Raw genomic sequence first — 72,089 nt, 5'->3', positions numbered from 1 at the left:
GTAAACATGACGATGAACGTGAAGGAAGCATTTACGAGATTCCTACAGACATGGAAATCATGGGCACTGCATAATCTAGATCCTGGCAGTTTCGTCTTCTTTCGTAGCTATTCCTCCGTTCATTTCAGGCAAGTGCATTGACACAATTTTTGTCTTGGACACTCAAATAAAAACCATCCAAGACATTCTAAGATAGACACAGGCAGAAGAAAAAAAAAATCTAACATTTTTTACACCCTCCGTTACACCGCGTTACTTGCATTGTGAGGCCTGTAGTCTATAGACACGACCCAATAGAATAAAAGCACATTTGGACAACACTCTTGCGGTCCCCGGTCACTACAAAAGTTAGCTTTCAAAAAGTAGATGAAAAAGCTTATCAATCAACATCGCTCACATCTCATTAAGTGAAAAAATCAGTTAATCGGAGTAAAAGTATATTAATAACATGTGAACCCAAATGTATTAAGACTGGGGGAAAAGAAGGTAGATAGGAAATGGTTAATATGAAGGTGGGAAGATTCAACTTGGGACCATAGCAGCCGAACCCCGAACAGAAACAGAGTTCAGCAGCAACACAGGTTTCCTGTGATGAATACCCTTTTGTTTATGACCAAATAACAAGAATCTCTACATGTATATAAACAACGAAAGAGGCATGTCTAAGTCAAATATTGTAGTTTCAGCAGTCAAACACGACGTTTTCAACTTTGCCCAAACAGAAGCAGGTAAATTAATTTACTTCAAAACTCTAGCTCAAATTCAGTCGTCCTACATCAGTTTTTGGTGATATCTTATGGCCATCCACACCCATGGTAAAATTATAGATAAAATACAGAAAAGGCGATTAAACTTGGAGGATAACATAGCTTTATAACTAACTGTTGGTGATTCAATTAGACATCAATTATGAATATGAAATTAGTTTTCCTGGTCCTCCCCCTTTCCCCCCTTTTATCACCAATATTGTAGTTATATTTGTTACTATGGATTCAAAACATATGTAATTGGGGGAGGAGTTTGGATGACATGGGCACAGATGCGAGCCTTACATTTGGACAAGTCTTTACTATACAGTGAAATTGCAGGAATGGCACATGGGATGATGGAGGACACTGTCACAAGGAGAAACAGCCAGAAAATGACCCCACAAAACTTGAAACTGAACCATATTACAACATATTTATATCTGATGTTGTCAAAGAGATGCAATATGGGAACCGGAAAGCCCACTTTTTGAACATCACATATCTTTCAGAGTTCAGGATAGATGGTCACCCTTCCAAGTATCGGGAACCAGGCACTCCACCTAATGCCCCACAGGACTGTAGCCACTGGTGCTTACCAGGAGTGCCAGACACGTGGAATGAACTTCTCTATGCCCAACTCCTATCTGAGAAATTTGATATCAACAAAAATTTTCCAGAGAGAGGATAACAAAGCGGTCCAATTTTCATCAGACCACAAAGAATTGTTTCGCTAGCTCTACAAAAATCGGCATTCCTTCTGATCATTTAACTTCATCCACTTCCTCATCTGAACCCATATCACTGACTGTCATTTGCTTTACTTTCTCAAGCTGCCTCAAGAGATCCAACCTTTCTGGTGCATAAGTGGATGGAATCTGAAAGAAAGAAGGCTTAGTAAATCCTTATGACGAGATGATTAGAAATTGACATCTGAATAGGAGATGAAAAAATAGCAGCCAGTCAGTGTGCATACTAGAGCCGGTACATATCTCTGAATAGCAGCCAACATTGCTGCATGCCCAACGGCAGTAACCTGTGCAAAATAAACATTTCTTCCTTAGTAGGCTACACTGGACCATTACCCCAATGAAAGGACCAGATTTACCACACAATAAGAAATAAAGTAAATGAAATAACAATAAGTTCATTTCTTTCATCTTTCTATATTTTCTATAAGCATTAGTTCTTTATCTTATATTTCCAGTTCAATATTTACTAAGGGGTAGAAGAATTAAAGGGGAAAAAACAAATTAATTGATCATGCCAAGTTTGGCCCATTCAAATTCAGGGAAAAACTGGAGGAAACAAGAATCTCTCGCTTATGCAGGATCAATTATTAAATCTATTGACCAATTAATCAAAAACAGTACTAAGCCTGGATATATTTCAGCCAGTCTTGAAATATGAGGAGATGAAGGAATTAATTTTTTTAATATTATTTGATGATTCCCTAAAGGTACAACCGTACAAACTCTAATATGAATATATAAGCTAATCCTAATAAATGAAACTCAACGAACCTAAGGAAATGTGGCATTATATATTCTAATAAATACAAAAACTACTGGGGATATGTACTAGAAAGAAAAAAAGGTGTTCTACACTAAATTAGAGCTATTTACATATTTACAACACTTCTCAAGTAGGTGAATCGATGTCAGTTATCCCCGATGTGCAAGTTTCTGAATCACTCTATAGGTTCTCCCTTAGTTAAAACTAAGAAATGTCACAATGGTTTGTCAAACGGGAGGGTTGTGGGAATATACAGAGCCCACTGCAAATAATTTCTTCCATTAAGGTCGTAAATTTGGTGAGGAACTGGTGAGGAAGATCATTAGGGTTCAAAGGTGCTAGTGAAGTGGTCAGATGAAGGCCTGAAGGTACCTACCAAGGTGCTGCTGGCAGATGACACTCAGGGAAGCAGTAAAAAAGGGGCACAATAAAAGTCAAATGCTGCAATGAAGACAGCAAATAGAGGGCTCATTGAAGGAGCCAAATGCTGGGTGGGTATTATAAAAGAGGGCTGAGTGTTAGGAATAGGGGAGGGAAATTAATCATTGTTGTGGAGAGTGCAGGTCTCTCAAAAGCATGTGAATCATACATACATTCAACAAAGAATTCTTCTTTCTTCATTCTCTGGTCCAGTTCTCATCAGATTATGAATGAACAATATGCTTCTATAGCCTGAACCAGATATGTGATCCATACATAGAATATGAGGATAATCAAAACTCACAGGAAGAAGCATTAAAACACCAATAGGAACAACAGAAGCCATGTCAGTCAAGGTTCTTTTAAGTGTTTTCTTCTCCTTCTCAGTCAGTTCATCCCCTATAAGTGACCTTCTAAGTAAACCCATGGCAACAGCAACATCAATGGCAAGAAGCTGAGTTCCTTGCCAGACATCCTGCATATTGGATAGTAGATTTCAGATTTCAGATGTTTATAATAAATAACAGATAACTTAATTTTAAATTTCAACAGGGGACATTGCCAATATTATAAGAGACATTGTACAAATGTGTATTATGACCAGTTTCCCTCCAATTGTTTCAGTTTCTAGAGAAAACATGGGGGGAAAATGAAGTTGGTTTCATGTGATCAATGCGATGATGCAGATGACTTTATAAACCAAGATAACCTTTCCAAGAAAGAAAAGCCACAAGAATAAATCATACCGTTCCTGTTTCTCTTAGTTTGCCAAAAGATTTTTCCAGGATATTTTCTTTCTTCTCAACGCTAACCATCTGAACATCCCCAGCATCATCACTATAACGTCCATCATCAATAACCAGTAAATCCTGTAAAAGAAATATGCAAAACTCAATCTAAATAACAGTTAAGGGAAAATAAACTTAATGAGAAGGACACATACAGACAAAGTAGTATTGACTAATGAGCATGCTGGACCTTCAAAAACAGTACGTACAGAGCAAAGTGATAGGCCAAAATCTGATTTAGGCAGTTATAATTCTGTATTTGAAGTTATTAGGCAGTTATTTTTGTATTAATTTCATATTATGCAGTTATGGTAATATATAAGTAGTGTTACAGACTTGTAAAAGGCAATTAAGGTGTCAGATTGTTATTAGATGTGTTTTGGAGGAGGAAAGTGGAAACTCGTTGCTAGGGTAAATCCCCATGTTTGAACTCAAATCTAGCATAAAAAATCAGTAATTTTATCTCTATTTAGAATTCAGTGTTTATTTTGAGTCCTGCAAGAGACAAACAAAGATTTTGAGCCTGTTTGTTTATCCTTAAAATCAGTTTTCAGTTTTCAAAAATTAAAAAACTTGGTCAATTTTTAAAAACTGGTTTTAAAACTATTCTATTATTTTAGTTTTTAAAACTAAAACAACTTTTACATGTTTTCGTTTTTTGTTTTCTATTATCTGGAACCTTGTGCCTCTCCCCCAAAGCCCCGGTCATAGAAACAAGCTACGCATCAAGGAATGATCAAAAACATCTTCAATCTCAAGAATTCTTGAAACCAGATAGGGCAACAAGTCTTGAAGAACCCCAAACATCAGAATAAACTACGGCAAATGGAGACGTTTTTGATATAGAAAACAAGTACAAATGTGCTTCCCTAATTGATATGACTCACAATGAAGACTCAACAGTTTGGATAGGGCAGCACCATTTTCTAAAGCTTTGGCAAACTAGGATGTCCCAATTGAGCATGTATCATCAACAGAGAGGCACAAGCAATGCACATCCGATGCCATACAACAATCATCTTGCCGAAACTCCATGTCACAGAATTTTAAGAAAAAGTAATAATACAATCATGGGTTTGGATAAGACAATAAACAGAAAGGAGGTTCAAGAAACAATAGGGTATATATAGAACAAAGTCAACTTTCAAGGAGGGAAGAGGATGGGTAGTGCTAATGCCTTGTGCTTGTGTTTGGGTAGCATTAACAGAGGTGATAACAGGTATCTACCAAAAGTAGAAAAGGAAGAAAGAAGAGAATGATTACTCGGGACATGATCAAATGCACCAGAGTCTACTACCCAAAGACCCAAGGAAAATATACAAGCAAATGAATTACCAATTGTGCAACCGAAGTAGTAGTATAGAATTTCTAGCGATTCTCAGACACTCAAAACATTGGACAAAATCCCCATAAGTAGATGGGGTGGCTCTAGGATGATCTACTGGTTGAGAGGTTTCCATCGGAGATGTTTGGGCCACAATGGCAAGCATGGTGGTTTACCATGCAACAATCAATAGTATGCCTAGGACGATGACAATGTCTGCATTTGGGACAGTTCTGAGTGAGATGTCCCAGTCTGAGAGCGATTCAAACTACTACTCTGGGATGCAAGAGCAGAAGGCGAAGATGCAAATGTCATCGTAGGAACCATGGGTGATCCAAGAATCTGGTCATGAATAGCAACGTACTCCGAAAGAAAACCATACAATGCATGGACCATAAAGAAAGCACTGCAATTTAAGTTTCTTTTCAGCCTTAGTTGGGATAGTGATGGCAGGAAATAATAGTTCATTAAAATCCATTGGGTAGGCACAGTTCTTGAAACACATCTGTTAGGCTCTAGAAACCCTGATAAAGAGACAGAAAGTATAGACATACAAGATGCAGAAACTGTGTTTAAATGACACTAGGGAGATACGTTTATATAGGATTATAGGTTTATTTCATTTAATACACATGAATTGGGGAGATTTTGTTTCCCCTTAATAAGATATTATGTGCCTATACTATAATTACTTTATTACATCATGATTCTCAACAAGGATCATAAATAACTAATACTATTTTCAAGAGAATAAATAAAATATCACTACTTACAAAGAAACATTGAACTCAACTAAAGAGAAGAACTAAGCTACTTGGAAAAGCTACGAAACCCAGATACTCCAAAAATGGAAAAGTATCGATGTCAGTACCTGTATTAGACAACGATACAGCTCGGATACGCCAGGATATGTATCCAAATAGTATCCGATTATTTTTATTTTTCTAAAAAAATATATTGAATACAGCTCTGATATCGCTCACAATAGTTGGATACGACTTTATAACATGTGATACCATAAAAAAAGGTATTGGTGTCCTCCTAGTTATGAAATGTGGGATTCTATGACAGAAAAGGTGAAGGTAGCCATCTCTAGGCATGAGGAAAATCAAGCAAATGAAGTATCCAACTTCTATGATGTTGTTCAGGATATCCTCAATCATATGTGGAGCAAGAGTTGTACTCTTCATTGCTTAGCTGATTCTCTAAATCTAAATCCAAGGTAATGTTGGCATTAGACAGTAATTTAAATTTAGTAACTAGTAATGATGCTTTTGAATTGTAGGCTATTGTATAAAGTCGTGACTTGTTTTGAGTTCTACCAAAAATACAAGTAGAAACTATATTTTGTTTATTACGATCACAAGTATCTTTTTTGTAAATTGTGATCATCATAGTTATCAGCTATGAATTAATGAAATGATTAATCTCCCTCTCTGTTTTTTCTTTTACCCATATTTTATATTTATATAAATTTTCTATAATTTTTTAAACATATCCATAATGAAGTGTATCCTTAATTTCAGAAAATAAAAAAAATGTATCCCCGTATCATGTCGTAGTGTCGTACTAAGTATCTAGGCTTCATAGTGGAAAAGTAATAATCATTAAATGCTCCAATTTCCAACAACTCCGATACAAAGGCTTCAAATATAAATTTTGAAACCTCAAAACACTTGCACAAGAATATATCAAGTTTGATATCCCACATGTGTGCTTTGTCAATGGTTGGCCTTTGTATCATAAAATACTATAATACATACATACATACATACATACATACATACATATATATATATATATATATATATATATATATATATATAAAGTAACTAGTGAAGAACAAGAAAGACAAATCAAAGATAACAAAAAAGGGTGATGAAAAAGAAAGAAAAAAAAGTATCCCAAGCCAAAAAGCAATAGATATATTTCAAAATTCTATATTAACTAATTTATAAACCTGCAAGAGAAATTGCAAGCTAAAGCCTTATAAATCAATAATATTTTAGGACAGAAATAAAATTAGGATGAGGCAACAGTTCATGTAGGATGATTATTAACAATGCAATTACTAAGCAAAAATTGTGTAAGCAATATAAAATCATAAAGTTGTAACTTACTAAATGTTTGAGACTTACTTCATTAGTTTCTGATTGATAAGCACTTCTTTGAACCCGTTCCTCAAGTTCTATTAGCTCATTTCGCAGAAGCTCAAAGCGGCGGATTTCGTTGGGCTCTTGGTCCACAACCCCAACGTTTGGTGCAGACTGTTCAATATTATTTTCCTTCAAGTAATATAGCAAGTCCATGTTACACAAAGCTCAACGTAGTATCCATCCACCATTTATAACATACAGTTATCTTTAGAGTTAAACCAAATGAAGCACATCATCAGTTCAACACAGATTATTAGGTAATACAACTCATAAAATAAACGATGTTTTAAGCCCATATAGGCTACAGCATTTTGATATTATGATTTTTGACGTTGTCCACCACTTTGTGTGGTGTGTTGCTAGGGGTCTAAAGGTTTAAAAATTCTTGAGATAGGCCTTTTGAGATCAAGTTTTACTTCTACACGAATGAGTGAGCTGCAACAGTTTCCATTTCTGTCTCACAAATCTAGTTTATAACTGACCAGCAAAATTCAGCTTCTCTCATCCTTGGCATGGTTGTTTTTTCTCACCCCAGCCCCACATCCACACCCCCAAAAAACCAACAGTTTTAAATATGCTGTAAAGCTAAAAATTGACATTTATTTCTCAACTGCTTATCTCAACCTTGTATGCATAATATGCCCTTTGCAAATTGCAACTATCCATAGCTGTGGTAACTTAAAGTGCCGGATTTGGTTGCCTGCACATAGAGAGTGACAAAGAGGCTAATAATCATATGGTCTGGCACTGGCAGGGTGGGTTGCATATGCAAATTCCAGAAGAGGCTGCTTCCTAGGTGCAGAAGCAGGGTGATAGAGAGGCTTGTGCCTCAAGTAGCTCAAGACAGGGTGGCCATTTCTCCTTGATGCAATGAAACAGTTGTATCAAGCTATTGGACTAAATTATCCTCACTATAACACTCGATACTTGTATAGAAAATCTAGTCACTTATTTTAATTGACTGTTATTTATCACCTAAAAATATACTTGTAACCAACTATAATCTTTATTGTGCCACAAATCAAACATCCTTTTTTCTATTCTCATTTCAATGATTCAAAAGTGATTATAATTAGACAAGAATATTAGAAAACAGCTGAAGAAGATATAACAATAATGAAACACACTTAAAATGAACACCCCTATTCTAATATATTATTTATCACAATAAAAGAAAAAACAAATACAGTAATGAGTTATGTTGCACTAAAAATATGGAGAGGAAATTAACATCATCAAATTATAAGGACAATGCTGCATACATAAGGATCCACATCAGACTCCAAGCCAGGCTTTTTGGTGACAGGACGTCTAAAGATGCTCCAGAATCCATGGGATTTTCCAACATTTCTGGAAGAAAAAAAAATGTTCTTTTTATATAAATTTAAAAACAGGAAAAGAAAAAAAAAACAATCTAAAAAAGAGAAGAAAGTAACAGCAGCCAAATGTACTTTCAGAAAATAGAAGCTAGATATGAAAATAAGCAAGCCAAAATTTGTTATAAAAATTTCATTACCTTTTGCTCCTGTCCATCCTTACATTAGCATTCTTTTTGCTTTTCCCTTTTATATACTCTTCCTCTTCACCAGCTGTAGTGTAGGTCCGACCACTGTTAACCCCCTGAACGAGTATAAGAGAAAAATCATTGACAAAACAGAGATTCTCAAAAGGCATACAATATGTGACTAGTGTACATGGGAGTCAAGCAAGACAATGAATTACTGTGCAAGGAAATGATTAAAAAAATAATAAAGAGCACAATCCAGAGCCATGGCAAGAAGAGAACAGGACTAGCCAAGCATTTACTACCAAAGTTGCATCCAATATTCACCATGTTTTTAAGCAATGACAAACAAAGAAGCTCAAGTATAATCAAAATCTAAGTTTAGAGATGAGAAAGCAGAGCAAGGCACAAGCATCTTCCCCATAATTCTATAATAGATTTTATTGTCAAAGTTGTACATAACTATACATTGTAACCTTCATTGTACAGTTTGGATTATTAGAAACTATATTCAGTTCTTAATCTCCTTTATTTCAATGAGTCTTGGAAATTAAAATAGTTTCAAGCAAGATATCCATTATGCATTGTTCCAAAGAATTGATCAGAAGGTTGGTGAGGGGTGGAAGGTGTACCTCTTGCAGAGAATCTGCTTTTGCTCTGAAAGATGCCTCCAGGAACTCAGCTTCTTTCCTTAGTTTTCGTATTTTCTCCAAGTCAGAACAGGCTGCTTTCAAATGCTCTTTTCCAGCACTAGAGCTTGATACATGCAACTCTTGAAGCAACTTTTCAAGTCTTATCACAGCTTCTTCAACACTTTTCAATGCCTAAATTTATATGCCAAATAGAAGGCATAAACAAGAATGAAATGCATCAAAACAATAGGTTTGGGAAACATCTAAAATATGAAGCAAGAATATTGATATGTTTAGCAATGAAGAAATACTGGAACAGAAAGGATGAAAGCATGCATACAACTTTTAGTTGGGCTAAAATCCTAATCAAACAACAAGCATGCATATTAGGGCAGACAGGCAAACAGAGATTAGAAAACATAGTTAAAGAGGGTGGGGGCTGGACTGGACCATCCAGTTCAACCCGAAAACCAATGAACTGGTATGAAGTCCAGTTCATTCAACCCAAGAAAACTGGCTAAGTTCAAAACTGGTGAAGGATTGGTCAAACTAGTCAAACACTGGTGATGAAGAACCAGTTGTTTTTCATTTGTCAACTTTTTAAAAATATTTTGTAATTTGTAAAAATTTCTATAATCAACAAAATAAAAACAACCATATAAAGCCTAATGCCCAGTTACAAAGTTCTGTGTATGAAACCACATGTGAATTGTTATTATTAGCATCTTATAATTAATGTCATATCTTACAGGATACATAATATGATTATTTTATGCTGATTTAAAAATTTAGTTAATTTAATTTTTTATTATTTTATATTAATTACTTACTTAATATATTGTATAATATTAAAAATATATAATTATTTGTTCAACCATAAACTAATGTCTTCACCAATTCCATGACTGAATTAGCTTTTTAAACACCATCAGAAACATTAGCAGTTGATTTTGCACATTTGGAATGTTGAGAATCAGAATATATATGTTCAGTGTTTAATGATTAAGTATTTTGTACATAATCACTTGCAATTGTATAGGCATACCATGTCTGATTTATAGGAACAAAATATCCTATAATTAATTGCATTTATTATAATAAGAATCACAGTTGTACACTTTAGACAAATGGTTTTCAGCCATCTGTCCTCTGTTTTGCTTTTTTTTAATTTTCAACATGGACTATGCAGTGATCTTGCTTATATATATATATAAGGGAAGTATCCAGTAAGAGGACCTTTTTTCACATGTGTGAGAGGAATAAATATTGACCGTTAGATTTTGTCATAAATAGTCAAGATTAAAACATACAAAGTCATGTGAGTTTTTTAAAAAGTCATGAGATTATATTTCACTGTGCGTATATGGTTGTATGGTCCAGACTCCAGATTTACTCCTCACACTCATACAAAAATAGCCCTCACTAGATTCACCTACTTATTTTTTAAGAGTATTTTAGTTAACTGCACCTTAGGTGTATTTTAAGAAAATCAAAGTTATAACTTGTTAAAGTACTCTTTCGAGAAAAAAAACGAGTATGGTTTGCTGATATACACCCACTTGTTTTTAGAAAGAGTATTTTAGCAAGTTACACCTTGGGTGTATAATAAACCATGCCACTAATGTCTATTGCCAACCCACCTTCAAAATCACTACTATCATTGCCTTGCTGCCACTGCCAGTACCATCTCATCATCATTGTCATCACTCTTACAGCTATTGCTAAACAAGGGCAATTATCAACCATCTATACTGTTGTAAATATGTAATTAATTTAGGAAATCATTTTTTCCTACAATTAGCACTGATTTAGGACACTTACTAGTAATAATTAGGAAGATTTAATTTACCCATTGCCTGTTATTCTTGATTCAGGATAGATTACTAGTAATAATTAGGAAGTCTTCATTTCCCTATTTTCAGTCTGGCCTATATAGGCAGACTCATGATTGTATTCAAATGCAAGCAAAATACTCAGATTTCCCACATATACAATTGTTTACAAAAACAATGGATAGTACAAGAGTTTAGAAATTTTTATCTTATGTACCTTTATCCTATTTTACTTGGTGCATTGGATGGGATAGGATAAGGTCAGATAGGATAAATTAGCGTCTTATCCTATCAAGCCTCATCCCACCCTATACACAAGATGGAATTTTATTTGTCCCAAAAACATAGGATAAAAAACCATCTAGATAAGCTATACTATCTAATCTGTACACTGAAGTACTGAAAATATAGAAGGCTTGAAAGAAGAAAGGTAGCTTACCCTATCTAGCACACCAAATGAAGCCAAGTAATATTGGTTGAGTTTAGAGAGAGTGGCATTTCTTTAGTGAAAGTGAAACTGATTGATTATACACTTCTTGGTTTTACAGAACATCTATCTAATTAATATCTTTAGACTCTTAACAGACTAAGTGATCACAGAACATCTATATTTATATAAAGACTCTCAAGTTGGCCTATTATTGACTAGGCAAACAAAGAATAAATGGATGCTACTTTCCAAAAGCTAACTCCTATGAAGTTTAAAACATGTGATGCATAAACTCGTTTAACATGTTATGCATGAACTGAAAATTATTCTAACAGTATTCAAGAAAAATAAACAAATGTATTAATCTTTAAGGTCTGTATTTACAGGCTTGACACTAGTCCTAGTAATTTACTGAATTAACAAACTTGGAAACAGCAGTTGAATCAAATTCAAATTTTGAAAGTGATAATCAAACCTCATCAAAAGAACCTGACTCTTTTATAGTTGACTGAACTGTAGATCTATGTCTATGAACTGATTTCTTGGCTTTGGTCTCCAATGCCTTATCCCTGCATTATATTTTACAAAAATAATAAGTGACAACTTTTGGAATAAGAAGCTCTTTTTCTAAAAATCAGGTCACAACCCCTGGAATTCTAGTAAATGCTATAAAACAAAAATACAAAGGATGTATAGATAACTTCAAAAAACTGTTGCCATGATACAAAACATTAGCTCAACATCACATGGTATCTGCACTGCTTGCATGAGGATCCCAGTGCAAGACACATGACGCTTTGAACCATAATATGACCATTGAACCCATATCCATTGGATAGGTTTCATCCCCCTCCCCCAAAGTGAACGGATATTTGCCACCCAAATCTAACTGATACAGCAATGGAATCATCTTGTTAGAGGGTGAAAGGTAACACTGTCTTGACCAACCTCTAAGGACCCATTTAATTGTGTTTCCATTTTTTTATTTCACTTTTTAATAATTACAAAACTGGCACTTGTTTTCAATGTTTCTTTTCTTGTTTTCAAAGATTTGTACAGAAAATACTTAAAAACTTCTTTTTTCCTGTACAAATCTTAGAAAACAGGTGACAGATCGAAAACAAAGTGACAGATTTGTAATTAAAATTGAAAGCAAAAAATGAATACACAAGTAAACAGGCCCTAAGTTCATATCATAAAGGATCGTTGTGGACTTTGACAAGATACATTTGACAAGTACTATGTGTGGCTCAGGGGCACAAATACAGAATGTTATAATTTGAACCATAACTAAACTAATTTCATTGCCTTAGAGGACATAAGAAATATGCAAACTTAATAATCAGTGGGCCAGTTTCCAAAGTTGATATTATAGCCTCTAGATTCAAGTTTTGGCCTTCCATTTTGTCTTCCACGTATAATTGTTCATTTGCTTCAAGAGTAGTTACATACCATATTCACTTTCTTTTATGTGATTGTGGTTATTCACTAAAGGTAAATTCTACACTAAAACACATTTAAATGAAATGTTTATTGTGAAAGCTAAAGTTGACAAAATGCATTTATTGACAAGTTACATGGACAAGCACAGCCAAGAACATTTGACAAACCCCCCAAACTTTTCTAGTGAATATTTTGGCATGACTATAACAGAAACATATGCAACTGTAACATGTAATTACCACACCAAACTTTTTCAGTTGTTCTTGTGAAGCTTTCAGCTATCAATGAATTTCATGATTTTAAATTTACGCCAAAAATTTCATAGTTTTGGTGCTCAAATATTGATGTCAAGGAATATGTACATGCAACTATTTGAATTCAAATACATTGGTAAATGCAGACTTTGATTCATAGCTTACTTAATCATCCCATGTTCTTCCATGCATTCCATCAACTTCTTGTGCCTAAGATGAACAAAAATACATATAAGAATTTATTAAAAGAAAAGTTCGCATTTTGTCAAACCATAAACAAACATTGTTCCAGTTACCCTGTTGACAGAAACTCAGCTGCTTTCACATTTGAAGGACTCTCCAGCCATGTACTGTATTTAATAAAGCTCTGCATCCAATGAGAGCAAACTTCAAAAGCTTGGGACACTGCTTCAGCATTTGGAGGACCTTCTTGTTTACTTCTATGCGTATGAGATTGTTTTGTAATGCTGGTGATTCCCGGATAAAAAGGAAGCCAGTCCAACTCTTCACAAACTACCTATGCAGTTAATAGATCTTTACCAGTTAAAATAAGTTAATGACCACACATGTCTGTCAAATGTAATGACCATAAATACTAACCTCCACATACAATTGATATGAACTAATGGATGAGAGCTGAGGGTAGTATAAAATACTGCCTCCAATAAGATACCTGTACCAAATAGTTATATAAATAGACAGATGCATCAATGTTCATAGAAAGAAAAAACAAAGTTAAAGATATAGGTGTTTAAGTTTGAATTAGATGAAGGAGAGAAGAGATACTCTTACAGTGATAGGGTATGTATAAAGTCACTAACCTAATAAACTTACTAATTATCTAGGTCAAGTACTAGGGTAGTATAGATAGCTAGTACAGGCCCATCCTAAAACCTACTAACATGATAAGACTCCTAAAACAATAAGAAACATAATGTTTTAACAATAGCAATAACATATAATACAAGTTGTATGTACCTGATGAAATCTTCAATTGGATCATCTGGAGTATCAAAACCATTTGCCAAAAGAAATGACCTTGTACTTCTGCCTAAAGCAATGAAGAACCCAAAAACAGCCAAATCCTTCTCCAAGACCTGCACTATGCTCAATTTAAGTGTTTTGTAACAACAAAGCCCATACATGAATGGAAGAGGATTTAGCTCTATCATACTCAACTGAACTCATTATTCTCTGTATTTTTTTTTTATTTCATTTACTGAAAGTTCTTTCTCTTCAAACTTTGTGTTGATTATCTGATTGATTCTGATCAATATTTGTTGATTCTTTCTATGTTTCTCTTAGAATTTGGGCTTACGGCCTAACCCAATAAACACTGTCCTTGAGGCTGCAATTAAGGCAGCCCCCAAAGAGGCCAAATTAAAGCAACCCCTAAACAGACCACAACTAAGGTGCACTACAAGTGACTCGTGACTACAATTAAGGCAGCTTTCCAACACTCTTCCTCACGCCCAAGAGTGTGGCAAATGCAGGTGGACAAACAATGGATCTAGGATAAGTTTTGATTCGATTTTAGAATTTGGGCTTAGGGATTAACTTAACCCCACAAAGCTAGCTTAAGGTGAGGACTGTTCAAGTTTTATAAACTCTATTTAAGTCATATCTCTAGTAGATGTAGGACTAAACACCATCTTTGAGGCTGCAATTAAGGGCTATAGCCAAATAGACCGCAACTAAGTCGAGCTAGGGATGACGGCAATTAAAGCAGCCACGTTATCAGATTGGTGTATCATATCTTAGATATAGGGATTGGTTTCCTTATTTTTCTGTATATCTTTGTATCAATATATATTTGTATGTCAGTGAGCCTTGCACATAAATCAATAATAGAAAAATAGTTATTTACCTCTGTTATTAGAGCCTGTTCAACAAAAAGTAAACTTAGTCCAACTTTTAAGTATATTCACATTTATATAAAATACTTCAACACATTACATAATATTTCCCCACATGGAAAAAGGCTTGATTGCTGTTATTGTTGTACACACAAGACCAGAGGAAAAGACAAAAAATATATGTATATTTCTAATTGATTAAACTGTTTGATGATGGGGGAGAAAAAGTAGAATTCAAGGGAATTGAATTGATGGAACTAAATTCAAATGTTGATCTGCAAGGGACAATTTCCTTATTTCCTTATTTCAGTCTTGAGGAAAAGTTGTTTCTTATACCGGGCCACTTTCTGAATTAAGCAGTTATAATTCTTTATTTGGAAGTTATTAGGCAGTTATTTTTATATTAATTTATATTGGAGTATGTTGTGGTTGTAAGGCCTAAGATGTGGAAAACAAGAGCAGTCGAAGACTTTGAGAAAGTGATAATCCGGGTTTTGGTGGAAAGGTTTGTAATAGGGAACCAAATTTTGAATAGAGGAAGAGGGAAGCCGATTGATTAGATAAACACTAGTGAGGAAGGCATGATCCCAGAATTCCATAGGCAAATTAGCTTGGGCTAACAGGGTGAGGCCAAGTTCAACAATGTGTCTATGCTTTCGTTCAACAACCCCATTTTGATGTTAGGTGTGTGGGCATATGAGACGATGTTGAATTCCAACATCATTCAGATACGCTGTAAAGGGGCAAAATTCACCACCCCAATCCGTTTGTAAGGCTTTGATTGGTTGGTTGTATTGATTCTTAACCATAGTATGAAACTGCTTAAAAAAATTAAGAGTTTGGGCTTTGTTTTTGAGAAGATAGATCCATGTAAAGCGTGTGTGGGCATCAACAAAGGTGAGATAATATTGATAGCCACATGTAGACATGGTTGGTGCAGGTCCCCATAAATCACTGAAAATTAATTCAAAAGGTGTGGTGTAAACAGTTTTGGACAGACTTGAGGGTAATCTATGAGATTTGCCAAGACAACAAGAAGCACAAAAATCTGAATCAATATTGTTTACAGATTGAATGTTGAAGCTTCGGAACACAAGTTTCATTACATCAGCATTAGGATGACCTAATCTAGAATGCCAAGTGGCAAAAGAAACAGATTTGTGGCTAGCAGTGTTAACAGAGGGAGATGTAGCAGTTTAAAAACACTGGACAGGTTGTTTGCTGGGGGCGGGGAGCAAAGCAGGGAATTGATACAGACCATCCGAACCAACCGAGCCTTGGAGAAGGATTAAGCAGTTATAGGTTATGATGTGACTGTTATACAAGTTGTGTTAACAGATTTGTAGAAGGTAATTAAGGTGGATTGTTGTTTCTAGTGTTTTGAATGAGAAAACTACTTGTTAGATGAAATCCTGTTCTTGTTGATGTTTGTACTCAAATTGGGCCCATAAAACACTGTTTCTATAATTTAATCAGAATTCAGTGTTCCATTTCCTGGGTCCAATGTCATTTCAATTTTCAACTGAATATGTGATCCTAAACATTTAAGCCAGCATCATCTCTCTAGAATGGTCAAAACAAAGCCCTCTTCAAAATTGAACATAACTAACCTCAATGCTTTCAGATGTTGTTAATCTTGACCATATTTTCTCCTTATCAATAGCTTGCTGCAGCTTCCTCTGAGCAAGATTTACCCAGAAAACAACCTCTTCTGAACCCCACTTCTCTTTTGCTCTACATGAGGCAGCCCGAGGACCAAAATGTACAAGAAATTCTCTGTGCAGACCAATATTCTTTATAGAATTATATGCTTGACTTACAGGAATTAAACTAACCAGCATGTCCATCAAACTACCAGTTATTTCTGTGATCATTGAAAAGAACTGTGAACAAGAAACTTTTGACGGGCCAAGTTTAGCAATTGCAGCAATGCACATTAGTGCAAGCAGAATAAGTGATACGTCACTGCCACTGCTTAAACCTGAATTTTTGCCAGACCTGGGAATTCAGTTAAAAGATCATTTATGCATTGTCTATAAATATAATAATATCAAGGAAAAAGAATTGATCAGTAGCAGTTAACATATTAATATATAGATAAGTTAAGAGAAAACATACAATGCAACAGTGGCAGCAAAGCGTACATCCCCTTCTAACTTATTAACAAAGGATGTCACTACAGCTGGAACTTGCTCAGACCAAAACCATTCATACGCTTCAGGCTGTTTGGCAGATAATTTCTCTCTAATTAAGCTCTCCATGGGAGCAGATAACCTTAGCAAACTGACCAATGCAACATTTGCACAAGTTTCAGGCCTAAAGCAGCTAGGGAGTACTATCAAATATTAAAACTAAACAAACAAAGATGGAAAGAGAAAAAAATAACCATGAAACACAGCAATAATAATGAGTCAAAGAATGGAAAGCTGTCAAAATGGTTTATAAGTATATAATCATTTTGTGTGTGGGTAGAAAATTCATTTGATATTTAAAATTAGTCTGCTTCATATTAAACTTCCATATGAAACGTATAACACAAATTACTACCTTGAACCCAAACCAGATCCAGATGGTTCTCATAGGAACTGGGTCCTGAAATCACTTTGAACAGCATGGTATACAGTTGCGAATCCAACAGTTTAATCTTTAAACATTTTTTCATGCTTTGCTTTAATATGAAAAATATTTTAAAGGAAAAATTCCTACAGCCAAAAATTAACTGCAGGGGATCTTGATCCACTCTCATATATTCAATAAAATTTATTTCATCAGTAAAACAAAAAAATATATACTTTAAACTTCAGAACTTGACTTTAGGATGTAAAATAGCTGAAGAAAACACACTTCAATGATATAAAACATAGAACTACTTATCTTACGAAATATTTCTGGTAAATAAGTCTTGACATATTTTTGTTAGCAAAGTTCAATAGAAACAGATAAAATGAACCAAAATACAAAGCAACATGCTACCTTCTTTGAACAAATACATTGACATTTCTGTCTCTATCATCGCCTTGAGATGAAATTTCACTTACAGCATGCAATAAGGAGTACACAGCAGCCTGAGAATTTATGCAACCTGTTTCTCAGTTCTAAAATTTTGAAAATTTAAAAATAATAAGCTCAAATGACTGGTGAATAATGACCAATGAGATCGTAACAATTCTTGTAGCAAAGGCAATAGAAGAAACATTATTCAGATTAAATTATGATGAAACATACATATTACAGAAATATATAATTAGTTTCCATCAATACAAAGGATGTTCAATAGGAAGAAAATTTTAAAAAGAAATAATGAGGGCGAAGCCAAATGCCCTAGTCCTAGGCCTAAAAGCAGACAGTATGTTAAATTACCCAAAGCCAGAGACTCAACTGCATATTACTTCAAAATATTGAAACATAAAACATCTACTTACATACATACAAAAGGTGAAACAAGACCAATCAATGAACTGAAACTAATCAACATGTTGATAATTCCTTTTGTAGTTATGCAGTTATTGAAGAGAACCACATTTCTGCGATGATGCTTTTCTATAATAAAAGCAGTGATATCTGTATCACACTAATGCATTAGATTCCATCTTAAAACCAATTGATGAGAAGTTAGTAGCTCAACAAGTGTATAAACTACGCCCCAGTACTTGAGGTGGAAGTGTAGGACTTTTCAAAAAAAAAAAAGAAAGAAACCCTCCACATATGCCTGCTGGATTGGACAATACACAGCAGAAACTACAGAAATGATGAAGATCCCCTCCACAAACCACAGAAACACCAGAAATGGGCGATAGGCTTGATACCATGTCAGGCATGCACCCTCAAGCAAAAGTCCTCATGGACAACGCATAAGCCTACCTTGCACTAAAATTAAACCTTTTTTATTAGAATAATGGAGGAGGCAACAATCTAACTTTAGACCATTTGGTCATAGAGACTCTAATGCCATGTTAGATTCCATCTTAAAACCATTTGGCATAATTCAAGTAGCTCAACAAGTATATAAACCACACTCCAGTAATTTAGGCATGTGAGACTTTGCAACACCTTCTCCCCCTTCACCAATGATTGTCAGATCAGGTATTCACCAATGATTGTCAGATCAGGCGATACGTAGGGGAAACTATGAATATCCCCTCCACAAACCATGGAGGCGATACGTAGCTCAACAAGTATATAAACCACACTCCAGTAATTTAGGCATGTGAGACTTTGCAACACCTTTCTCCCCCTTCACCAATGATTGTCAGATCAGGTATTCACCAATGATTGTCAGATCAGGCGATATGTAGGGGAAACTATGAATATCCCCTCCACAAACCATGGAACAACAAAAATCGGCTATAAGCATTGATACCAAATTGAAAGAGAAATTTTCTGAATATAATTCAGATTCATTCAGATTATATGAGGAATTTACATAGTATATATGGAGTAACCCCTATTGTTACTATCTTATAATAGAGATGTATTACAGGCAACAACCTAATAAAAGAAATTAAAATATAGCGGTACAAGAAATAATTACAATCTCAACATAATGCTTTTAATAGTCGGCAGAAGATAGACATAATTAGTAGCTTTCCATATTGATGTACTGCATATCTGATATACTGATAAAAAAGCAGACAACTTTAAGTTGTTAAAAATGAACTAGTATTATAGATAATAAGTTCACAAACACAGTAACACCGGATATAGCCCAATGCTTCTAACTGACATGCTCTATTAACTCTGATATTGATGTTCACAAGTACAGATCTATCATGGAAAGCTTCTCTAGTAACCAAAACTGTGCTTGTTTATTGCCAAATGTTGGTATATATTTTTGTCAGAATACCAACAAATGCATGTAAGGTAAAACCTATTGTCACGCTTCTTCGTTTAACAATTCATCCAGCTTGTATTTGTCTAAGCTCACAAGTTCGACAATAGAAAAACATACTATAACAAAGGCTGTCAGTCAAAAATTTATACTCACAAATGCATGCCAAACTTTACACATGATATGACCCAAACAATACTATCTAACAAAAGTCGTGATAAAATCTGACAACATAAATGCCATACCTGACAAGACAGTTCCTTCACCCATGCATTTTGGTCTACCCCAAGCCAGGCTGTTGAAAGCCAGGACATTCGTGAGAAAGATTTATGCTCTTTAATTGCCAGTTCAAAAACCCTGGCTGCATCATATAAAGCTTGGACAAGTCCATCACAAAACTCTTCATCTTCCAGTGACCTATTCAGTTTCACCCTCACTTTTTCTAGGTCAGAGCTGGTGCTAGCTTGGAGGCTCCCATTGACAGTCACACCATCATCAGAGGAGGCAAATGGTAACAGCTTCACCCTCCTAGGTTTAGAAAACACCAAATAGCATTTTCTACAGCCCAACAGACCATGATTACTGCTCGACAAAAAATCATGCCGTGTGAGGCATCCCTTTCTCGAACTACCCCATTTACTCAACAGTAGGCAATGTAAGTCCGACACTTTTCTCCCTGCATGAGGAGAACCATTCGAAAGCCAACAATTCGAAGAGCTGCCAATCGATGTGCAATTAGTACGAACACATACACCACAAAATGCTCAAGAACTCAGCAATAAAAGTGAAAACAAAGAGCAGTAGTTCAACATCAACTTCAACCGCACTAATACACTATTTCTTGCGGAGGTGTTACAACCTATACAGTAAGCATTATATCATGACTTTAAATAGTTAACTAAACAGTAGTATATCGTTCCATCATCTAAACCTCCCAAATTCGATAATTCCACATAATCATATCATTATTAACCAGAGAACTTACAATAAAACATTTCCATGCTGCAAAAGCAAAAGCAAATGCATCAAAATAGGGAAAGGAAACACTTCCAGAATTACAATTACCGTCACAAATTCGCTCAACCAGTTTCCCCGAGAGCTATACACGAAACAAACGATTCAATCGTAATCTAAACGCAAAACCTAGTTGCCTCGTCGCGCACTCGGCGAAGAAGAATCGTAAGCAGAAAGAGAAACAAAGATAGAGAAATCGATCACCTCAACGGAAGAAAGTTGTTGTTGCTGCTACGCAATGTAACTGCCATGAAGCGGAAGCAGAATCCGAGAGAGAATTGAGTTGCGGGAGAGGGAACTAAACATGAAATGAAATAGCGCAAGAGCTCGCGTGCCCGAGCAAAGAAGAAAGTAAGAAGGAAACGATGACGTGGCACCACGGGTGGTTTATCCGTATACGTGGAGAGCCCACAAATCACACACCACTGTCTTCGTGTTCGTTCCAGCTTAAAAATTATTATTTAAAAATTAAATAATTTCGTATCTCTAATAATTATACATAATAAATATTAAATATTATAGATAATTATTTAAAAAAATATAAAAATTTTATATTTTAAAAAATATAATAATATACTAAGTATATTCCTTTTAAGATAGATATAAATTAGATTATGATTTAACATGTGAAAATTTACAAACTATTTCATTTTTTCTCTGTAAATTAGTTGAAAATTATATCATTAACAAATTTATTATATGATTTAATGATAATATAAACAAATTAGTTTTAATATATAAACTAATTAATATTTCATTCATTTATTTTTATTTTAATATGATATATTTTTAAGTAAAAGTGTATGGTCACACCATTTATCTCAAAAATAATTTACTCATTTTATTAATTTTTACAGAAATTAAAATATATTTAAATCAATTAATTTCTGAGACAAAACATTCATATTATTAAAATTTCTCTACTTTAAAGTAAAATATGATTATCTGATTGAACTTCATTTGTATATCGTGTTAAGTCCAAATGAAAGAAATATAAAATAAGCACAGAGAGTTAAAAATACGTCTTACAACATGTTTTTATATAAAATGAAAAATCAAGTAACAATTGAACAAAGAACATAAATTCAATACTTAACACAAATAAAAAAATCTCAAGTCATAAATGTCGGCTTTCATGTTCTTATTCTTTATATATGTGTAAATTATTTCAAATTTCACATATATAGACAACTTAAAGGTACATGTCAATTAATGAATCATTGTACAATGGGTATTTATTTCAACTAGGGCATGTTGGTAAAAAAAAATGGTTAAATTCAAGATGGGGTAAATTAGATATTTGAAAGAAAAAAAAATAGCAATTTGTATTCAGAAAATACTTTTTCGGTTAATCTTTATTACACAATTAATTGCTTATGTGCAGCTTTATCAGATGTCCCTCACTACTTAAAATATAATAAAATATAATGTAAATCAAGAAAGTTATTTAATTATAAGATTTTAGATATAAAAATTTATATCAATTAAAATATACAAAGTAAGAAGTGATAGAAAAGAAAAGTAAAACACCAAAAGTTATATATTATAATTTACTCATGTTATTATGATCTAAACCTAGTCTCCAATTAGAAATACTATAACCAAAAATTATTAATACAAATAATTACCACATGCAATTAAACAATTACAAGATTTTTATCCTCACCAAAGACTCTTGTTACACAATTGTAGATACACTTATATACAAACAAAACAATCTTTGCATCAAAAGATCAAGGTATATATCATTTATTTGTATTGATAATATTGTAAGTGCTATAATTTGTACTGATAATATTATAAGTTTTTATCACTTCTTGTAATTAAACAAATCTTTACTTACTAAATGAAATTTTACCTTTACAACAAAAAAAAAAAAGGTATGATATCACCTATTTGTGACAAACAAACAAATTGATAAACCAAACCAAGTGTAGAACTATTATGATTTCCATCTTTATTAGTTGAAACTTTTTTTTTTTTTTAATTTTTAATGATTGGAGGAAAAAAATTAGAAATGAATATTTGTTGAAAATCATTTTTCTCTTTGATTTTCTTATTAAGTTAAAAGACTATCCTCTAAATTCAGAGTTTTAATGCTAATAAATAAAGTTTTTTATATAGAAAAAATGTCTGGGAAAATGTCTTTGAAATATATCTTTGAAAGATTTATCAAATGAAATGTAAGACGCGTATTGTCTATAAAAAGATTGTTAATCAAATGACGCATACGATCTGACTCATATATATTAAATATTTATCATTTATTGAGACTAATGACAAAGTTTGTTTTGAATGTTTCATTTATTAATAGATCGAATCAAAAGACCATCTTGAAACTTACAAATATGTTAAAGAGAAGAACCATGTTTTCTACCATAACCAAATCCCTAAAATCATGAAAAAAAAAGTAGATAAAGTCACTACTATAGTTTCTCTACATTGACATTACTTCTACGAGCTTCGTTTGGTATGGAAAGTTGATAAGCAATCTCCTTAATTAGATAAGAAGTACTATTTGGTAAAATGCATTTAATGCTCGCATTAAATGTGCCAAACAGTTACCTATCCCACAAAAGAAGACGATGAAAACAAATGATGCAAAATTGTGAGTTGGACTCAAAGTGTTACAATGTTCATCTTCTTCAGCTCACTATATAAGAAGATTGAAAGCACAAGAAAGAGAGAGACTAATTGTGATTGATACATATACATATGTATAAAAACACTCTAAAAATCTATTATTTCTTATATACATTCATTGCTCTATAACCGGTTGTATAATGTCTAAGTGAGATGAACACAACATTTAAGTAACCTTTATAACCATTATTATAAGGTTGAACCTAGAGAGGTTTGTCTGTAAAAGAATGTTTGTTTTGAGCCTAGAGAGGTTTTGTTTGTAAAAGAATATTTGTTTTGAGTCTAAAGAAGTTTGTCTGTAAAAGAATATTTGGTTATTAAGCTTAGAGAGGCTTGTTTGTTAAAATAATACTTGGATAGTTACTTGAAGAGACAAGTCAAAAAATAGTTAGGATTGAGCTAGAAGTGTCTTTTTAAAAAATACTTGTATCTTTATTTAAAAATAATGAAACTCAATCTTGTTAAATTAAAAACTAGACATAATCTTGGTGGTTGAAGTTAACCAATATAAAATACTCAATGTTTCATCTAACTGTTCTTTTTACTTCATCAAATTAACATTACTACTTCACTGTAGAAAATATGTGAGTTTTTAATATACATTATTCAACCGCCTTCTAGTGTTTATCTTTTTTCCACACTTCTTAAGATTTTTATTATAAAAAACTTTTACAATATAAAAGGCTTACATTATAAAAATGCGTTCAATTTCAACTATTTAAAACCATATTAACATAATCATATATCTCAATAAATATAATTGATTATTCATTTATTTATAATCAATTATTTGTTATTCAAACTTCTAAATTTTTTGCCAAAAATATACAATTGATTGTTTATCCTTTTAATTAATTATTTGATCATGAGGTTCTTAAGAACTATGCAAAATAATCTATTATTCCATTATGTAATCAATTATTTACAATAGTTTTATTTATTGCAACTAAATATAATCAATTAAACTAGTAAAAAATTATTTTTGAGATAATTTTGAAGTTGATTAAACAATTTAGACACTTTGAGATATTTCAACCAAGGATATATTTTTATACGTGTATAAACACAAACTAAGCATGCACAAAAACTATAATATATCTTTGCACTTAGGTGGGGCAATGTTATCAACTGAACTTGCCTCCAAGTCACCAATGTCATTAATTTTCCTCTTTTTGATGATGACAACCACTTGATTTTTTCAATTCCTTTTTCTTATGACTTCATGTTTGTATGTGTCTTTACTTGTGCAAATTTATGATTCGCATTTTATTGCTTGCCCCGCATATACAATTAAAACCATATCTTTCTTCCCTTTTGGATGTCTTCAAAAATAAAATAATCCAAAGATAGAGACCAAAACATGAGAAGATGATAACAAACAACAAAATAATATTAATTGATAGCCCATAACTGATGGAATCATGCTAAGGAAGGCAAGAGGTGACAACTTAAAAGATCCAAGAGGAGTGGGTTAGACATGGAGGTTTGGGTCAGTCAAAGCCCAATGGGCCCGATGGGCCTAGGAAGGCCCAAGTTGAAATTTTCATGGGCCATATTTTTTTATAGCTATTTTCATATGTTTTGTATACATCATGTTAGTATAGGTATCATATATTTTGGTCTTGTATTTTGGACCACATAGAGTAGCATTTTAGGTTTTAGGCTTGTTGGGCCTAGTTTTTGGCTTCATGGGCCTTTGGGCTTTTGGTACCCAATATTGGGCTCATTTTCATTCTTGTAATTTTTCCTTTCCATTGTAATTGTTTGACCAATGTAATTAGGTCATTAGAATAGGAAAATACAAGGAATACTAAAGTATGCTAATTAGGTTAAACTAGGTTTAATTTGGAAGCCATTTAAGTTACATTTGAGTCACATGTTTTGCACCATTGGTGGCTGAACATGTGACACTCAAATTAACTGATGGAATAACACTAAGGCCGAGAAGACCAAGAGGTGATATACTAAAGGAGGCAAGAGGAATGGGATAGTAAGGCCATTTTTGGACCTTAGCTCCTAGGTTTTATAGCATTTATTTCTTTATTCCTATTTTGCCCTTGTCTTTAATTTCCTATTTTACCCTTGTATTTTGGGGTATTTTAGTCATAGAATTTATTTTACTTGTATTTCCAATTTTACCCTTGTATTTTGGGGTATCTTAGTCATAGGCTTTATTTTCTCTTGTATTTCCCATTTTACCCTTGTATTATGGGGTGCTTTAGATGATTAGGGTTTTAATTTTGGGCTAGGGTGTACATTAGAAGGGTGACGCATATTTTGGTGACCATTGGACCTATTTTTGGTGTTAGAAAGGCTTAGGCCCAAGTGGAGGGCAAAGGTTGCATGGTCTTATCATGCACCTTGATGTAGCCAATCTAGACCCAAAGATTCCAAACTTGGTCACCAAGTAGCATCTAGGGTTCATTTGGCATGTCATTTGGAGTGCATTTGCCTTATGAATTTCGGCCATGCATGTCCCAAATGCAACCCTAGATGCCTCCCCTCCTATAAATATCCAACACCCCACCACTTGTAAATACTTTGGATATTGAATATAAAGAGAGCCTTTAGTGCCTTTATATCTTTCCTTAGTCACCCTTGGCTATTTTCGGCCAAACCCTACCATCTCCACCTTGAGAGAAACAACCCTAGAAGTGGCCTTCATCATCATGAAGTGAGCCAACCCTAGAGTACCATTCTCAAGCATTTCCTCAAACACCTTCTACCCAACCTTCATTTTCGTCCATTCCATCATCATCCACCCTAAAACCTTGGTCCACCTTTGAAGAACTTGATCCTTGGAGAAGGCGTCCTCCTCCTTGCTCATCATCTCAAGTTCATGCAAGTAAGGATGCCATCATTAACCCTAAATGACTTTCAAATCAAACCTAAATGCACCGTGGTACCTAAATTTTTGGACTTACACATGTGCACCAAAGTTTGAATTCAAATTTCAAATTTGAATTCAAACTTTAGGCGCCAATTTGTGTAGCTTTGGTTTAGGTGCCTATGTGCTTCATTTCCGTGCATACTTAAGTCCTCCCTTCACATTTTTGTATTCACTTTTGAGAATAATGAAATTTGAGAGCTTATTCAGCCAAATTTCGTTCAAGAGTCACCATGAGAGAAAGCTTCACCTTAGGAACCCTACTAGGTTTTCCTCCTCTTTGAAGTGAGCTTTCCCTTGCACCTTAAGCTTGGATGCTTCCATCCAAGGCTTAAGCCTCTTCTATATCTGAGATTCTTCCTCCATCTAGTGTTCATCTTTGTGGTTTCCATCTCCTTGAAGAAGATCCGAGCAAAGGAGAAGCTAAGGAGAAGTCATCTACCACTCCTCCTAGTCTTTTCCATCAATAACATAAGTACTTTTAAACAATATTCAAAACATAGAAATCAGCAAGATAACATGAAACATGATATCAAAATGCATCAAACTACGTAAAAGCACATGATACTATCTACTTTAATCATATTTTTTTCTTAAGACTAAGCTTTAAGTTACTCATCAAAGTCATTCTTCCTCAAGTGAATTGATTCAAACTACTCTTGATTGTGTTGTTGAGATGCCCTATGCAACTCTAGAATGTCATCAAGCTTAGAGAAAACTAAATTCTCAAATTGAGATAATGGTTTGACCTTATATGCAGTGACATCTTTAACTCCTTGCATATTCATGTCCATCCTAATTGCAACATATTCATACATAAGAGAAAAATAAGTAATCTCTTTGAAGATCTATGAGCCATTACTTTTCTTCACACCCATTCTATGAAAAGTTGACTCATTATATAGATCATATTTTCTCAAGATGGTAAAGGACTCATCATTCATATTAGCATTAAGATGATCAATCAAACTAGATACGAAGATCGAATAAGGTATAGGAAAATCAACTCTTTTTTTCATCTTCCTCATAACATCTTCAAAACTAATTGCCCAATCAATGAGAATTTCATTCTTCAATGCATAAAAAGAAAAATGTCTTCATTGAACAATTGAGCATGATTACTCTCCCCAGGTGTAAGAACCTATGCGATAATGTAAGCCAATAACTTTTCTTCCATCTTCATCTTACCAATCAAATAGTATTTGTTAGACTTTATAAGATCAACCAAGAAATCCCTAAGATTTTGATCATTGTCATGTCTTTCCACCACATCAATTATTGCCTCATGAACTCTCAAACCACTAGTTGTAATTCCTCTAATAGCTAGCAAAACTTCAAAGTTAAGGGTTATCTTTGTCCCTTTAACAGTAGCTACTAATGTATCATTTTCAATGTGAAAGTGAAAGGTAGTGAAAAATACTTTTACAAGTTCATGGTAGTATTTCCCATAAAGCTCCACAAATTTCTTTAATCCTTGAAGCTTTAGAAGATTGGAAAAATTGAAACCTTTACCCTTGAGCCATCTAAGGTCAAGGTATTTAAGAGGGATGATCAACCTTGAGGTGTAGTAGCATTTGTATTTGAAATCGTCTTCTTCACTACCAAAACATTACTCCATTTCAAGTTACTTCTCCACAACAGGTTGATGAGGAGGAATATGTCTCTTGAAATCACCTTGACCAATGTTGTTAAAATTGAGATTTTACCAAGGATTGAAAATGAATGAAAGATCGTAACTCAAGAATTGTAACTTAGATTGTAAGATCCTACATCCCTATCTAAGATACTTGTATGCAATACATGTAGTTAGAAAATGACAGATAAAAAAAAACCTATAAATCACAATATTAAACAACTTTATAATTATAATAACAAGTCATTAACCATATAATATCCAAATTTAAAATAGTCAAATACATATAAAAATAAATAAATAAAAATAAAATAAAAAACTAAACAACTCATAATAAAAAAATAAAAAGTTCATAAGTCATAAGACTTAATAACTCAAAACATAACACATTAGAAATTCATATGAAATCTTGCACTTTAGTCACTTAAGAGAGCATAAACTTCCTTTTGACATATGACAACCATCATTCATTTTATTTTCATTCACATTAATAGCATTAACATCTCCCACCACTCTAACTCCAATTACTTCATCTTCTTCAATAAGAGAAACATTTAAATCATCCACAAGTTCACCAGCATCACCACCACTAGTTCTAGCATCTTATCCAACTTCAAGTATGCATTCATTTAGGGCAATCAAATATGAAATTTGATCATTTTCCTCCACAATCCAATCATCATCAAAAGAATGGTCTTCTATGCCATAATTATTTGTCTTCCTAACTCACTACTCGTTCAATATGGAATTAACGATGAAATAAACTACATCATCCATGGTCTTTTGCAACAAATGCATCCTTTTCTTGGTATAGACCTAAATGAAAAGTCAATTATCATATAATAAGAAATAAAAAATGAAATGCATTATACATATACTATTTTATATTTTAATTTTTACCCTCTAAAAGACACTCCAATTGCACTCACAATCAGATAAAGTGGATGTCAAATTCAAAACTCAAATTGCAAATTGTTGCAATTTTAGATGTTTATCTCCATAAGATTTCCACCAATATGCTAAAGTTTTGGTATTAAGAGCACATTGAGCTATAGGATAACCAAAAACCCTCTTTTTTTGTGAAATCATCAAGTTGGTTATCAAATTTTCCTATTACTTCAAAGTATCCCACAATCTTTTCTATGCAATCGATGAACCCTTTATTAACATCCCAATCAACCTTAAAATTAGAAGCATAATGCAATATGGGATTAAAGTAATAGCTTTCAGCATGCAAAGGCCTATGTAATTGTCTATCCCATCTTAGATTAATAATTTGTCATAAGGGAATGTAGCAACCAATGAAAAAAATAGTTTTCACTACTAAAAAAAGGTAAAATAGCTACCGAATCTAGTGACTAAAAAATATTAAATCTAAGTGACTAATTCAAAAATTGAATTATTCTTTGGCCAATTCATTGAATCAACGACTAGTTTTGTGGTAAAAAATGTTGATAACAAGTTGAACTATTTTCGTCGATGTTAGATTACATTTTTTTAGAGGAAAATTTATGGCCTCATTAGCAACAAATTTGATACTAAATTAAAAAAATATGATGACGACCAATTTTTTATGAGTCGCTATATTAGTAAATTTCCTGTAGATATCATCATACTATAATTTCGTATCTAATCTAATGTGTTTGATGGATGATTAGTGACTAGATATTGTTTATAGCTAAAATTTTTCAATGATTGTAATCGATATTAATTTGGTTGCAACTATTTAATAAAGTATAGTGATCGAATATGATACGGTAGCTAAATTAAAATTATATAAAAAAAGTTTAAAAATGACAAAATTGTTCTTGGTAGGAATTAATCCCATGACCTATATAACTTTTAAACCCTAAACCCTAAACCATTAAACCAAATGTTTTATTCTTAGAGTTAGGGAGTAAAAAGATATTATATGTGTGTGTTTGTGTGTGTAGGCTAAATTGCACTTTTGGTGCTTTTATAATTTTCAATATGTTAATTGATGATGACTTGAAAATAAGGTTAACATAAACTAATGATTATTAGAAAAGATGACTTATCTAAGAGGGGGTGAATTGGATACTAAAATTTCTTCTTTAATCTTCTTGCTTTAAGAATTGTTTATATATATATATATATATATATATATATATATATATATATATATATATATATATATATAGAGAGAGAGAGAGAGAGAGAGAGAGAGACATATGAATGTATTTAGGATATGTCGTTAAGATTATCTTATACATGCAATATCATATTCAATTAGTCCTATATGTAATATTCATGTTTCATGTCATAGAATATTAAGAATATAATCAAATTTGCAAGAATGTAGAGATAAATATAGGGATAGAGAAAAATGCACAACAAATTTATATTGGTTTAGTCACATCTAATTGTAACTTACATCTAGTCCTCAATCAACCTAATTAAGATTTTCCAATAATTTTTAATGTCAAAAGTTTTACAATCACAATACCACATACAATACACTTCTACACAATTAAAAGAAACCACTTCTTATAGTCTAAGAAGCACTAATTGCACCCCACTACAAGATTTTCTTTTACCAAAAACACTAGTTACAAAGATTAAAGAATGAATTCACCTAATGTACATAACATTTTAAAGTAAATGAATCAAACCAATGTAGCTTAGCTTATATCTCCAATGAAAATGCTGACAATGATCAATTCAATTCTTGAATCATTTCTTGAGGTTCCCACAAAGGATATCAAACACCTTCTTGAAAATATTTTTTTTTCAGAAAGTATTTTTAAAAGTAATATCACAAAGATTCAAGTTCTCTATGTTTTAAGCATAAAAAATGTTATACAGAGTTTTCTAATAGAAATAATCAATTATTCATATGAATAATCGATTATTTTGTTCTTCACATATTTAGAAATCAACTAAAAACAACTTAATTGATTATTTTGAGTGATAATCGATTATTCCATAAAGTTATTTCTAAAATAATCGTTTATTTTGCTGAAGAATCAATTATTTTCCTAAATAATTAATTATTACAACAAAGTTTCTCAAGTTATTGAAAAACAGAACGAATAATCAATTATTACTTAGATAATTGATTATTTTAAGTGAAAACTTAATACCTTGATTTTTCATACCAACCCTCTTTTCAAATCATTTTTAAAACTTATTTTCATCATCAAACATCATTTAGATAGAGATTTAAAGCTAAGCTATCTACAAAGCACAAAACACACATGCAATAAAACATAAACACATAACAAGACACTTTTATCTCTCAAGAGGCTTATATTTGTAATCATCAAAACTAAATATTCTATGTCTTCATCTTGAGTTTGATTAACAATGATGTGTTACATGACATTTCTAACAAAGTGACACTCTAGTGATGACATGAATAAGTGACGTAGAGTTGATGTGGCAATAAATAAATATAAGATTTATTTTAAAAATGATAAAAAAAAAGTGATCTAATGAGTTCTAGAACCTCTAACTTTCATTACAACTATAACTATTTATACCACTAACCCACTTAATATTTTTTCCTATAACTTGAACACTATATTATATATAACATTATTGATTGAGTTAATTAATTTTTAGAAATTTCTTATCTAATTTTAATCTATTTTAAAATTAATAAAGAAAAACTTTGTTTAATAAAATAATAATTTTTTAAGTAAATTGATTGTAATTTTTTATTTAATATATCTTTATAAAATAAATATAAACATATAATCTAAAATAAATAATATAATATTTGTATATGTTATTTAGTATATTAATTTATTTTATTGCATATTTATATTTATTTAAAATGTAATTTTGTTTAATACATTATATTAAACTCCAAGAGACACTTTTTCTACCAAAAAAAAAAAAATTCCAAGAGACACTCTTGTTAAATATAAGAAAAATGAAAAGGATGAAGAGTTGATACAAAATGAGCATAAATTTGTTTGGAAGTCAACTTAAAAGTCTTTTCGAGAGTTTTTGCTAGTTATTAGAAAAAAAAACTCTTAATTTTTATTAGAGAAACTCTTAAAAATATTTATAATTTGTATTTAAATAGACTCTATGTGTAAAATTATATTTTTTGGTTTCTTTATTTTTAATAATTTACTATTTTAGTTTCTTATTTTTAAAATACAGACATACTACGAAATTTTGATCACATTGTCAATTTGATATTTGTTGATCGTTAAATTTTGACATTGTTTAATGACCTTTCTCCACTTAAGTGACATGATATTTTAGTAACGTGATATATAGAGATAAAATTAAAAAATAACATACAAAAAAATTTTGTATATATTTCAATGAGTGATTGGTAGTTATTTTATTAATAATCTTATTTACATTTTTTTAGTTCTTTTTTATCTCCAAATAACATAATTCTAAATGTCACATCACTAAGTCTAAATAAATATTAAAAATTATATATTGTAACGTAGTAAGTTGTTTCAGAAGGCCCAAAAGCCAGTATGAGTGATTTAGTAGCCTAGAACGGACCGTTCCCAAACTGGAACGGGTCGTTCCAAACTACTGAATTGACCTATAAAATGTGGTTGAGAACGGGGCGTTCCAAACCTTAGAATGGGCCGTTCTGGTTGGAGTACGAGCCTTTCTGGATGGAGAACGGGTCGTTCTGGATGAGTTCTAGAACGGGCCGTTCTGATTTCAGAATGGGCTGTTCTGCATGTGATTTTTGCACATGATGAAGGGGTGCAGAACGGGCCGTTCCGGTTTTGGAACAGACCGTTCTGGCCACTCCGAAACTTCTATAAATAAGGGTTGTGGGCAGTGAGGAGAATAAGAGGTTTTAGAGAGAAGTTCTAGAGAGAAGGACTCTGGGTTTGTGGGCTCCTTTCTCTCTCTAATTTCTCTGTATGATTCTTCTTCTCCTCTAGACCACTAATGTCTTCTGTCTTCTCTTGAATTTCATACTAGAAAGCTTGTTTTTGTAGGATTGAAGTTCAAGAGTCAAGCTTGGAGGATATTTCTTCTTCTTTTTCTTCTTCTCAGATTCTTGGCTTTTTAGAGCCAATCTTCAGGTGAGGGAAGCTAGAATGTAGATTGTTTAATTTTAGGAGAGTTAGGGAAGCTTCATGCATTGTTTTCTTTGAAAATGGTTAAGTTGTTGGGTTTGGATTGAGTAGTTATTGGCTTAAGTTGTTCATATGTTGTGTGTTGATAATATGTGATATGTTGATAAAGTTGTTATACGTTGTGAAACTAAGTTGTTTTTATGTTGTTTATTATTGAATTATTAATAAGTTGAGATGTATAAGTTGAAGTAATTATTGATGTAAAAGTTGTTTAAAGTTGTATAAGTTGCTTATTGTTGTAAGATGCTTATTGTTGTATTGTTATAAGGTGCCTATTATTGTAAGATGCCTATTGTTGTATTGTTGTAAGTTGCCTATTGTTGTAAGATGCTTATTGTTGTATTGCTGTAAGGTGCCTATTATTGTAACATGCCTATTGTTGTATTGTTGTAAGTTTCCTATTGTTGTAAGATGTCTATAGTTGTATTGTTGTAAGTTGTTTATAGTTGTTAAGATGTCTATTGCTGTAAAGTTGATAAGATGCTATTGTCGTAAAGTTGTAAAGCTGCCCATTGTTGTAAAGTTAGAAAGTTGGGGACATATGGTGAAGATATATGTCCTATGTTGAGATACATAGTACCAAGGTGATAAGTTGAAAGTTGTTTTAAAGTCGAATCCCTTAGTACTGTGTGGGCGACATGGAAATAGTCTATCCATGTCATGGTTGAATGACCAATTTGAGTAAGGTATCTAGTTAGAGATGTAGTCTTTGACTAGGTACTGGAGGGTGCATGGTACTTGGAGGACAGTGGTTGGGCTAACTCCATATGTGGATTGGTGATGCTAGCCAAGGCCGTGGTAGGCTCATACCCAAACCCTTCTATCCTGACAGTAGTACTGGACCTCCGAGTCTAAGTGGCACACTTGAGCAATCACCTATTATTGTCTATACCTGGTTCTCTTCGAAGTGCTTAACGTTGTTCTATACCTAACCTATTTGAGATAGGTCAAACGCTGGATTCGGTAGGGTTTATGCCACCTAGACTGCTCAACCTTAGTTGTTGGAGATCTCCCAGTTGTATATGCGTGATAACGCATTAAATATTAAGTTGTATATTGTTGTTGTTATATTAAAGTTGCTTCTAAGTTGTATGAATGAGTTGTGCTTTTATGTTGAACTGTATGGACGTTTGTGATGATGATTGAATGAATGAGTAGTATAGTGTTTTTCCTATACTTGTATGGTTTGTTTATTGAACTCTAGCTTACCCTTCTGTTTCCATGTGGATGGACTGCTATGATCATACGGTGTATGGGAGCAGATCAGGGCTAGGTTGGAGCTGTTGGCTAAGTTTGCTGCTAGAAGTGGAATTTTTGGTTCCTAGTGTCAGAGTTACCACCTTAGGTAACGGTTTTGTGCTTGACTGGCACTAGGAGATAGTAGTTTTAGATAACTGTATAAATACCTAATACTTAAAACCTTAATTATTCTTATATATTTTCATGTTTTTGTATTTATGAGTTATCCAATTTTATTATTTATCTTAGTTTACAAATTTTTAGTGTGATTCTACTAAGCGTAGGGACCACGGCGGGTCGTTACACTTTTATGATATCAGAGCCAGTCGAGTCCTTTGGATACTCTGTGGGGAGTGATCCTTCTAGGTTTCTGTTGTGTCATATCTCTGATATGTGCTAGTCTTTGGTGATTTGTGGAGGTATTATGTTACTAAAAGGATGTTTGAATTCTTGTAGTACGGTGAGACCCCAGTATGATCAGATAGCTAGGGCCATGGAGATGATAGCCATGGCGATGCAGCAGCAGACTACACATTTTGCTAGGGCAGATGCGGAGAGAGCTGTAGCAGGACCTACTGGGTCTCATGTGAGCAGGGATCTGGCTGAGTTCAGGAAGTGTAGTCTTCCTCAATTCAGGTGTGATGCAGATCTGGAGGTGGCTGACCACTAGATTTGCGAGGTGGAGAAGATATTCTCAGTTTTGGGTTGTTCAAAGGAGAAAAAGCTCGCGTATGCAGTGTATATGTTGACAGGGGAGGTAGAGCATTGGTGGAGGGGTACTAGTCAGATGTTGATTGACCGTGGAGTGATTGTGGACTGGGTGTGCTTCATGAGGGATTTCCTCAAGAAGTACTTCCCAAAAAGTGTTAGGCATGCTCGGGAGGCAGAGTTTATGAAATTGTAGCAGGGTGAGATGTCAGTGACTGAGTACACCATGAGATTCGAGCATTTGGCACGCTTCTACACCAAGCCATCTCTGAGGCTTGGAAGTGTAGGAAGTTTGCTCAAGGCTTGAAGTATGATTTGAGGAAAGTGGTAATGCCTATGTCCATCACGGAGTTTCCGGCCTTGGTAGAGAAGGCGAACGTTGTAGAGCGGCTAGAGAGCGTCGGCAAGCCGACGAAGACTGTTGGTGGGCCAACTGGGTCCAAGAGTAGTGGTGGTTCTCAGAGGAAGTCTTATGACAGGCCCCAACAACAAGGGGGTTCTGCCACAAGGAAGTATACTGAGAGAGCTAGGAGTGGAGCTCAGGCTGTTAGATGTTATCGGTGTGGTGGGCCACATATTGTCAGAGACTACACTTCTGCACAGCCTAAGGGTTTTAGGTGCAGCAAGTTTGGCCATCTGGACAAGGATTTCCCAGTTGGGGCAAGTCAGTCTAGAGGTGCTCAGAGGGTGGAGCGACCTAGAGTAGCAGGGCGAGTTTTTGCTTTGACAGGAGCGGATGCTTCCACTTCACCAGACTTGGTGAAAGGGAAGGGCAAAGCTGCAGGTACAGAGGTTTCTATCCTGTTTGATTCTGGTGCTACACATTCTTTTATATATGTAGATTGTGTGAGGAGATTGGGTTTGTCGGTATCTGCATTGCATGTTGATTTGTCTGTGTCTACTCCGGCTTCAGTTTCTGTAGTGATGTCGGAGATGTGTGTGAGATGCCCGATAGAGGTGTTTGGTAGGAGGTTCGAAGTGAACCTGATTGTATTGCCTATGGTGGATATCGACATAATCTTAAGGATGGATTGATTATCTGCCCATCACATCCTTATAGATTATGCTCGGAGAGAGTTGGTATTTCCTCAGTTGGAGGATGAGGTGTTGGTATCAGTGGGTTAGGCTGAGCAGTTGATGAGGGATGGAGTTGAGTGCTTCATGTTGTTTGCAGCTTTAAGTATTGAGATAGAGAGGGTCATCACTAGGATTGAGATTGTCAGTGAGTTTCCTGAGGTGTTTCCAGATGATGTGTCAGGATTGCCACCTATGCGTGATGTTGAGTTTAGCATTGATCTGGTACCAGGTGCAAGACCGATATTAGTGGCTCCTTATAGGATGGCTCCAATTGAGTTGGTAGAGCTGAAGAGACAGATTGAGGATTTGTTGGAGAAATAGATGGTGAGGCCTAGTGTTTCTCCTTGGGGTGCCCGGTACTATTAGTAAAGAAGAAGGATGGTGGGGCCCGTTTGTTTGTTGATTATCGGCAACTAAATAAGTTAACGATAAAGAATAAGTATCCACTTCCGAGGATTGATGATTTGATGGATCAGCTGAGGGGAGCTTTTATATTTTTGAAGATTGATTCGAGATCCGGATATCATCAGATCAGGGTAAAGGAAAGTGACATACCGAAGACTGCTTTCAAGACTAGGTATGGTCACTATGATTTTGTGGTGATGCCTTTTGGTGTCACTAATGCTCCGGCAGTTTTCATGGATTACATGAACATGATTTTTAAACCGTTCTTGGAAAGATTTGTGGTGGTCTTCATTGATGATATTTTGGTGTATTCTAGATCACTGGAGGATCACCGTGAGCATTTGAGGTCAGTTTTGGAGGTGTTGAGGGAGAGACAGTTGTATGCTAAACTGTCCAAGGATGAGTTTTGGTTGTCTGAGGTGAGATTTTTGGGGCATGTGATATCAGCAGAGGGGATTGTAGTAGATCCAGCCAAGGTGGAGGTTGTGATTCAGTGGGAGCGTCCGAGGACTGCTATAGAGATTAGGAGTTTTATTGGGTTAGCAGGTTACTATCGAAGATTCATAGAGAGTTTCTCTCGAATAGTAATGTCTTTGACTCAACTAACTCGGAAGAATCAGCCTTTTGTGTGGATGGATGCTTGTGAGCAGAGTTTTCAAGAGTTGAAGAGGCGGTTGACTACTTCTCCAGTTTTGGTATTACCTGACATTGGTGAGCATTTTGATGTGTTTTGTGATGCTTCTCACCAGGGGTTGGGTTGTGTGTTGATGCAAGGAGGGAGAGTAGTGGCATATGCTTTGAGGCAACTTAAGACCCATGAGAGAAATTATCCTGCTCATGATTTGGAGCTTGCAGCTATGGTGTTTGCCTTGAAGTCGTGGAGGCACTAACTGTATGGTGCAAAATTCAGTGTATTTAGTGATCACAAGAGTTTGAAATACCTGTTTGATCAGAAGGATTTGAATATGAGGCAGAGGAGGTGGATGGAATTTCTAAAGGACTTCGATTTCCAGTTGATGTATCATCCTGGGAAGGCGAATATGGTAACAGATGCATTGAGTAGGAAATACATTCACATGTCAGCTATGATGATCAGGGAGTTGGAGTTGATTGAGCAGTTCAGAGATTTGAGACTAGAGGTGGAGGTTGTTCAGAATCACATTAGTTGTGGTATGATCACCATAACTAATGAGTTCCTGAAGCAGGTGGGAACTAAACAGTTACAGGACGCAGAGTTGTTGAGGATTTTGGGATTACTTGGTACTGAAAGGGCAACTGGTTTTTAGCTTGGTACAAATGGAATTCTGAGATTCAGAGGTCAGATTTGTTTACCTTGTGATTCAGAGTTGAGGAGAGCTGTTCTAGAGGAGGGACACATGAGTCATCTTAGCATACATCCTGGTATGACTAAGATGTATCAGGACATCAAGAAAAGCTTTTGGTGGCCTAGTATGAAGAAGGAGATAGAAGAGTTTGTGGCCGCTTGTTTGACTTGTCAGAAAGCGAAGATTGAGCATCAAAGACCTGGAGGGGTTATGCAGTTGATGGAGATTCCTGAGTGGAAGTGGGATAGTGTCATTATGGACTTTGTAGTGGGGTTGCCTAGGACAGCTAGGAACAGTGACACTATTTGGGTGATTGTTGATAGGTTGACCAAGTGTGTGCACTTTCTTCCTATCAACAAGAGGTGGTCCTTGGAGAGGCTTGCACAGTTGTATATCAAAGAGATAGTACGATTGCATGGAGTGCCTTCTAGTATTATCTTTGATAAAGATCTAAGGTTTACTTCCATGTTTTGGCAGACTCTGCATCAGGCTTTGGGGACGAGGTTGACGTTGAGCTCCGCTTATCATCCATAGACAGATGGTGAGTCAGAGAGAACGGTTCAGTCACTAGAGGATCTCTTGAGAGCTTGTGTATTGGATCATCTGGGCAGCTGGGAGGAGGTGTTACCATTAGTGGAGTTTACTTAGAACAATAGTTATCATGCGAGTATTGGCATGACGCCTTTTGAGGCTTTTATGGCAGGAGGTGTAAGACTCCATTATGTTGGTATCAAGAGGGTGAGTCAGTAGTGGTTGGTCCAGAGTTAGTTCTTCAGACTACTGAGATGGTGAAACAGATTCAAGAGAGGTTGAGGGCTACCTAGAGTCAACAAAAGTCTTATGCTAATAGGAGGAGGAGACCTCTAGAGTTTGAGGAGGGAGAGCACGTGTTTCTCAGGCTAACACCCACTACTGGAGTGGGAAGGGTTGTAAGGGCCAAGAAACTCACACCGAGATTCATTGGTCCTTACCAGATCCTTCATTGTGTAGGTCCGGTGGCTTATCAGTTGGCGTTACCTTCGGTTCTATCCAACCTGCATGATGTGTTTCACGTTTCACAGTTGAGGAAGTACATCATAGACCCGAGTCACGTGGTAGAGATGGATAAGGTGCAAGATAAAGAGAACTTGACCTATGAGAAGAAACCGGTAGCTGTGGTTGATCACAAGTTGAAGGAGCTTCGTGGCAAGTCCATTAGCTTGGTGAAGATTCTTTGGGATGTAGCTACTGGTGAGGCAACCTGGGAAGTAGAGAGTCAGTTCAAGAAACAGTATTCGTTCCTCTTTTCAAGTAAGCCTATTTTCAGGGACGAAAATTCTTGTTTGTTGGGGAGTATTGTAACGTAGTAAGTTATTTCAGAAGGTCCAAAAGCCCAGTATGGGTGATTCAGTAGCCCAGAAAGGGTCGTTCCCAAACTGGAACGGGCTCTTCCAAACTATTGAATTGACCTATAAAATATGGTTGAGAACGGGGCGTTCCAAACCTTAGAACGGGTCGTTCTGGTTGGAGTACAGGCCGTTCTGGATGGAGAACGGGCCGTTCTGGATGAGTTCCAGAATGGGCCGTCACTACAAGAAAAATTATTATTATCTACGGAGTATTATCTACGGAATTTTTTCCGTAGATAATGTTTAGTTATCTACGAAATATTATCTACGGAATTTTTTCGTAGATAATTTTTAGTTATCTACGGAATATTACCTACGGAATTATTTCCGTAGATAATATTTAGTTATCTACGAAAATTTCCGTAGATAACTTATCTACGGATTTTTCCGTAGATAATTTATCTACGAAAATTTCCGTAGATAACTCCACCCTTAGATAAATTTCGTAGGTAAAACATTTTATTTGAAATAATAATTAACATATTTTATTATCGTTTCATTTTAATTTATTGTAAAATAATTAAAATATTTAATTTAGCATCATTAAAAAAATAATCATTATAAGATTTAATTTTTTTTAAATTTAATTATTTATTATAATACTTTTAGTCAGCATATCGACCAAAAAATATATTTTTGATTAAAATATATTTTAAAATTTTAGTTAATTCATTATAATATTTTAAAATAAATATTACTAAAAATTGTCATTAGATAAGTTATTTACGGAAATTTTTGTAGATAAGTTATCTATGGAAATTTCCATAGATAATTTATCTATGGATTTTTCTGTAGATAAGTTATCTACGGAAATATCCGTAGGTAACTTATCTACAGATTATTCCGTAGATAAGTTATCTACGGAAATTTTCGTAGATAACTTCACCTGTAAATAAATTTCTTAGGTTACAATTTATTTGAAACATCAATTAACATATTTTATTATCTTTTCATTTTAATTTATTGTAAAATAATTAGAATATTTAATTTAGCATCATTAAAAAAATAATCATTATAAGATTTAATTTTTTTAATTTAATTATTTATCATAATACTTTTAGTTATCGTATTGACCAAAAAATATATTTTTGATTAAAATATATTTTAAAATTATTTATGATTAAAATATATTTTAAAATTTTATTTAATTCATTATAATATTTTAAAATAAATATTATTAAAAATTGTCATCTTAAATTTTTTATTTTTATAAATTAATTGATAATAAAAAAAATAACATACTAATATATGGTTTTAAATTTGATATGAAAATATTAGGATATAATTAGATAAGATTTTAAATTAGTATTTTATTAATGATTGATAATTAGAAAATAAAACAAGAATAAATACATTTTTTGAATTTTATATCTTAGATTGAAGATGAATAAATATATTAATTTAATTAATAATTTATTTAAAATGTTAAAATTTAATTTATAAAAATAATATTTTAAAAGAGAAGGGTTATAATAATATCAATGTAACTTTTATTAAATGTGAATTTTATAAATTCAACGTTAGATTAAAAGTTTTCTACTCTTAGCTCATATATACAAAATTTTATATTAATTTAAGATGATTTGATACTTCATTCTTGTAAAATAAAATTGACGTAATATATACATTTCAAAATATACTAAAATATGAAAACTTTGATTACCTTCAAGTTGTTGTTCAATTTTAACAAAATTTGATATAAACATATAAAGTGATATGAACTTTAAATCTAGCGGTTGAATTTACAAAATTCACATTAAATATAACATTATTAAGCGGTGTAATACTTAGTAAAAGTTACACTAATGTTATTTCAGCCCTTATCATTTTAAAATATATAAATTATTATTTAAACTTTTAAATTTATAATAATTAATTTAAACTGTATCTAGGCATGGCAACGGGGCGGGGCGGGGGCGGGTTTTACGTTCCCCGCCCCCGCCCCCACAAATTTAAACCGCCCCCCGCCCCCGTCCCCGATACCCGCCGGGGATAAAATCTAGGTCCCCATCCCCACCCTCGGCGGGGTTCGGGTTTCCCCGCCCCGCCCCCGCCCTCGCTTTTATTTTTTTTTCTTCTTTTTTTCTTTTAAATAAATATGAACAATTTAAAAAAATAAAAGAAAAATAAAATAATATAAATTTTTACATATAAATATTTATAATTTTGGTTTATATATATAAAAATAATTTTTTAATTATATTATTAAGCGGGGCGGGGGTGGGGGCGGGTATGGGGACGGGGGCGGGGTGGGTATTAACATCCCCGCCCCCGCCCCCGCCCCCGATTTTATCAATCGGGGAAAACCCGAACCCGAACCCGAACCCGATAAACACGGGTTTTCCCCATCCAAATCGGGGCGGGTTCGGGCGGGTACCCACGGGGGCGGGTTAGATTGTCATGCCTAACTGTATCATAATATTAATTTTAAATAGAAATAAGTAGATTGTTAATTATACAAGTAAGTATATATATAAATAAATATTAATTAAATATAATATAATTATTATTATTATTGGTAATATAATTATTATATATATTTTTATATTTTTATAGCGGTCTGGACATACCAAAATGAGAGGGATCCAAAAATAGTATAAGTATAAGATTGTACTTAAATGAATTAATTTATACTACTTATACTGATAACATGAATTAGCTTTTCTGTAACCTATCTCATTAGAACTCCACAGTTAAACGTGCTTGACCTGAAGTAGTATAGGGATGGGTGACCTTCTGGGAAGTTTTCCAGAAAATGTGCAATAAGGACAAAACATGTTGAAAAGTGAAGTGTAATGAAATAGCATCCTTGAGAAGCCAAATATGAGGGTTATTACATTAATAAATTTATTAAAATTAAATAAAAATTTCCTGAAAGTTATCTAACACTGTTCTATACCTGACCTGGTTGAGATAGGTCAAACACTGGATTCGGTAGGGTTTATGCCACCTAGACTGCTCAACCTTAGTTGTTGGAGATCTCCCAGTTGTATATGCGTGACAACGCATTAAATATTAAGTTGTATATTGTTGTTGTTGTATTAAAGTTGCTTCTAAGTTGTATGAATGAGTTGTGTTTTTATGTTGAACTGTATAGTCGTTTGTGATGATGATTGAATGAATGAGTAGTATAGTGTTTTCCCTATACTTGTATGATTGTTTATTGAACTCTAGCTTACCCTTCTGTTTCCATGTGGATGGACTGCTATGATCATACGGTGAATGGGAGCAGATCAGGGCTAGGTTGGAGTTGTTGGCTGAGTCTACTACTAGAAGCGGAATTTTAGGTTCCTAGTGTCAAAGTTACCACCTTGGGTAATGGTTTTGTGCTTGACCGACACTAGGAGATTGTAATTTTGGATAACTGTATAAATACCTAATACTTAAAAACTTAATTATTCTTATATATTTTCATGTTTTTGTATTTATGAGTTATCCAATTTTATTATTTATCTTAGTTTTCAAATTTTTAGTGCGATTCCACAGAGTGTAGGGACCATGGTGGGTCGTTACAATAGATGTCAATTTGATTAAATAACCAAAATTATGTGTTTTTAAAATTAGAGAGACTAAATATTTTTATTTTACATCTGTCAGTTTTGATAAAAACTGACTTAGATGTATGTGCACATCTAAGACAGTTTTGTGAAAATCGACTTAAATGTATAAATACATTTAAGTCTGTTTTTACGTAACCAACGTAGATATGTTCATTCATCTACGACGGCCTTATCTAAGTCGGTTTTAAAACCAATGTAGATATGACAAAATAACTGACTTAGAATACAATTCTTCTTGTAGTGTATTGATCGACAAAAATAAAAGGAGTAGAAGTATAATTTATCCTTATATTTATTATGTAAAATATATATTAAAATTAAGATGATAAATTTATTTACCAAAAAGATATTTTATTGAAAATTAATAAATATCAAATATAATTTAATTTAAAACTTTATACACACACATCGATATATTTATTATTATTATTATTATTATTATTATTATTATTATTATAATTCAGGAACATTTTATTAATTTAATCATATAAAAAGTTATCTATAGAATTATATATATTTTTTGTTAAATATTTATTTCCTTACAAATGACTTGTTGCCTTTAAATTATTAATTATAAAATATTATTTTTATTTATATACTTATTGTATTAGAAGGAATTAAAAATTTGGTAATGTTATATTTTTATTTTCTTTAATCAAAACTCAAGTAGATAAAAAAAATCACATGATAATAGGCTAAAACAACAACTTTAGATTTTAGAGAATTAAAAAAAAAATAAAGACAAAAAGTAAAATATATTCATTTTATATAAATTAAAAATATATTTAAACTTAATGACAATGCTTTAATTTTTCAATTACAATAAAATAGTATTAAATATTACATGTCATTTTATTTTTTCTACAACAAATATTACATATCTATAAACAATATTTTTAATGTTATGAACAATAATTAGTAGTTCAATTAGTTGATGTTAATATATTCGTTATAAATTATTATTATTTATATTTTTATTATATATTATTTTTTTATGTAATTGTTCAATTATTATATATACTTATAAATAAGTTAGTCTTTTTCTAAGTCGAATTCTTTTCTCTATTTTATATTATTTTGTTTATTTTTTTTCTTCCTTTTATATTATTTAAAAATATTAATTTTCCTTAAAATAATTAACTCGAGACATAGGATTAGGGGCACCAGCAGCGATATCTCCAAGGCTTCAAGAGAGTGATTATGTTGACATCATAGCCACAAACCAATACTAACTCCAATGTTACATTTATTTGTTGGAAAATATTCCAAGCGTCATCAACATTATTAAAGTTATCCTACCCATTTTTTTTAAAAGAAAAGTACAAATTTATAGTCATACCTGCACTGCTAAAATACTACGTAGTGTTGCTACAAAACTTTATGTCAAGAGAAAGAAAAATGATATTTGGTGTTCTCAATCGATATTTTATTATCACTTGAGACTTGCCCAAGAGTTAGAAGCACTTCATACTTTTATATAACTTATTCATATAAAATAAAATAAAATTTATGTAAATAATATGTGAATGTAAAAATAATCGTTGGATAAAAATTATGTATGAAATTTAGAGAAACTAGGTTAAAAAAATATAGATATTTAAAATAAAATTATCTCAATAAAGTCAAGACCAAAAGCTATTAGGATGAATATATATATATATATATATATATATATGTGTGTGTGTGTGTGTGAATCTCATCATGCACTAGTACAAAAATGAATTTTAAAATCGGGGTTTTAAAATCGGTCATAAGGTAACCGATTTTAAAAGTGACGCGGTGACAATTTTGTAAATAATGACATTACTTTTAAAATCGGCTACGTTATGACCGATTTTAAAAGTCTCTGACGCTACTTTTAAAATCGGCTCTTAAGAGCCGATTTTAAAAGTCCCACTTTTAAAATCGGCTGTTTCAAAAACCGATTTTAAAAGTTTACTTTTAAAATCGGCTATCAAATAGTCGATTTTAAAAGTATCACTTTTAAAATCGGTTATTAAACAGCCAATTTTAAAAGTAGCATCAGAGACTTAATCTATACTATCTCCGCTCTCATTCTTCCCCTAACTCCATTCTCTACTCTTTGGCTTCAATAGTTCATATATTCTTCTCTTTACTCTCTCGGGCTCTCATCTGAAGTGTGCAACTTCTCATTTTCTTGGAAGAATACAACATCAAGGTAACATTCTCGTCTCATGTCTCTTATTTCGTTGTTACTGGGCGAATTTTGAGTCTGGAACGGCCCCAGAACGGCTCGCTCTGCAAGCAGTACACCCTGTACTGCAAGCAGAACGAGCCGTAATGAAAGTAGAACGGCCTGTACTGCAAGCAGAACGGACTGTACTGAAAGCAGAACAGCCTGTACTGCAAGTAGAACGACCCGTTCTGAAAGTAGAACGGCCTGTACTACTTGCAGTACGACCCGTTCTGCAAGCAGTACAGGCCATTTTGCTTGTAGCACGGGCCGTTCTGGGGCTGTTCCAGACTAAAGTTTTAGGCATTTTTCAGGTGAGTTCATGTGCACAGGGTGATTTTCATTATCTAACAAGGAGGATTTTGCAGGTGACTATTCTTGAAAATGTATTCTGGAAGGAATTTGGACTTCTTGTATTTGTTTGGGTTTCATTCCTTGTACTACAGATTGCCAAGGTTTGCTTTTTCATATCTACTACCAAGTAATAATTCACACCATAAAGTTTATCTAACTTGAGACCAATAATCTCCCATTGACAGGAAACCTACACGAGTACTTGTTCAATGTTATATTGGGTACTGAACTTGTTACAGGTAATTTGGTTACTCTCATACAAGTGTTTCCTTTTGTTGATTGCTCATGACATGACATAGTGCTTATGTTAAATGTAGATCTGAGTGCCTGTTGCAATAATATCTGGAAACTATTTCAACTTTGAAGCATGTTTTCTATATATGTATCATGCAAGTTCCAATCTCAATTGGGGAAATTGCATATGAGGCAGCTGCATTGTTCTAAATTTTAAGTTTCCATTTTATCATGTTTTAAGAGTTACTTCTAATTGTTCTAAATTTTCTTAACAGAGATTTATAGATCGATCACCATTGTTGCTAGAAGATATAAACACCATTAGGGAGCAATGGACTACATTTTTCATTGAAACATTGACTAGCTACGAGTTATGTTTATAGTTTTACTCATTTTGTAGTTTAGGATGCATCATAATTTGTAAGTTACTTTGATTACATATATGGTTGACATTTACCAACTCTTGTCATTTGTATATAATTTGGTATATTAAAAACATATGAATTGTCTGGTATTTTATTAATTTGCAGGTTTTGTTCAGGGATCCTCCTAAAATAAGTCAAATATTTATAAAAAAAAATTAATCATTTTTAACATCGGTCATGCCATGACTGATGTTAAAAGTTGGACTTTTAACATCGGTCATGCCATGACCGATTTTAAAAGTCTCACTTTTAACATCGGTCACTGTTGACCGATTTTAAAAGTCCCACTTTTTAAAACAGGCTCTTTTAAAATCGGTCAGAGAACCAATTTTAAAAATAAAAAATGACCGATTTTAAAATTATTTTTTCCACTAGTAATGCTCTCAAATTAATATCCTTCGAATTTTTATTTTTTAAAAAGAGATCCTAATAATTAAATGAAAATAAATATTATTGATTGAATGCTGAGTTCTTAGCATAATTCCCTCAAATATATCTTGTGGTTTTAAAACTCTATGCTCACGTGAGAAAATAAAATAAAATGCACCGTCGCAAAGATTCTCACTTCTCATCCATGGAATTCAAATTGCTTACAAATTACGTTAGTCTTCGTCTTTAAAAAAAATAAAGCTACTTTTCTGTGAAAAACAATAATAAAATAAAGCTAGTTCTTGTGCTTGAATTTGTTTTTTTATTTATTTTTTTACTATATATTAAAAATTGCTTAAATATTGACTCTAATGAGGTAAGTTATTAGTACCTACTCAAAAATGACAGGGAGGTATGCCATATGCATATCAATAGTTACATTTTTCTAGTTAATTATATATTCTATAAATTATGATCTTTTATATTTTTAATTTTTATAATTATATTGTAAATTTGAAAGACTTTTGGTAAGACTATATTAACGTCTCATGAAAACAATTTTGCTTGAGTCAAAATAAATTTCTATGACCCATTTAAAAAAAGCGTGTTTATTAAAATTAATTGAAAACTTATGAATTATAAGTTGAGTGTTAAAAAGATATAAAACTAGTTAATTGAATCGAAAGTGATTATTTAAATTAGTTGATAAATATAAAATAACAAAATAATTTTTATAATGAAAGTTAAAGAAAGATATGGTAAGCAAATAGTTTCTATTTTTTTTATAAAAAAAGTATAAAAAAAAGATTTCAAATAGATAATAAAGATAAAAAGAAAAGAAAAATGAATTAAGAGCTCATAAGTTATAAATTATTTCAATTAATTTATAAAAATAAATTATAAATTCCTTAAAATAAGTTCACATAAATTCTCGTGCAAAACAAACTTATTTTAACTAAATTAAAATTTATAAACTCTTTAAATATCTGGTCAAACATGCTCAAGGTATTAAAATGGTTGAAGAGTTTAATATCCCACAAAGTAATCAACTATGATTTACATCCTTCTTAGAATTACTTACATTTAGTATTTAAATAAATATCTTAAATAAACTTGTCTTTCAAAGGAGATACACACGAAAAATATTAAAAAAAAAAAAAAACTTTGTTACTTCATTTACCAAGCTATGTTACAATTTAATTTTCATAATGGTTAAGATGTTATGATATTTAATGAATCAATTTTTCAATAAATTTCACGGACACTCTTTTATTAACCATTCACACCATTATCTCTCTCTTTATTTATTTTTAATTTCTTTTTAAAATAAGAAACACTCTTCCTCTAATATTATATAAAATAATAAGAAACTAAAAGTAAGAAATTATAAAAAAAAAATACATAAAAGGAAAATCAATAGAAAAAACAAATACCTAAGAGAGAAATCGATGAAGGAACTGATTGTTCAGCATGATACAGTAAACATATCATTTAAGTAAATAAAATTTGAGTATCTGAGAAAAGATAATTATAACAAATAAAAATTATATTAAAATTTGAAAGTAGGTAAGTGTACATATATATTAGAGAGAGATACAATTTTTTTTTATTTAGAGATATTATAAGAAAAATGCTGATTTCCGATAGAAATTTCCGACAGAAACAAATAAATTTTCGACGGATTTTTCTTTTTTCGACGGATTGAAATCCGTCGAAAAAAGTGATGTCGGAAAAAAAATCTATCGAAAATAATTTTTCCGATAGAAATAAATTTTTTGACGAATTTTAAAAATTATAAAATATATAAATGAATTTAAGAGTAAAATTATCTAATAAAAATAAAAACTAGAAGATAACTTGTTTATATTTTATTCATAAAAATTACAATGGGAATAATAAATTCAACTTAAAATCTTATACTCATGTAATTAATATCTCTATCACTAAAAAAAATAGTTACTAAAATGTGTATAATTTATTATAAATATAGTGTATAGATATAGAAAGTATGGTGTAATCCAACTATGGGGTGCAGCTTGTGTGGAACAACTTTTTCTCTACGATAAATAATATAAAGTTGAAAATGTTTTTATGAATCAAGTGACACAATGGAATGTATATTAGGTATAATAAAGTTGGTTATATGAAACGAATGGGGACGGCTTTCACTTGAGTCACTTTCATATACATTTTACCTGCTACTCACCTTATTCTACTTCTATACTTCAATTTGCCAACGGAATGGGATGTTTCCATTATAATATCTCTTTGTTCACTTCCAAGTAATATATGTATATTTAAATCAATCAACTTATTATTATTATTATTATTATACATGAGATTAAATCTATTTTAATCTCAATTTCACACATGTTTAATGTTAGACTATTAAATTTTTTTAGTACAAATTTAGTTTTCTAATTTTTAAAATAAAAAATATTAATTAATGATTAATATGTCATTTAAAATTAAATAAAAAATATAAATATATCTTATAAATGATATTATTTGATAGTTACTTAGTATATTGACTTTTATTATTATTATTTTTATTACAGATATATTATATTTTATTTTATTTTAAATAAAATTTAAGATTTATTAAAATAATTTTATTTCTAACTTTTAATCTCTTATTTCATAAGTAGCTAACTAATTTCAAGTAGGACACTCAATAACATTTTGTCAATATTTTTTTATTAAATTTAAATGACATATTAATGGTAGACTAATATTATCTCATTATAAAAATTAGAGAATCAAATTTGCAATATGTACTAACCGTACTTCGCACCCGGGCTCCTAGCCCGGATTAGTGTTGCAAATAAGTAACCCCGGGCACGCGGTGCATGACGTTAGTCCGGCATTTGAGCGAATCATACCTGATTCCGAGGATCTCGTCCCAGACCAGATCCACCCTTCAATTATATCTTATCATATCATGATATATCTTATCTCAAGCCCAAAAGCCCAAGGCAAACCTAGATCACCTCAAGGTACGTGCATTATATATATGAGACTATTACTCATGCAAACCCTAACTTTAGCATCGGAGTCTCTTTTGCAGGTACCTCCCCCATCTCGGAGCATCAATACACCCAGCAAAGGAGGCTCATCGATCTTACTGGACGGATCACCCCCACGACCAAATTCCGGTAAGAACATTTGGCGCCCACCGTGGAGCCGATCAGACCAAGCTCTCATCGGTCACCTGCATGGTTTCTACCAGAAGCCACATTAGACGAGCAACAGATAACACAAGCAATTCAACTACCATGGACAGCGACACCGCGACCCTGAGGCGGCTGGTCGAACAAGTCGAGCAGATGCGGTGACAACACGACGCTGACCTCCAGAATATGCGTGTCCAGCATGAGAATGACCTCGCGGCGATGCGCACCGCTAACGAAGCAGACCTAGCGGCGCTACGCGCCGAGAACGAGCGCATCCGTGCCCAGATCCCCCGACATTGCCCCGGCCAACCACCGCACGACAACGGTGACCATGAGGAGGAGGCGCATTCAGCCTCCCATTCCCAAGCAACCACCAAGGCACCACATTCACGGCCCGCCACGCACCGGTCCCATGCATCAACGCACAGATCAGGGCAGGGCACCAACAAGGCCCCCACTCATGTCTCCGAGGGCCAAGAGCCTTTCCGCCGTCATCCCTTTGTGAACGGCATCATGGAGACTCCGTTACCCCGCGGGTGGAAACCCCTCCACCTTGACCGCTACGACGGCACTACGGACCCTGATGAGCACGTCGACGCGTACACGACTCAGGTAAACCTTTACACTAACAGTGACGCTATACTGTGCAGGGTTTTCCCGACCTCGCTTAAAGGACCCGCGCTCCATTGGTACAACTAACTACCGGCAGGGTCCATCGACAATTTCGCCACCCTAGTGCGACGGTTCGCGGCACAGTACGCCACCAGCCGACCTCACCACACAACCTCAGCCGCCTTGGCCAACCTCAGACAGAACGACGACGAGCCCCTACGGGGCCTTCATGAAGCGCTTCTCTAACATATCAGTCCGAATCCGGAACCTAAACCCGGAAGTCGCCCTACACGCCATGCTCATGGCACTGAAACCCGGATCGTTCATCGACAGCCTGTGTCGCGACGCCCCCCGCGATATGGATGAACTGCGCGTCCGCGCCGCCGGCTACATTCAAATGGAGGAGCACGCGGCCTTCTGCGACCAGGTTCGCGGTAAGGGCCCTGCCAAACCAGAACAGGGCCACAAAGACAAGGTTAAAGTCAACAACGACAGCCAATTCAAGAAGTCGGCCAGGACAAACAGAGCCGGGAGGTACGACTTCTACACCCCTCTGAACGCCCCAAGAGTCCACATTCTGGAGGAAGCCAGTAACAGCAACCTGCTAGACCTCCCACCACCCGGCCACACACCAAACAGTGCTGACAAGTCCAAGCACTGCCGGTACCACAGGAACTATGGCCACACCACGGACGAGTGCCGCACGCTCCGAGACCGCATCGAAGAACTTATCCAGGCGGGCCACCTTGGCCACTACGTCCAACGACAGCCAGGTCCCCGAGGTGGCTCTGGAGGCCGGGGACGCGGGAGAGGTCGCGGGTCAGGACCTCGCACAGACTTACCCACAGGGTCCCAGCAAAATGCTAACGGCGCATTACAGGCCGAAATAAGTCAGGAGACAGAAGCAGCCCCCTTGCGGGGAATCATTAACACAATCGCAGGCGGCTTCGCCAGAGGAGGCGCTAGCAGCTCGGCCCGAGAAAGACACCTTCGAACCATCAACTGCGCCCACTCCACTGCCTCGATCTTGAACAAGAGCTCACCACCGATCTCTTTTTCCGATGAGGACTATACGAGAATCAGTCCTAACCAAGATGATCCCATGGTCATCGTGGTAGAGATCACCAACTAGGAGGTACAAAAGACACTCATCGACCAAGGAAGCTCGGCCGACGTCCTGTACTGGCCAACATTCCTCAGGCTCGACGTCCCCCATTCTCTAATCCAGCCACACACCGAGCCCCTAGTCGGCTTTGCCGGTGAACTGGTCCACACCCGCGGATACGTGGACCTGCTGACAACCTTTGGAACACCTCCGGATACAAGGAGGATCGTGGTCCGATACCTCCTCGTGGAGGCCAACACCTCCTACAACATCATCATCGGGAGGCCGACCCTAAACCACCTCGGTGCGGTGGTATCCACTCTGCACCTCACCATGAAGTTCCCAGGGAATGACGGAAAGATCATCTCCGTCAGAGCAAACCAGAAGACAGCTCGGCAATGTTACGCCGAAAGCCTGAGGATTTCCTCATCCGACAAGGAAAGCAAGGGGAGTCCCTCCACCGCTCCCCATTAGATTCTGTTCTCCCACTTGTACAAACGAAATCGTGCACTCTTTTCCCTCCTTAGCTCCCAACTGAGAGGGATTTTAACGAGGCACGCAAAATCATTTAATAACATTCTCCATTTTGCTCACCTATTGCTTTCTCAACTACTGCTTTCTTACCTACTGTAAAAATCGAAATTGAACCACCATCATTCATGAAAATCTGAGGTCGAGAACGAACCCCGGAATCCTGGGTGAAGGTCGAATACGAACCTTAATCCAATCATTCACGAAAATCCGAGGTCGAGAACGAACCCCGGAATCCTCGGTAAAGGTCGAGTACGAACCTTAATCCAATCATTCGCGCGAATCCGAGGTCGAGTACGAACCCCGGTATTCTCGTTGAAGGTCGAATACGAACCTTAATCCAATCATTCATGAAAATCTGAGGTCGAGTGCGAACCTCGGAATCCTCGGTAAAGGTCGAGTACGAACCTTAATCCAATCATTCGCGCGAATCTGAGGTCGAGTACGAACCCCAGTATCCTCGTTGAAGGTCGAGTACGAACCTCAAGACAATTAAGTCACATAAATCCGAGGTCGAGAACGAACCCCAGTATTCTCATTAAAGGTCGAGCACGAACCTTAATCCAATCATTTGCGCAGATCCGAGGTCGAGAACGAACCCCGGTATCCTCGTTGAAAATCAAATACGAACCTTAATCTAATTATCCACACAAACCCGAGGTCGAAAACGAACCCCGGTATTCTCGTTGATGGTCGAGTTCGAACCTTAACCCAATTATTCGCATGAACCCCCATCAGCCAGTATATAAACCCGAAGGGGTATACGAACCCCCAACATGCAAATTCAAGGTCGAACGCAAACCTCGATATCCCCACAAGGTCGAGTTCAAACCTTAATCAAACGTCAAATCCGAGGTCGAGTACGAACCCCGACGCTTTCTTTAAAGGTCGAGTCCGAACCTTAACGGAACCAACTCGCAAATTACGAGGTCAAGTACAAACCTCGACGCTCTTGTCAAAGGTCGACTTCGAACCTCAGTAACTCATTCGAAGGCTGAGTCCCGACCACACATCCGAGATCGAGTTCGATCCATGACGAAACATACATGACCCTAAACTTAAGGGCGGACATGGACCACTTATCCAATTTACTACACTTCGGCTTGAGGTCGGCTCAGAACCTCGACGCTAATAAATCAAGGTCATCGAACCTTCACAGAAACACTCACCCAAACAGAAGTCCGAGGTCGCGCCCGAACCTCCTTTAGCATATAAAGTCGAGTATGAGCCTTGATGTCCCCGCTTAAAGGTCGAGTCCGAACCTAACCAAATCGCCTACTTCAAATCCGAGGTCGAATACGAACCTCAACACAGAATACGAACCTTAATCCAATCATTCACTTAAGGTTGAGTCCAAACCACTAACCTGAGGACAACTCTGAACCCTGGCAAAGCACACCCCACTCTCGATACCAGGGTCGAATTCGAACCCCAGCACGACCGACTTAGGGTCGAATTCTGACCTTGACTCCAGCCTAGGGTCATTTATGAACTCTCACAACAATTACTTAGTCAAAATTCGAGATCGAATACGAATCTTAACACATTCATTTATGGCCGAGTTCGAACTCCCATGAAAAACCCTACCAAGCAAAAAACTAAGGCCAGCCTCGAACCTCGACTTCACCAGCTCAAGGTAGAAGTATCACCCGATACAAAAGCATATAACAAACACCAAACATGTGCCTCAAACAGCGTGAACAGCCAAAATTGAACGCAAAAATGAACAAAATAGAGCAACATACATATATGTATACAAACAAAGTTCACAAAATCCAGTACATCAATTCAAGCCAGAGAAAAAGAAAACAAAAATTACAAAGAAAGCCTAGGCGGAGGCATTTTCACTGGAACTGTCGTTAACATCGTCCTCCGAAACAATCCTCCCACGACGGACCACCTTCTCCACATGCATCGAAGAGAAGTCGAACCCGGGAGCAAGAAGTCATGCCTGACGAGCAGCCTTCTGAAAGCCCCTCTTATGCTCCGCCACGACAGAACGCTCCACCTCGGCGAGCCGTCCTTCCACGGTCGCCTTCCCCGCTGCCAGCTCTGTGAGCTCTACTCTCAGTGCAGCAATCTCATCCTCTCGACCGCCCAGAATGGCCTCATTGTGGAGACGCTCCTTAGCCGCCGCTGCCAACTCCCCCTTTAGAGAGGCCACAACATCCTCTAAGACCCGCACCTGGTCACGGGAGGACGTCACCTCGTCCTCCAAAGAGCGGGCCCGCGCCCGGGAGAAGGTGGCGAGTTCCTGCAGCTCCCCCACCCGAGAAGCATAAGCCTCATTGGACCGCAATGCAATCTCAAGAGATTTCTGCACCCGCAAAAGGTCGCTACGCGCAGTCCGGAGTTCAGCCTCCCGCCGCTTCGCCTCATCAAGGGTCGCGGTGAGAGTCTTGTTATCCTCCCTCAGGATCTCGTTCGCCTCATTCCATGGCTGAAGTCGGCCCCTCACCTTAGCCAGCTCCTGCTCTTGCTTGGCCAGCTCCTGCTCCTGCTTAGCTAGCTCCTGCTGCTACTTGGCCAAGTCTTCTCGCTGCTGGCCCCACTTGGGTTTCCAGTGACTCATTATGCCTATCACCCTCTGCAGCATGACCTGAGCAGCATCAAAACTGTCCTCGGGACCGATCCTGTCAATCAATCCCTGGTCCTCGGAGCTCAATGAACCCTGAGGAAAAAACCTCTCCGCAGTCACCCCCGCGCTCCACAATGAATCCATGTCGACGGACGCGCTCACGTGATCCAGCCGCACCGTATCTATCCCCTACCCAAAGCGATGGGACAGATATTGGGTCCGGACAGGCCCCTACGATGAGCCCGCCTGCGGCGCCAAACCCGCGACAGAGGATGGCCCTCCCTGCTCAGCACCTAGAGAGTCCACCTTAGGGACTCCCGACCCCGCCTGCAAAAACCAGTTCCGCATCACAAATAGATAAGGAGACATGCGAGAAAGCCATGAAAACAAAAAACAAAAACAAAAACAAAAACAAAAACAAAAACAAAAAAAACCAGACTCACCCCGGCAGCCTGGGCAGCCAGCCCAGAAGCCTGCACCTCAGGATCAGCGGCTTTCCCCGTCTGCAGCTCAGGCTCAGAGGCATTTCCTGCCTACAAAAAAAAAATCACCCAGATCAAACAGCCAAACAACATAACAAAAAGGCAGAGTGAAAAGTCCGAGAAGACAATACTTACCATCTTGGCAACTCGGACGGTCTGCCCGGAAACGCAGACCTCCACCTCAGCAACGCCAACCCCGCCCTGCAAAGGGATCCATAACGCCTCAAAAAACAAAGACGGAACTCACACGGAAAATGCGAGCAAATGATAAGCTACTCACCTCGGCGTCCGGTGCAGTAAGCCCGACACCCTGCACCACCTCCGCCGTAGCCACCGGCGAGGCCTCCTTGGCCGGAGGGCTGTCGGTGAGATCCACAGCGTCCACAACCCGGGAGGTCGCCTCCTCGGCATCGCGAGAAGCGGAGGTCCCCCCGACCTCCTCCTCCCCCCTCTTCCTCTTCCGGTGGGTCTTCAGGGGGCAGCATCCTCCTCTAGAGGCTCGGGAACCTCAAGCTCAGAAACATTGTAGCAGTGTTTAAGCTGACGCCACAAGTTTCTGCCCATAATGCCTGCAGAAAAGAAACAGAAACACATCAATAACGGGCAACCACACAAGTCCTAATAACCTACCAGAGCACATAATACTCACTCTCTAGTCCCCTCTCCCTGAAAGGCGAATTCGCAAGCGACAAGACGAGCTTGCAATCCAACGGACGAGGGAGCGCGACAAGATTCTTGATGGCGGCCGTCTCCGCGGCCGTCACCTTCAGATCCCCCAAACCGTGAAACCTAGACGGCTTGGGACACCAATAGAATGGAAACCTCGGCAAACCGCCGAAGTAGAACACCTCGTCTTCCAAAGGGTCAACACCCACAAGGGCGACCCGGAAAAACTCCTGCTTGAAAATTTTATATGATTGGGAGTAGGGAGTAAACAAGCCCCCATCCCTACTCCCGCTCAGGGACAAAATGCCATAAGGCGGAACGCCCATCTTCAACTGATAAAAATGAAGAAAGACGCGAAGAGACACCTCTATACCTAGAACTGTACACAGGACCTGAAAAGCCCTCAAAAAACCCCAACTATTGGGACGCAACTGGCAAGGAGCCGCGTTGATGAAATTCAAAAAATCGCACTCAAACGGGGGTAAAAGGAAGACAGACACCCAAATCTCTAAAAAAGCATTGATATACATAGAAATGGGGGGGATTAGTAGACCTCCCCATATACACGCCCTCATCAGCCTGACAGGGCTAAAGCCGAATCATGTGGGAAATGGAGGAATCGCAAACCCTGTGCGCTCTCCGAAACGCATTCACTTCGAGGAAAGAGCGAAAAATGCTCTAAGCCTCAGCCACCTCGCGTTTGACCCAGTCGTAACCAGGAACGCCTGGTTCTGGGCCCCTAGGTGGCGGCGGGTCTTTCTTCTCAACAGTGACCCTTCCGGCGGCCACCACCTTGCCACGCACCTTGCCCCTGGCAGACGTAGAGGATCCAGCACCACTTCCACCGGCCATGAAAAAAGAGAAGAAGCAAATAAAAAGGAAGTACCTGGTACTCCTCCTCAGAAAACAACCCTAACAAAGAAGGGATTACCGGAAACGACGACGGCGACGGAAGCGCAAAAGAGAAAGGAAGTAAAGGGAAGCAAGAAAAGCTCTCGTACTCGAGAAGTCAGAAGAAAGACAGAGAAGAGGCGCGAGTGGAAAAAAAGGAAAAACTCTCCCCCAAAATTCAAAACCGACGCGACACGTGTCAGCTGAAAAGCACAACTAACAACACATTTATTGTGAAATCATCATTACACAACCGTCACTGCCCTTATTGCGTCACTCAAACGTCTCCAGAACACTAACAGTCGCGACACGTGGCGGACCTCCAGTTAGCATACGCGCAAAGCCATTTTCCCCTCTAGCAAACCCGGTCTTAACTCCTCGACCTACGGCCTTCAGAGCTCGGGGGGCTAGTGTACTAACCGTACTTCGCACCCGGGCTCCTAGCCCGGATTAGTGTTGCAAATAAGTAACCCCGGGCACGCGGTGCATGATGTCAGCCTGGCATTTGAGCGAATCATACCTGATTCTGAGGATCTCGTCCCAGACCAGATCCGCCCTTCAATTATATCATATCATATCATGATATATCTTATCTCAAGCCCAAAAGCCCAAGGCAAACCTAGATCACCTCAAGGTACGTGCATTATATATATGAGACTATTACTCATGCAAACCCTAACTTTAGCATCGAAGTCTCTTTTGCAGGTACCTCCCCCATCTCGGAGCATCAATACACCCAGCAAAGGAGGCTCACCGATCTTACTGGACGGATCACCCCCACGACCAAATTCCGGTAAGAACACAATATAAATTTTTGAGGGGGCTAAAATTACACATTGTTAAGACTATGAAGAAAGTTGATTTAATTTATATATTCGTAAGTAAGTTTACACCGTATTTAATATATATATCAAATATGTAAATTTCAAAAGTTTTAAAAGTCCTTTTATACTTCATTTCATTAATTTAAATTAATATTTAAAATAATTTATGATTATCTGTTAATTTAAATTTATGAAATAAAGTATTAAATAGTTTTTAAAATTTTCAAAAATTTACAAACTTAATATATGTAAATAGAATTTTAAATTTAACAGTTAAATCGTTAAAATTTGATGTAGAACATAAATTATTAAACTAAGTAAGTTTAGATAAACTTACCTTTAAAATAAACAAATTTATCCGTACATATACATATAGGGAGTAATATAAAAAATAGTTATTAAAATAATATTAATATTTGTTTAAATTATTGTAATTAAGTCATTTTATATAAATAAAGCATATACTTTTCATTAAAAAAAGGATTAATTTTCCAATGTTGAGACAAAGACGCATTTGCCCTGCGCACTGCATTCATGAATAAACACTATATAACTATAAGTCCCATATCTGTCGAACAGAAGAAGCCTAAACCCCACTAAAAATTAAACAACCTTTCCATGGCATCCACTTCCGGTGAACCCAACGCAGCGGAGACCGGCGACCGAGGCGGCGCCACCACACTCTCCGACGTCCCCGGAGACGTAATCCAGGCCCACATCCTGACGCGCCTGGACGGCCCCGCCCTGGCCGCCGCGGCGAGCACGTGCTCCCAGCTCCGCGGCCTGTCCTCGCAGCCGCACCTCTGGGCCCACGCCTGCCACGCCAGGTGGCCCTCCACGCTCTCGCCACGCGTCCGCCACGTCATCTCGACGTTCCCCAACGGCGCACGCTCTTTCTTCGCCGACACGTTCCCCTCTCCGAAACCAGCGAAACTCCCTCCAAATCCCGACCGCACAACGGAGCTGATCTCGGCCGTTGATCTCTTCCTCGGGCCGCGCGTTATATTTTCCAAGGTGGTGGAGACGGAGACCGTGACCGGGTGGTTCCGGTGCTCCCCGTTTCGGATTGACATGGTTGGGGAGAAGGAGGCGGTGCGGGCGGGGGTGGGGTTTCCGGTTGACGAGGAGACGTGTCGGGAGCTGAGGCTGAGCTGGATTTTGGTGGAGGCGAAGGGGAGGCGCGCGGCGGATGTTTCGAGCGGGAGGGCGGTGGAGGTGCGGCGGCATTGGCTGAGCGGGGAGGTGGAGGCGAGGTTTGCGACGGCGGTGGCGGAGGGGGCGGCGGTGTGCAGCGCGGTGGTGAGGTGGGGGCCGGAGATGGAAGTGAGGGAGGTGAGTCTGCAGATGGAGGACGTGGATGGGGTGCATATGGTTGGGAGGGACAGTTTGGTAATTTTGGAAAAGGTGCTTGAGGGTGAGAGGAAGGGGAAGAAAGAGCTAGAGGGTGGAGAAGGGTATAGGGAGTTTTTGAAGAGGAAGAAAGAGAGGAAAGAGTGGAAGGTTAGGGCTGAAGGGAGGTTGGATATGCTCTGTGTGGCTTTCGCCATCTTTGCTACTCTTATGGCTTCTCTTTTCCTTTTCTCCAAATCCAACTAGTTACTTACTCACAACTCGCAACTGCACTCACATTATATTTTTCCTCTTTCTACTACAGGTGCAACACAACGTTAATGGTCGGGGATTTGTGTTGTGGTCGCTCATAGTACTTACACTAGAAAAGAAAATTACTATTTACTATATTATATAAAGGAAAAGAGTAAGATTAATAGAATAAATAAAATGTTTTTAGCAGACACAGAGAACAGATGATACTGATTAGAATGGTTTGTTTATTTATATATATATATATATATATATATGTATGTATATGTTTTCATACTAATTAATGGGAAAAAATGTATATAGAAATCCACATTATTTGGATTGATAGAAGAAAATGGTATATGTGTGAATGAGGATCGTATTCCTTAGAAAATGTAGGTTACAATTTTTTAAATGGACGATGATTACAAAGTTCGGAGAAATTGCAATAATTGTTAGGAATATATATATATATATATATATATATATATATATAAACCACACATTTTTAATATTATTAGTAATTAAAATTTACTAAAATTATAAAATCATGACTTTTGTGTTATATATTGATTAAAGCAAAGAAAGCGACTCACACAATGATGTTATTTTTAATAAATTTTAATTAATTATTAGAAAGTGATATCTTGCCCCCCAACAAAATATAAAATAAAAGAAGAGAAAGTCAAATCTCAATCAAAAGAAAAAAAAGAAAGTGACATGTATTTTTGACAGGTTGAGAGTGATATGTTAGAGAATACTATATAACTAGCTAGCATTTCTCATTATGATAATTTACACATTATCCTATTAACGATAAATGATTTATTTTAATATTAAGTAAATAAATTTTATGTCTTGCTAAGTAGATGATAAATTTAAATAGCTTATTTAAATTAACTTTTGAAATTTTATATATTTTAATGATCATTATATATATAATAATAGTATAAAAATAGTTCAGTTCTAAAATAGCTTAATACATGTGTTTAATTTTCATGGATAAAAAAAATAGTATAAAAATAATTTTCTTTCAAAATATATTCCGTGAATATAACTATATAATGTTGATTTGAAACAACAAATCAAAACAACATAACATTAATTTATGCTGTATAGCCAGTATAGGTAATATATACGTATAAATACTTGTGAAGAACATTATAATCATGACTTTTCTCATCTTGTCTGTTCCAATTGGGACGCTTAGGTCTCTTTAATTTTTTTCTTCTCTTTTTATATATTTTTTTAAATTACATTAATTATATTTTCTTTAAAATATTCTTATTTAATTAATAATTTTTTTAAAATAAATATAATAAATGTTTAAAATTATGGGATAAAAACTCTCTTTTATTAAGATTGGGAATATATAGATATTTCTCTTTCAAACATTAATTATTTAAATTATCTAATTTTTTAAAAAAGTGTAATTTAATTGAAACATCAATCAATAACGAAGTAGTATTAATAATGCGTGGAACTAGCTTAAACATATAGGACCTTTTATGTCCCCACAAAGAAACTAAGAAAGATGGGAATTAATGGTTGTCATGTCTCGGGTAAACTCTTTCAATTCTTCAGTAACTTCAAAAGGAGTAGAACTCTACAACAATAATCATTTTATTTAAAATAAGATTTTTCACAAGGTGTTGTTGTACCATGATTGGTGGAATATTATGTCAATTAGCTCAAGGCTTTATGTTTTGACAGGGTCTTCAACAGTGAACCTTATCACCTTTGGAATGAATTGTTATTTTCTCTACTAATTATTTAATGACTAATAAGATTTATTATCTATCATATTTAATTTTTTTTTTAAATCTACCTATTTGCCTTATGGTATTGTGTCTAGTCACACATATTTACTTTCTCTTCACTTTCCATTTCTTGTATGCATGTGGTTTTTTTTGTTGGAAATAATTTTAATAAAGCACAAAAAAGTAAATATTTAGATTTACCAATAAGATCAATATCAACAACACAATAAATATTATAAAATTAAAAACAAAACAATCAGTAACAACTAATTAAACACAAAGAGTAAATTAAAATATTAAATAATAAATTTAGAGTAACTTAGGTTGAAACACGTAAAGCATTATCTTTAGAGAAAAAAACGCTCCCATTATTGCACTAGTAATTTTGAGTCTTACAGTGTACTCATCTCTCAAGATACGTCAACCCGTTAGACCGTTCGAGTGCAGTGAAAGATTCTTGAACCAAAGAACATTACTCCAAAAAATATATTTTAGTAGTAGAAATAATTTTGAAGGAAAGATAAATGAACTTGTTATGTGTATATTTTCTTTTACTAGTAGAAAAATAGATGTAGTCACTCGTAGTTGTTTAAAAAATATTATTTGTTTATTTATTTTATCTTGGAAGCCAAGAGAGAGATGTTCAAAATGCAACACTTTCTTCAAAAAAATTGCAACGTTACTATGCATGCCTTCGAAAGGAATACATAACAAAAGGATAAGGATATTTTTCGGGATAAGAATATTTTTCGGGAGAGTGAACGTACGTGTGATTTATAAGCCCTATTATTTATATATATATATATATATATATATATATATATATATATATTAAATTAAAAATACTAATTTCTAACACTTTTCAATATAGGCTCTATATTAATTAGTCTCTTTGTGATATCAATTTGTCTACTTCGCGTCTTTGCTTCTCACCAAAATCTAGGAACAAAGAGATGAGTTATTGAGAGACAAATTAAAGGAAAAGGGGAATGGATTATACATAAACAATGAGTTGTTGTCATCCTTGACATGCTTGATTGACGAACATACACAAGCCTTTCCAACCTTCCTCTTAATTTGCATAAATGTGCAAAACAATCAAAAGGGTGCATGCAAATCAACTGTTTATTTTTTTTAAGAAAATCAAAGGAATATACTAAAAAAGGCCACAAAGAGTGACCCATAAAATAAAATGGAGCCAAAAGCATAAAAATGAGGCCACGGTTGCTACAAAACAACAAACAGCTTAAAACACAATTAAGGATCAAAGGGAATCACGAATGTACTATCACGTCTACCAACTTGCAAAAGATCAACTGACTATAATTTTATGTCACTTTTGAATATTTTTCTTTTCAAAAATACTTGAAGATAAAAAAAAATAAAGTAAATTTCTCTATAAGTGTTAATCAAGCTAACTCCCTTGGACAAAGATAGTGATCTAGTTGCACAACGTCTATCTTTAATGATGACATCATGTTAAGGAGCCAAGTCCAAAAGGAATCAAGAAGGATAGGTTAAGCTTATAGGAAGAAGGCTTAAGTTCTTATTGAACTTTAGGTCATTTTTCATAGTCTACTTTCTCTTCTTTGTAAATATTTTCCTTGTAAATATTTTCTTAATTTTGACTTTGTATTTTTGGGTAAATAGTGTATAAATTTATTTCCTTGTAATTTTTTTACGAGTGTAAATAATATTTTTGAGGGGTATAGCTAGAAAATGAGATATTTTCTTATTATTAGGCTTGAATAACCTATGAGAGTGGGGATGTAGGAACCCCTTGTTGGACATCCACTTGGTGGACTATACCTTTCATGGTCCATTCAAGCTCTAACAAGTCACATGTGTCACACCTAGTCACGCTTTTTAGCACCTTACCATGTGTCATCATCTCATTGACACTTCTATATCTAAGATACTAACATCTAGTCACATCTTTTACACCTTGCCATGTGTCATGCTACAAGTGTCTCTTATAGATCTAGAATTTTACTTCTTCTTTTACCACCTTTGGTTCCCCCACCCAAGAACCCTCAATATTCAATCATGTGATTGAGTTTTTCCTTATCCTCCAACTCACCAGTAAGTGGAAATATTTTGTATTCAAATCCACCTCCAATAGCCATTGAGATATAGATTTTTGAGATAGTAAGGATTTAGTATAGACCACCACAAATCATAACTTTTCTTGTAATTCCACTCTCATGTGTTTTTCCTCTTCATTTAGCCTTATCATTTCTTCTTTTAAATCTAGGTTTTTCATTTCAACCACAATTTTGTTATGCATGCTTTGTAAATTTTAAAAATGTGTTGAATTCCACTACTTCAACTTCTGTTTAAGAAATTTCAATTTCTCCTTTAAGATGAAAGCACCCTAATCTTGTACTTGTGTGTCTCTCTAAGATTGTTCAACAAACCCTCTAAACTCTATCCTCAAACCAACAATCCAAAGTCCTAAAGGGTTTTGGGCCCAATCCACCATTGAAATTGTTAGCAAATTGGGGCAATGATTTGAGATATTTTTGTCCAAGACTAATTGTGTGCTTCTTAGCCATTCCATTAACACCAACACCCTGTCGATACAAATTTTTGACCTCCCATTAGGCCTATACCAAGTAAATTATGTAACACCATGTTTTTTCTTAATTATGTATACTTGTGATATATGTAATTAAGAATGCTATTTTATGTTGTTTTATTGTTCTTAGCTTATATGGGGTAGGAGTTAGAGTTGAGATAACTATAAGATTAATTTATAGAGGATATATCTTAAGTGTGTGAGAGTTGGTTTAGGGAGAGTTGAGGTATATAAGACAGATTCTAAGAAATGAACTCTATAAGTTTATAATTCTGGAATTTTAGAAAGAAGTTTTTTGAAGCCAATCGAGTTCGATCTTCGATTCGATTCCATTGAAAGATCTTTTTTCTTCTCCTGGTTGATAGTTGGCATGGTAAAAGTTAAGATTCAAACTGAGGAGCTTCTTGAGTTTTGTTCCCTTTTTCCTTATTTTTTGGAGCAATTGAGGTAAGGGAAACTTCTTGTTTGATATTTTAAGTTGTGAAATGTTGATTTATGCCTTGATAAACATTTTAAGTTGAATTTTTGAAGATAAAATTTGGTGTTTTCGGTGAAGAATGAAGAAATTGATGATCTTGATGTACTTGATGGTTGCATGTGACATTTTTTTTAGTTTTTGATTTGTATAACGATAGTATATGACTATTTCCGAGTTACATACATGAATCTTGTATTCATTTTTGGATTCATGCATGTTTTTTGGTTTGATTGCTTAAAGCGCCTATGGGGGTCACTCAAAGTGAGTAAGTGAGGCCAATTAGAGAGTTCTCTGACTTGACTCACTTTGAGTTCTTGTTGTGGTTGCTTTGAGCAAATTTTAGTCGCCCTAACCTAGTTTTTGATTGCACTAAGCGAATTCCATTCACTCCAAGCTAGTTATAGGGTGCTCTAAGAAAATTCTAATTGCTCCAAGTGAACTCTAGGGTGCTTGAAGCGTCTGTTTTCCTTTTTGATATAATTTTCCCAACTTATCTTATTGAGTTGGTTTCTTTATATGATGTATGATGAATCTTATATCAAAAGAAGATCTTGGATCTCTCATAATATAAGTTTTAAAGATGATAAACTTAAATATTTTTCAAAGAAAAGTTTTTTAGATCATACTATAAGATGAATTAATATAGACATGTTGTCTCCTAGATGAATCACTTTGTTTGTAAGACAAATGGATTTAATATATATCATTTATGATGTTTGATAATCAAATCATATTTGTCTCTGATATTTTTTAACAGGTAGAAAGGAATAAAAAACTTCTTGAGGTTAGCGGAAAAACACATAGAAAGGGGGTTGAATATGTGTGTGTGTGAACAAAGGTATTTTAAAAACATTTTTGCAAGAGTAGTACTCTCCGTCCATTGCACTTTTGAATATCAGACGATTGTGTAAAGCTTGCTTAACTTACTATCAATGCTTCTGAAGGATTTATCGTCCACTAGGGAAAATGTTTTGTAAAGATATTAATTGAAGTTCTTATATTTTCCTTTTCAAAAGGGTTTCATTTAAGGATAAGTGACAGATGAAACTTTCAGTGTAATAAGTCTGTCAAGCAAAGTTAGCGTCTTCGTCTAAAATTTGTTTTAAATATATATAAACGTTGGATGAAGTCTTTCACAAAGGATTCATCAAAAAAGAATATTTGCGTCTAAGTAGGTAAAGGAATGCAATCATTTTATACTGGTTCACTCAACTGAGCTACGTCTAGTCTCCTTCAACTTGAAGGGTTCCACTAGATATAAAATGAAGTACATTGAGTATTATCGTCTACTCCTGGACCTGTGTATTCTCGACCACTCTTGGCCCTGAGTATTCTCGACCACTTTTGGCCCTGAGTATTCTCGACCACTCCTAGCCCGCCAGCTTCACTCACCAGCGCTAGTATTCTCAACCACTTCTGGTTCAAGTATTCTCGACCACTTCTGACTCGTCAACTTCACTCACCAGCGCTAGTATTCTCAACTACTTTTGGTTTAAGTATTCTCGACCACTCCTAGCCTGTCGGCTTCACTCACCAACGCTAGTATTCTCAATCACTTCTGGTTCAAGTATTCTCGACCACTCTTGGCCCGTCGGCTTCACTCACCAAAGCTAGTATTCTTAAACCACTTCTGGTTCTCCAAGTATTCTCGACCACTCCTGGCCTGTCGGCTTCACTCACCAACGCTAGTATTTTCTTATCAGCCACTTTTGGCTAGTAGTGAGTATTCTTTGACAAACCCCTCCGGACTTTACAAGTATTCTTTTCCTAACCTCTTCAGGCTTTACAATGTTGACAAAAGTATAGTCGAGTTTGAGTGTTTTTTAGTTACTCTCATTGAGAGGATATATATATGATCTATACTCATTAAGTTTTGCTACCTTAGTTTTACAGAGACTTAAGCTTGAGTGTTTGGGTTACTCTCATGGAGAGGATATAAGGGTTTACAACACTCACTAAGGTTTAGTTCACCAATGACACCTTAACCACCTTAGTCTACGGAGATAAAAATACAATATTACATTGTACATATGACTTACGAATGCTCATCTCTGGTCTCCGTCTCGTGGGCTTAATATTACTCATTTAATTTCAATCAGAGAGCCCAGTGCAAGGCATATAATCATTCTTTCGTTACTTCTTGCCTCACTTTTTATGATTTGAAGTTGTGGCTTATATACTCATGTGAGTTCTGCCCGTTGCTTGATTTTGAATATGTTTGTTGACGTGGAGCTTCCGGTTGCATATGCCCGTTGAAGCTAATATAGTTGTTTATGACTAGTTTGATCCTTTCATTTAATGCATTTGGTCTTGCATTAAATGTTGCTTCCTATTTTTAGACATTGCGTGTATTCTTCTCTATCCTGTTGCAGTAGTGTTTGACTTTATCTAAGGCTTAGAAGTTGTTTATCTTTTTCTGGTCATGCAACAACATAGCAGTTGTCCTTTTCTGAAAAAGTAACGCACTTTTTCTGACACATGCATGCTTTCTATTTTTACTTGTCTATTTTCTCTTTCTCCCTTTCCTTTGTCGTAGAGATCTTCTTGTATGAATGTAGACGATCTCTGAGTTTTCCTCTGAGACTTGATTCTTCGTATGTTTATATGACAATCTTTGTATTCGTTTGAGTTTAGTTCTTTGACTCTTCCTTGGTCTGATTAAGAGTGTGACTAGACAAAATCTTGTTTCCATTTAGAGTGTCTCTCAGTCCATGCTATCCTTCGTCTGATGCATGGTTGTCCTATTTTTGTCTTTAGACATATGCCTCGTTTGATTTTCGCTTTAGCATAGTTGTGCTAGATACTTCTTTGTTTGAGTATTGTATGATCATCTAGTGCATACTTGTGTTCCAACTATTATTCTCTTGACGCTTGGTTTCCTAGCTTTATCTGTCTCGACTTGTCTAATGATGTCTTGCCTTGATTATTCCTTATAGGCGTCTAATACCTTGGTGCCTTACTTTGATAATAGTAGTCTTCGTTCTTATGCTTGATTTCTCATCATCTGAGTCTTTCATCTGATTTGTACAATCTCCATAAGTTGTGACATTTAATGCTTCTGCTTAGGATTAAATGTTTGCTTGTTGAATCTGCACTTCTTGAGGTCTATTGTACTTTCTTAGTACTGTTACTGCAGAGGTGTTGTCTTTTCCTAGTTGATAGTTGTACTTGCTCTGACACATGCTGCTTTGATTTGTGAATACACTACAAAAAAATCAAGTTTTAGCGACCACCAAAATCGGTCGCTATTTAGGTAAATTCAGTCGCTATTTCATTCAGCGACCGAAATAGCGACCGAAAAAATCCGTCGCTAAAACCCTGGTAGCTATTTGAAATAGCGACCGAAATTTTTTCCGTCGCAATTTAGCGACCGAAAAATCAGTCGCTAGCCAATAAAAATCCGTCGCTAAAATTTTGGTCTCCTAACTTCTGAGACCAATTTTGCGACCGAATTTTTTGGTAGCAATTTCCGTCGCTAATTTTTATATTTATTTAATAAAAACATTTTATAAATCAGTCGCTAAATCGGTCGCTAAAAAACTAAAATAGGTACGAATAAAATCGGTCGCTATTTCGGTCGCTAAAAAAACTAAAATAGATACGAATAAAATCGGTCGCTATTTCGGTCGCTAAAAATCTAAAATAGATTCGAATAAAATCGGTCGCTATTTCGGTCGCTAAAAATTTGAAAACCAATTATTTTGGTCACTATTTCCGTCGCTAATAACTTGAATTAGCTACAAATAATTTCGGTCGCTAATTCAGTCACTAAAATATACCAGTATTTTTAAATTCTTTTTTAATTATAAATTTATACCTGTTAACGAATATGACACTACTACAAGAAGCATATTTTACATCGGTTCTTTAAAGTCATTTACATTGGTTCTAAAACTGATGTAGAATAGAGCGACGTAAAAAGTGTATATATTTTTACATCGGTTCTGGAAAACCGATGTAGATTGCATTTTTTTTTATAAAAAAAATATGCTTGTTTTTGGATTTTTTTTTTTGTATATATAATGGACAAATATTGTCAATCAAAATAAAATGCGCCATCAAATTACAAGCTTTATTTTCTTATAGTTTTAACATTCAGGGCCAAACATTCAAGGGGAAAAAAGGTTTACTAGCAACCTCTCAAGTTTCAATAACAATACAAAATAAGATGTAGCCATATATAGGAAAAGAATATCATTGTGGAACCCTACATCACCGTACTGCATCACGTGAGAGCCATAATATGCACCTCCATATAAAGTGTTATCTGTAACCCAAAAACATAGTAGTAAAGGTATCAATCACACAACTCTTAACACATACCAATGTTTGTCCATAAAATTAGACCAAGAATTTAACAAAAACAACAACAAAAATAAATCTCACTTATAACTAAGAAATCAAGGAATTGAATTATATTCTTCAATTTATATCCTCAAGAAAGCATAACAATGAAATTAAGGGTGAAATTCAAGATGCAAGAGGGCACATATTCTATGCTCTGCTGGTTTTTTTGCTTAACTTGAGAACTCATGTGACATTCTTACAAGTTGCTCTGTACCTGTTCATGATGGCAGTGCAAGGGTAAATAATTAGTAAAAGGAATTTATTTATACCCACCTGTTCACATCAACAAAAACATTGCTAAACAAAATTTTTAATTTATTATTAATGGATTATTAACTAAATGAAAAATGAAGAAAGGTAGTCAAAAATAATTTCATTGATATGGCTGTATATTATGGTTTAGGTGTTTCTGAAATTTTTTAAAAAACAAAAGAGTTGGATAAAGGTGACTTAACAATAAAATGAAAACAAAAGTTATTTCACCTTTTCTTGTAAGTTATTTTCTTTCCGTGGAAAGTTTTTAATGGTTACAAACTGATGGCTACCACCTGCAAGGATAGGTTTATATTAATAATTAATTATATAAAATAAAATTAACCATTTTTACAAGTTTTTACTTGTGGAGTACTTAAACCAAAACAACCAGTAAACAAAAGCTATAGTGTTATACTATACTTTACTAATTATTGGCAAAAAAAAAGGCTCACAACTAAGGTAAAAAAGAATAAAAAAGGACAAATGTGTGTTTTGTGGATTACCTTTTCAAGCTCATTAATTTTAGAAATTGAAATTAACGATTCAGCTATAAAAAGAAAATCCGATTTATATTTAAAACAAAAGGTTTTAAGTGCAAAACTTTATATTGGTTTTATATTGGTTTCCAAAACTTTATCATCAACAATTGCTGACACCTAGTAAAATAATATATAATAATCAGTCAAAGTAACCAAATTCATAAAAGTGCATATTTATAATCAAAATTGAAGCAAAAGTACCTTCTGCATTTTGTCAGCTTCATCTTCCTTTACAGTAGCCACGGACTGCGGTTTTATATTGGTTTCCAGAACTTTATTATCAACATTTGCCGATGTATAGTAAAATGTATATGATCAGTCAAAGGAACCAAATTTAAAAGTACATATTTTTCATCAAAATTGAAGCAAAAGTACCTTAAGCATTTTGTCTGCATTGCCTTCCTCTGTTTTGGTAGTTATGCTCTATGGTTGTGTATTGGTTTCCTGAGTATTATTATAAACACTAGCTAACATCTGGTAAAAAAACATAATAGATAACAAATTGGATCTATAAATTATGATGAATACAAGAAACTTTATTCAAAAATCAAAGCTGAGGCCTCAGAATGATATCAAGTGTCGCATAATATAAAGTTTGAAAGCCAAACAAAAAAGTGAGACATGATGTTAGCACAAATACCTTGCTTTAAAGTTGTAATATACACATTTCTAAGGCAGACTGAAGTTCAGAATTCAACCTATCTGCATCATTTCCAATGCTGGATGCTTCAGTTAAATTTTGGAGGCATCTCCTTAAATGCTTAATGAGGTCAGATATTGCACCAACGATTGCAACTGAAGTATGCTGCTTCACATTTTGTGCAAGCTGCGTGGTGGTGTTAATAATATCAATCTGACGGATAGGCTGCTTGGCAACATTCTTGTGATCCAAGTGCTTGACCAAAATGGATAGTAGAAGATGGGAGTTATCTCCTGGTGTTCAAAAAGTGATAATCAATTAATTATATAGAAAATTAGATAAAACTGCATACTTAAAGAAAATTTATAATAGTGAATTTTTTACAAGGCTACCTGATTCTGCTAGAAGGGATTGCAAATAAATCAAAACACAAGAAGCAACTCCCTTTTCAGAAGACCAGTGGTTATCAATATCAAAATTATGAAAAGTGGTTCAAGGACACGCCACACAGTTGAAGCTTCCTTTGCCAATTTGGCCATATTATACAAGCAAACCTTTGACCAATAAGTAGGATCTTTAGCAGTATCCCTGTAGAAGTAGTGAACCACTTTTCATAATAACCAAACCTTTGACCAATAAGCAAATCTTTCATCCTTCTCAGCCTCTGCACACACACACCCATCAAAAAAGAAACAAAACCCACGATTCCAAATCCAAGAAAGATCAAAACTTTTTCAAGAACCGTCCATACCAGGGAGTCGGGTGCAGTATTTTCTTCGCAGTTGATACAAGGCAGAGGCAAGGGAGAGAGGTCGGACACGCTCCTCCGGAAGGTGGGCGGGAGGGGCGGGAGGGCGGAGGGTCTGGGCGGGCAGCAGGGGTCGGAGACGCAGCGGCGGAGGACAGGGGAGGAACGGCCCTTGGTGAGGAGGGAGTGGAGGTTGAGGGGGACGTGGACGGCGGAGAAGCCGTGGAGGGAGAGGTCCTCTTGGTCGCAGAAGAGCTTCTTGGCGCTGGGCTGGGCGGAGGAAGAGGGGGAGCGGCGCTTGATGGGGGCGACGGCGAAACAGGGCGACGGCGGAACAGGGCGCTTGATTGTCCTCGGATTTAGCGGCCTCCGCGGAAGCATCCTTCTCCGGAATCTTGGAGGCCGGTGGCGATTTGGCTTCGTGGAGCGGAGGCTTGGAGTCTTCTAGGATTTCGGTGGCCATGGATGGGGGAGGGGGGACCAGAGAATTGGGAACCCTAGCGGTGAGAAAAACCCTAGAATTGGAGGGAAAAGGAATACTAGCTCACTCACTCACTCTTTCCCCCTTCTTTTTTGCTTTTCTCCTGGCAAAACTACTTACTACTAACCTAAAAAATAAGAAAATGGAAATTAATTAATTATAATAAATTAAAATATTATAAAAATTATAATTCAAATCAAAAGAAATCAAAAGTATTAAATACATTAAAATATTATAATTAAAAGAAATCTAGTATTAAATCAAAAGAGTATAAAAATCATAACTAAAATTATAATAAATATTTTGATATTAAATATTTGTATTAAAGAAATTATTACAGATTTTAAATTTTATTTATTATGTTTTATAATCAAAAGATATCTAATATTAATTCAAAAAATTATAATAATTATAACTCAAATCATAATAAATAATTTGATATTAAATTTATTATATATTAAAATTAATTAAATATTTTTATCAAAGAAACTGATACAGATTTTATATTTTATTTACTATATTTTATAATCAAAAGAAATTCAATATTAAATTAAAAGATAATAAAAAAATATAACTAAAATCATAATAAATTTTCTAATATTAAATTTAGTATATATTAAAATTAATTCAATATCTATATTTAAGAAATTGCTACAGATTTTAAATATATATTTTAAAGTTTTTATTTTATTAAATTAATTGAAAATAAATTATATTTTATCATTTTTTAATAAAGTAAGTGAATGATAATAAATTAACTAAAATTTTTAAATATATTTTAATTAAAAATATTTTTTTATCAATACAATGACTAAAAGTATTATAATAAATAATGAAATTAAATAAATTAAATCTTATAATGATTATTTTTTAATAATACTAAATTAAATATTCTAATTATTTTATAATAAATTAAAATAAAAAGATAATAAAATATTTTAACTGGTATTTCAAATAAAACACATTAAAATATTATAATCAAAAGAAATCCAGTATTAAATCCAAAGATTATAAAAATCATAATTAAAATTATAATAAATATTTTGATATTAAATATTTGTATAAAGATATTGCTACAGATTTTAGATTTTATTTATTATATTTTATAATCAAAAGATATCTAATGTTAAATCAAAAAGATTATAATAATTATAACTCAAATCCAGATAAATATTTTGATATTAAATTTATTATATATTAAAATTAATTAAATATTTTTATCAAAGAAACTAATACAGATTTTAGATTTTATTTACTATGTTTTATAATCAAAAGAAATCCAATATTAAATTATAAGATAATAAAAATTATAAGCTTCTGTATTTTATATATATATATATATATATATATATATATATATATATATATATATATATATATTACTTTCCCAAAGAAATCAAGTTGGTATAAAATTAATTTCATTTGATGATAATTTATTTTAAAATATTAAAATCTAGTTCATAAATAATTATGACAAATAGAAATCAAATTAAATAGGAAGTTAAAAGATTTCTTATAAATTTTTCCCTGTTGAAAAAAAAATACTC

At 34.8% G+C, this 72,089-nt stretch overlaps 6 protein-coding genes across 7 annotated transcripts in view; 3 read left to right on the top strand and 3 right to left on the bottom strand.

The window, feature by feature from the left end:
* Window positions 1–1,437, top strand: part of LOC109811450 (protein trichome birefringence-like 8) — a 3,336-nt gene extending 1,899 nt beyond the window's left edge. Inside the window, exons 3-4 of the mRNA XM_029273567.2 lie at window positions 1–128; window positions 1,089–1,437. The exon at window positions 1–128 is cut by the window's left edge and continues 28 nt beyond it. Of these exons, the coding sequence (XP_029129400.1) occupies window positions 1–128; window positions 1,089–1,437 (477 nt within the window). The remainder of the gene's footprint in view (window positions 129–1,088) is intronic.
* LOC109816143 (LETM1-like protein) lies at window positions 854–21,105 on the bottom strand. Its single transcript, XM_020381034.3, has 18 exons — window positions 20,947–21,105; window positions 19,974–20,445; window positions 17,874–17,965; window positions 17,019–17,183; window positions 16,511–16,898; window positions 14,023–14,141; window positions 13,645–13,717; window positions 13,341–13,561; window positions 13,210–13,254; window positions 11,823–11,916; window positions 9,086–9,277; window positions 8,466–8,569; window positions 8,212–8,299; window positions 6,932–7,078; window positions 3,428–3,550; window positions 2,986–3,156; window positions 1,723–1,782; window positions 854–1,624 (listed from the first exon to the last, which is right to left on the bottom strand). The coding sequence occupies exons 1-18, from the start codon at window positions 20,991–20,993 to the stop codon at window positions 1,511–1,513; spliced, it is 2,715 nt and encodes a 904-aa protein (XP_020236623.1). The 5' UTR covers window positions 20,994–21,105; the 3' UTR covers window positions 854–1,510.
* A 14,167-nt stretch (window positions 21,106–35,272) lies between these two features.
* Window positions 35,273–35,977, top strand: LOC109811459 (uncharacterized). Its single transcript, XM_020375222.1, has one exon. It carries the CDS (start codon window positions 35,273–35,275, stop codon window positions 35,975–35,977), a length of 705 nt encoding a protein of 234 aa, XP_020230811.1.
* Window positions 35,978–53,417: 17,440 nt separating this feature from the next.
* LOC145950157 (uncharacterized) lies at window positions 53,418–57,720 on the bottom strand. Its single transcript, XM_083061158.1, has 4 exons — window positions 55,035–57,720; window positions 54,890–54,955; window positions 54,716–54,805; window positions 53,418–54,599 (listed from the first exon to the last, which is right to left on the bottom strand). The coding sequence occupies exons 1-4, from the start codon at window positions 55,163–55,165 to the stop codon at window positions 54,566–54,568; spliced, it is 321 nt and encodes a 106-aa protein (XP_082917284.1). The 5' UTR covers window positions 55,166–57,720; the 3' UTR covers window positions 53,418–54,565.
* LOC109795265 (putative F-box protein At2g36090) lies at window positions 57,714–58,993 on the top strand. Its single transcript, XM_083061157.1, has one exon. It carries the CDS (start codon window positions 57,754–57,756, stop codon window positions 58,729–58,731), a length of 978 nt encoding a protein of 325 aa, XP_082917283.1. The 5' UTR covers window positions 57,714–57,753; the 3' UTR covers window positions 58,732–58,993.
* An 8,551-nt stretch (window positions 58,994–67,544) lies between these two features.
* LOC145950159 (uncharacterized) lies at window positions 67,545–71,839 on the bottom strand. Of its 2 annotated transcripts, XM_083061161.1 has the most exons (6): window positions 69,706–71,839; window positions 69,314–69,606; window positions 69,049–69,147; window positions 68,875–68,945; window positions 68,363–68,427; window positions 67,548–67,799 (listed from the first exon to the last, which is right to left on the bottom strand). In XM_083061161.1, exon 1 carries the CDS (start codon window positions 70,440–70,442, stop codon window positions 69,792–69,794), a length of 651 nt encoding a protein of 216 aa, XP_082917287.1. In that variant the 5' UTR covers window positions 70,443–71,839; the 3' UTR covers window positions 67,548–67,799; window positions 68,363–68,427; window positions 68,875–68,945; window positions 69,049–69,147; window positions 69,314–69,606; window positions 69,706–69,791. The 2 variants fall into 2 exon arrangements, with proteins under 2 accessions (XP_082917286.1, XP_082917287.1); XM_083061160.1 differs by having other exon boundaries at window positions 67,545–67,799; window positions 69,049–69,606.
* Window positions 71,840–72,089: the final 250 nt, after the last annotated feature.

The sequence above is a fragment of the Cajanus cajan genome, chromosome 7 (assembly GCF_000230855.2).
Source record: "Cajanus cajan strain Asha chromosome 7, NIPB_CcT2T_4, whole genome shotgun sequence".
NCBI classification, from domain to species: domain Eukaryota; kingdom Viridiplantae; phylum Streptophyta; class Magnoliopsida; order Fabales; family Fabaceae; genus Cajanus; species Cajanus cajan.
This window is presented reverse-complemented; position numbering and strand designations above follow the sequence as displayed.

What these genes read in the sequence shown, in the direction of transcription:
- LOC109811459 (XM_020375222.1), top strand. Translation starts at nt 35,273, where the DNA reads ATGCCTATGTCCATCACGGAGTTTCCGGCCTTGGTAGAGAAGGCGAAC.
- LOC145950159 (XM_083061160.1), bottom strand. Translation starts at nt 70,442, where the DNA reads ATGCTTCCGCGGAGGCCGCTAAATCCGAGGACAATCAAGCGCCCTGTT.
- LOC109795265 (XM_083061157.1), top strand. Translation starts at nt 57,754, where the DNA reads ATGGCATCCACTTCCGGTGAACCCAACGCAGCGGAGACCGGCGACCGA.
- LOC109816143 (XM_020381034.3), bottom strand. Translation starts at nt 20,993, where the DNA reads ATGGCAGTTACATTGCGTAGCAGCAACAACAACTTTCTTCCGTTGAG. An exon ending in AAGCAGATTCTCTGCAAGAG is followed by an intron (nt 8,570 to 9,085) that starts GTACACCTTCCA and finishes ATACTCGTTCAG; the next exon opens with GGGGTTAACAGTGGTCGGAC. An exon ending in AGAGATATGTACCGGCTCTA is followed by an intron (nt 1,625 to 1,722) that starts GTATGCACACTG and finishes TCTTTCTTTCAG; the next exon opens with ATTCCATCCACTTATGCACC.
- LOC145950157 (XM_083061158.1), bottom strand. Translation starts at nt 55,165, where the DNA reads ATGCCGAGGAGGCGACCTCCCGGGTTGTGGACGCTGTGGATCTCACCG. An exon ending in CCGTCCGAGTTGCCAAGATG is followed by an intron (nt 54,806 to 54,889) that starts GTAAGTATTGTC and finishes TTTTTTTTGTAG; the next exon opens with GCAGGAAATGCCTCTGAGCC. An exon ending in TGGCTGCCCAGGCTGCCGGG is followed by an intron (nt 54,600 to 54,715) that starts GTGAGTCTGGTT and finishes TGGTTTTTGCAG; the next exon opens with GCGGGGTCGGGAGTCCCTAA.